At 46.2% G+C, this 59925-nt stretch overlaps 1 protein-coding gene and 2 long non-coding RNA genes across 3 annotated transcripts; 1 reads left to right on the top strand and 2 right to left on the bottom strand.

Annotated features, from left to right (window-relative positions):
• Window positions 1–11052: 11052 nt before the first annotated feature.
• On the bottom strand, window positions 11053–11441 carry LOC136993647 (uncharacterized). The gene is made up of 3 exons (XR_010886041.1): window positions 11321–11441; window positions 11187–11241; window positions 11053–11088 (listed from the first exon to the last, which is right to left on the bottom strand). It is a non-coding gene; the product is annotated as an uncharacterized lncRNA (long non-coding RNA).
• Window positions 11442–22790: 11349 nt separating this feature from the next.
• LOC136993631 (uncharacterized) lies at window positions 22791–28358 on the bottom strand. Its single transcript, XR_010886021.1, has 6 exons — window positions 27705–28358; window positions 26801–26956; window positions 24555–24740; window positions 23652–23747; window positions 23282–23470; window positions 22791–22865 (listed from the first exon to the last, which is right to left on the bottom strand). It is a non-coding gene; the product is annotated as an uncharacterized lncRNA (long non-coding RNA).
• Window positions 28359–43557: 15199 nt separating this feature from the next.
• LOC106497581 (protein-glutamine gamma-glutamyltransferase E-like) lies at window positions 43558–59170 on the top strand. The gene is made up of 13 exons (XM_067307982.1): window positions 43558–43684; window positions 46922–47089; window positions 47390–47632; window positions 48224–48342; window positions 48848–48976; window positions 50457–50634; window positions 50798–50933; window positions 52477–52580; window positions 53045–53290; window positions 54270–54575; window positions 56355–56512; window positions 56729–56862; window positions 58847–59170. The coding sequence occupies exons 1-13, from the start codon at window positions 43558–43560 to the stop codon at window positions 58992–58994; spliced, it is 2196 nt and encodes a 731-aa protein (XP_067164083.1). The 3' UTR covers window positions 58995–59170.
• The last annotated feature ends 755 nt before the right edge of the window (window positions 59171–59925 follow it).

The following is a 59925-nucleotide window of genomic DNA, read 5'->3' as shown; positions in this document are numbered from 1 at the left end:
CCTAACCCTAACCCTAACCCTAACCCTAACCCTAACCCTAACCCTAACCCTAACCCTAACCCTAACCCTAACCCTAACCCTAACCCTAACCCTAACCCTAACCCTAACCCTAACCCTAACCCTAACCCTAACCCTAACCCTAACCCTAACCCTAACCCTAACCCTAACCCTAACCCTAACCCTAACCCTAACCCTAACCCTAACCCTAACCCTAACCCTAACCCTAACCCTAACCCTAACCCTAACCCTAACCCTAACCCTAACCCTAACCCTAACCCTAACCCTAACCCTAACCCTAACCCTAACCCTAACCCTAACCCTAACCCTAACCCTAACCCTAACCCTAACCCTAACCCTAACCCTAACCCTAACCCTAACCCTAACCCTAACCCTAACCCTAACCCTAACCCTAACCCTAACCCTAACCCTAACCCTAACCCTAACCCTAACCCTAACCCTAACCCTAACCCTAACCCTAACCCTAACCCTAACCCTAACCCTAACCCTAACCCTAACCCTAACCCTAACCCTAACCCTAACCCTAACCCTAACCCTAACCCTAACCCTAACCCTAACCCTAACCCTAACCCTAACCCTAACCCTAACCCTAACCCTAACCCTAACCCTAACCCTAACCCTAACCCTAACCCTAACCCTAACCCTAACCCTAACCCTAACCCTAACCCTAACCCTAACCCTAACCCTAACCCTAACCCTAACCCTAACCCTAACCCTAACCCTAACCCTAACCCTAACCCTAACCCTAACCCTAACCCTAACCCTAACCCTAACCCTAACCCTAACCCTAACCCTAACCCTAACCCTAACCCTAACCCTAACCCTAACCCTAACCCTAACCCTAACCCTAACCCTAACCCTAACCCTAACCCTAACCCTAACCCTAACCCTAACCCTAACCCTAACCCTAACCCTAACCCTAACCCTAACCCTAACCCTAACCCTAACCCTAACCCTAACCCTAACCCTAACCCTAACCCTAACCCTAACCCTAACCCTAACCCTAACCCTAACCCTAACCCTAACCCTAACCCTAACCCTAACCCTAACCCTAACCCTAACCCTAACCCTAACCCTAACCCTAACCCTAACCCTAACCCTAACCCTAACCCTAACCCTAACCCTAACCCTAACCCTAACCCTAACCCTAACCCTAACCCTAACCCTAACCCTAACCCTAACCCTAACCCTAACCCTAACCCTAACCCTAACCCTAACCCTAACCCTAACCCTAACCCTAACCCTAACCCTAACCCTAACCCTAACCCTAACCCTAACCCTAACCCTAACCCTAACCCTAACCCTAACCCTAACCCTAACCCTAACCCTAACCCTAACCCTAACCCTAACCCTAACCCTAACCCTAACCCTAACCCTAACCCTAACCCTAACCCTAACCCTAACCCTAACCCTAACCCTAACCCTAACCCTAACCCTAACCCTAACCCTAACCCTAACCCTAACCCTAACCCTAACCCTAACCCTAACCCTAACCCTAACCCTAACCCTAACCCTAACCCTAACCCTAACCCTAACCCTAACCCTAACCCTAACCCTAACCCTAACCCTAACCCTAACCCTAACCCTAACCCTAACCCTAACCCTAACCCTAACCCTAACCCTAACCCTAACCCTAACCCTAACCCTAACCCTAACCCTAACCCTAACCCTAACCCTAACCCTAACCCTAACCCTAACCCTAACCCTAACCCTAACCCTAACCCTAACCCTAACCCTAACCCTAACCCTAACCCTAACCCTAACCCTAACCCTAACCCTAACCCTAACCCTAACCCTAACCCTAACCCTAACCCTAACCCTAACCCTAACCCTAACCCTAACCCTAACCCTAACCCTAACCCTAACCCTAACCCTAACCCTAACCCTAACCCTAACCCTAACCCTAACCCTAACCCTAACCCTAACCCTAACCCTAACCCTAACCCTAACCCTAACCCTAACCCTAACCCTAACCCTAACCCTAACCCTAACCCTAACCCTAACCCTAACCCTAACCCTAACCCTAACCCTAACCCTAACCCTAACCCTAACCCTAACCCTAACCCTAACCCTAACCCTAACCCTAACCCTAACCCTAACCCTAACCCTAACCCTAACCCTAACCCTAACCCTAACCCTAACCCTAACCCTAACCCTAACCCTAACCCTAACCCTAACCCTAACCCTAACCCTAACCCTAACCCTAACCCTAACCCTAACCCTAACCCTAACCCTAACCCTAACCCTAACCCTAACCCTAACCCTAACCCTAACCCTAACCCTAACCCTAACCCTAACCCTAACCCTAACCCTAACCCTAACCCTAACCCTAACCCTAACCCTAACCCTAACCCTAACCCTAACCCTAACCCTAACCCTAACCCTAACCCTAACCCTAACCCTAACCCTAACCCTAACCCTAACCCTAACCCTAACCCTAACCCTAACCCTAACCCTAACCCTAACCCTAACCCTAACCCTAACCCTAACCCTAACCCTAACCCTAACCCTAACCCTAACCCTAACCCTAACCCTAACCCTAACCCTAACCCTAACCCTAACCCTAACCCTAACCCTAACCCTAACCCTAACCCTAACCCTAACCCTAACCCTAACCCTAACCCTAACCCTAACCCTAACCCTAACCCTAACCCTAACCCTAACCCTAACCCTAACCCTAACCCTAACCCTAACCCTAACCCTAACCCTAACCCTAACCCTAACCCTAACCCTAACCCTAACCCTAACCCTAACCCTAACCCTAACCCTAACCCTAACCCTAACCCTAACCCTAACCCTAACCCTAACCCTAACCCTAACCCTAACCCTAACCCTAACCCTAACCCTAACCCTAACCCTAACCCTAACCCTAACCCTAACCCTAACCCTAACCCTAACCCTAACCCTAACCCTAACCCTAACCCTAACCCTAACCCTAACCCTAACCCTAACCCTAACCCTAACCCTAACCCTAACCCTAACCCTAACCCTAACCCTAACCCTAACCCTAACCCTAACCCTAACCCTAACCCTAACCCTAACCCTAACCCTAACCCTAACCCTAACCCTAACCCTAACCCTAACCCTAACCCTAACCCTAACCCTAACCCTAACCCTAACCCTAACCCTAACCCTAACCCTAACCCTAACCCTAACCCTAACCCTAACCCTAACCCTAACCCTAACCCTAACCCTAACCCTAACCCTAACCCTAACCCTAACCCTAACCCTAACCCTAACCCTAACCCTAACCCTAACCCTAACCCTAACCCTAACCCTAACCCTAACCCTAACCCTAACCCTAACCCTAACCCTAACCCTAACCCTAACCCTAACCCTAACCCTAACCCTAACCCTAACCCTAACCCTAACCCTAACCCTAACCCTAACCCTAACCCTAACCCTAACCCTAACCCTAACCCTAACCCTAACCCTAACCCTAACCCTAACCCTAACCCTAACCCTAACCCTAACCCTAACCCTAACCCTAACCCTAACCCTAACCCTAACCCTAACCCTAACCCTAACCCTAACCCTAACCCTAACCCTAACCCTAACCCTAACCCTAACCCCTAACCCTAACCCCTAACCCCTAACCCTAACCCCTAACCCCTACCCCTACCCCTACCCCTACCCCTACCCCCAGCCCTACCCCCAGCCCTACCCCTACCCCTACCCCTACCCCCAGCCCTACCCCCAGCCCTACCCCTACCCCTACCCCTACCCCCAGCCCTACCCCCAGCCCTACCCCTACCCCCAGCCCTACCCCCAGCCCTACCCCTACCCCTACCCCTACCCCTACCCCCAGCCCTACCCCTACCCCTACCCCTACCCCTACCCCCAGCCCTACCCCTACCCCTACCCCCAGCCCTACCCCTACCCCCACCCCCAGCCCTACCCCTACCCCTACCCCTACCCCCAGCCCTACCCCTACCCCCACCCCCAGCCCTACCCCTACCCCTACCCCTACCCCCAGCCCTACCCCCAGCCCTACCCCCAGCCCTACCCCTACCCCCACCCCCAGCCCTACCCCTACCCCTACCCCCAGCCCTACCCCTACCCCCAGCCCTACCCCTACCCCTACCCCCAGCCCTACCCCTACCCCCACCCCCAGCCCTACCCCTACCCCTACCCCTACCCCCAGCCCTACCCCTACCCCCACCCCCAGCCCTACCCCTACCCCTACCCCTACCCCCAGCCCTACCCCCAGCCCTACCCCCAGCCCTACCCCTACCCCCACCCCCAGCCCTACCCCTACCCCTACCCCCAGCCCTACCCCTACCCCCAGCCCTACCCGTACTGCTAGCCCTATCCCTATGGCTGCCTGTAGTCCTGCTGCTAGTCCTACTGCTTTGTCTTCAAAGGAATTAGTCCTAGGACTGTATTTGTGAATCCTAGGTCTTGTGTTTGCACTCATATTTTGGGCAGTGCATGGGTTTGCATGTCTGGATGATCACAGCTTCAGATGACTGCACTGTCCTTGGGCTTGAGGTGCTAATGGGTGTCTGACCTGTGTACTGCTGTGTGGAGTACTGGCTGTAGTCTTAGTTTGTGGTCTATAGTTTCTGTAGTGTGTCATGTGTCTGTATGTTATGCTGTACATGCATGCAGTAATGTGTTTAGTGTGAATAGTATATTTATATTTAAAAAGAAAGAAAAATAATAAGTATAGGAAGAGATAATTTGCATATTTAATGAATTCATTAGCAGAAGTAGGATACTGGCTGGGAGTAAATAATTATTTTTTTATTTTAAATTGTATAGTAAAATTGTTTACTCCCAGCCAGTATGCTAGAAAAAAAGCAGACAGAAAAGTAAAGTAAGGAAAAAACAAAGGAAATGCTTTTTATTCTCAGCTGAGAAAAAAAAGCAGAGAATAAAAAACACTAAGAGAAGAAAGCAAAGACTAAAAAGAGAGAGGAAAGAGGGGAAAAAAGGAGAAGAGAGGAGGGAGTAGAAAAACAGCAAACAACAGAAAATATAGAGAAAAACAAGAAGGAGCAGAGAGCGGAAAACAGAAGGAGCAGAGAGGAGAGCACAAAGAGCAAGGCAAAACCAGCAGAGAGCAGAGCGCAAAGAGCAAGGCAAAACCAGCAGAGAGCAGAGCGCAAAGAGCAAGGCAAAACCAGCAGAGAGCAGAGCACAAAGAGCAAGGCAAAACCAGCAGAGAGCAGAGAGCAGAGCACAAAGAGCAAGGCAAAACCAGCAGAGAGCAGAGCAAGGCAAAACCAGCAGCGAGCAGAAAGCAGAAAACAGCAGAAATAAAGGAGAAAAAAGCAGAACAGAATAAAAAGCAAAGAGCAGAGAACAAAGCAGAGAATAAAGAGCAGAAAGCAAAGCTAAGCAAAGCTAAACAAAGGGCAAAGGGCAAGGCAAAGAGCAGAAAACAGAACAAAGGGCAAAGCACAGAGTGAGAAGCAGGCAATTAGGCAGAGAGGAAAGAGCAAACAGCAAAGAGATTAAAGCAATGAGCAAAGCAAAAAATGTAAAGCAGGATAGCACAAAGCAAAGAATAAAGAGCAAAGCACAAAACTAAAGTAAGGTAGAGTGGAAGACTAAACAGTAAAGACTAAAGACAGAAAAGTAGAGAAAAACAGGGGTAAAGCAAAGACAAACTGGGAGAACAGAAGAAAGAGACAAAATAAGAGACACAAAGAAATAACAAAAATTAAAAAAAGAAATCTTTTTCTTAAGAAAAAAAGAGGACAGAGGAGGACCAAGATTAAAATAAGAGGATGACAAAAAAAAATCTGTCTTCCTCTTATTCTAAAAGCAGAAAGGACCAAGAGCAAAGGGGAAAACAGCAAGAGCAAATGTGTGGCGCAGGTACTTCAAATAACACAACAGAAACAAACAACAAAGCCATCTTTATTTGAAAGCAGACACAAACTCGGGCATCTTGATCATCTTTATTGCTCAAAAAAATACACAACAATCTCTTTATTACAACATCATGAACAAATCTTGGCCTTCCATCACCACAAAACCAGCAGCCTTCCCTTCCCCCTACCAGAACTCAGCATCTGCACCAGCACAACAAAGTTACATTTCAGTTACACAATCCATTACAAAGCAACAGACAGAACATCACAAACAAGCCCACACTCTGCATCAGCTGCCCATACTCTTCAGCATCCATCTCTACAATCTCACCACTACCACTCACATCCACCCACACATACTCTACCTTCCTACAGTAACAAGCAAGCACCACAGGTTTTTTAGACAGCCCCCAGTAACAGGGTTACCGAGTGCCTCCAAAAACCATCCTGCCTAGAAAAACCCAGCCCCAAGCCAAAACTCTGCAGCACTATTGGCGATGATCATCGCCTCACAGAGTGGCCGGGACCAGGGAAAAAAAAACCCAGCCAGGGGAAAAAAAAAAAATCCCCCGGCTGGGGTTTTTTTTTTTAAATAGTTAAAAAATTCTAAATGCTAACTCCACCCTAGAGGAAAATAAAATAGACTAAAAACAACACACGTGCATACAAAGTTAGATACATTCAATACCCAGCCCACCCAACAACCACACAACTGCCCACTCATTCCCACCATCACTGCTAATAAGATAACCACCACCTTCCATCCCTTTTTTTTAAACACAACACTGTATCAACATGAATAAGAACCCCTCAAAATGCCCACACCAATCAAGGCAAATTTCCTTCTTTTTTTTTTTTTTTTTCTTTAAAGAAAACAATACTTTTACACCTTACTGAAACCCCTCAAAAAGTTTCATGGGTACATTACTCTGCTCTGGCCACAACCATTACTACACCCACAAAAAAGGCAGCTCCAACCACAGACACGGGCACACAGACACGGGCACACAGACACGGGCACACAGACACGGGCACACAGACACGGGCACACAGACACGGGCACACAGACACGGGCACACAGACACGGGCACACAGACACGGGCACACAGACACAGAAGACACTGCCAGCCAGAAAGCCCAATGAGGCCACAACCATGTGGCTCTGATGCTCTGGATGAGCCCAGAAAAGAGTCAAATGCCACTGCCCCTGATGGAAAGGGCCTGGCAAAGCCAGGCAGATCGATGCAGAAGAGGCCGGCAAGAAAGGCCTAAGGACATGACGATGCAGGGAAGAAAACCCTGAAAGGAGACCAGGAAGACGCAAAACGAGGGCGGCCTCGGAAGAGGAGCGGCCGACAAGGCCTCGATGAGGGCCACAGAGATGACCGGCCACAAACAGTCACGGTGCAAAGATGGAGCAACAGACAACCCCTTTTAGCTGGCTGCACAGAACAAGATGCCATCCATGGGCACAAAACTGATGCATCAGACCACTCAAAAGACAACAGATGCCTACCGCACTAGTGCTGCACAGCATGCTCCTTGAGCACGAGGAACAAGAGCAACATCAAGACCTGAGCAAAAGATAGCACAGCTACAACGCACACCACATAGACTACACAACATCACAGACACAGGCTGGAGCTGCCCTGCCTAGAACACACTCACCTTCTGCCACGCACACCCCACCACCTCTGCCTCACACACAGCACTCATCCAGAAGAGCCCTCCACACCATACTCACTGTCAGCACACACACAGACACACCACCAAGACACACCAACACCCTTTGCCCCTCAGCTTAGCCTTCGCACTGCTCTGGGTCACCATCTGTCTTCAAGAGGCATCCTCAATGGCAGCCACATCCTCTCTGATCTTCCTCCAGTCACCACATTCACCTTCATCACCTGCCAAAACAGAGCGCAAGCGGTCACCCCCACGCCGGTCAGCTCCAGCCTCGTCCGCAAGAGCACCCTCCACGCCAAAGCCCCGCTGGCACTGCGCTCACCTGCACTGCGCCAATCCCAAACTCCAACATTGTGGCTGGTGGGACACCCACGGCACCTGCAAAAAACAAAACAAAACAACATTTCTCCTCCGCCAGGCAACACTCACCAACCCCACAACACCCAACACCAGTCAACATTCCAGGCCAGCACTAATTTCCTCTGCACACTACCATAGCTAAAACCCACAAGCAAGGCAGCTCCAGCCCCAAACAGACAGACACACACAAACATCAGACAGACATGAAGGAAAGCCCTACACAAAAAGAACTATTCCTACACGTAAGACACTGCCAGCCGGAAAGCCCTATGAGGCCACAACCACATGGCTCGGATGCTCTGGATGAGCCCAGAAAAGAGTCAAATGCCACTGCCACTGATGGAAAGGGCCTGGCAAAGCCAGGCAGATCGATGCAGAAGAGGCCGGCAAGAAAGGCCTAAGGACATGACGATGCAGGGAAGAAAACCCTGAAAGGAGGCCAGGAAGATGCAAAACGAGAGTGGCCTCAGAAGAGGAGCGGCTGACGAGGCCTTGATGAGGGCCACGGAGATGACCGGCCACAAACGGCCTTGATGCAAAGACGGAGCAACCATCAGCCCCTTTTAGCTGGCTGCACAGAACAAGATGCCATCCATGGGCACAAAACTGATGCGTCAGACCACTCAAAAGACAGATGTCTACTGCACTAGTGCTGCACAGCATGCTCCTTGAGCACAAGGAACAAGAGCAACATCAAGACCTGAGCAAAAGATAGCACAGCTACAACGCACACCACATAAACTACACAACAACACAGACACAGGCTGGAGCTGCCCTGCCTAGAACACACTCACCTTCTGCCACGCACACCCCACCGCCTCTGCCTCACACACAGCACTCATCCAGAAGAGCCTGTCACCAAAGGAGCAATGCACTTCACTCCTAAGAGGGAAGCAGCACTACATTTATTGCAGTAAGACAGCAACTTAACAAAGTTTACAATTAAATAAGAACAATTTAATGAGGTTCAATTGGCAAGGTTCACTCAGTTATTTACTGCATGAAGGACAGGGTCAGATGCATGTGCAACAGAGACCCTCCCGTTGAGTCATGAGGTTCAGACTGGACCCCCTTGCTTTCTAAACTCCTTTCGAGAGGAGCCTAGGTGCGGCTGGATCCAGTCCTAGTCCCAGACTTGGTCAATGGTTTATGTCTAAAGGAGTGAGTGCGAAGGGAACCCTCTCATTGAGTCATGAGGTTCAGACTGGACCCCCTTGCTTTCTAAACTCCTTCAGAGAGGAGCCTAGGTGCGGCTGGATCCAGTCCTAGTCCCAGACTTGGTCAACAGTTTATGTCTAAAGGGGTGAGTGCAAAGAGAACCCTCCCGTTGAGTCACGAGGTTCAGACTGGACCCCCTTGCTTTCTAAACTCCTTCAGAGAGGAGCCTAGGTGCGGCTGGATCCAGTCCTACTCCCAGACTTGGTCAACAGTTTATGTCTAAGGAATTATGCACGCAATTAGTCAGAGCTATAACTCAGGAAAGTTTCACAAAGTTCACAAAAGTTCAGTATGCTATTAATCACTTGCTGAGGATCTGTCACAGGCAAGGAATCTCTCTCAACCTCGAGAAGTAACCTGGAGAGGCGTCCCTGCTCAAGAGGAGGTTCTGCAGTGCAGTCTGCTGCCCTGCAGGAGGGCTCAATGGGCTCTGGGCTGCCCCCTATTTATTGGGGGGGGGGGGGAGATGATTGACTCATAGTCACATTGGCATACTAGACAGGCCTTAGTCGGCACATGCTCAACTAGCCCCTACATACGTGCTGTTTACAGGGAAATCAGGTTGAGGGGGACAGAGCACATCAGTGCTGGGGGGGGGGGGAAGGAGCACACCACCACAGAGCCCTCCACACTACACTCACTGTCAGCGCGCGCGCACACACATACACACACACACACACACACACACACAGAGTCAAGACACACCAACACCCTTTGCCCCTCAACTTAGCTTCTGCAGTGCTCTGGGTCACCATCCATCCTCAACAGCAGCCGCATCCTCTCTGATCTTCCTCCGGTCACCACATTCACCTTCATCACCTGCCAAAACAGAGCGCAAGCGGTCACCCCCATGCCAGTCAGCTCCAGCCTCGTCCGCAAGAGCACCCTCCACGCCAAAGCCCCGCTGGCACTGCGCTCACCTGCATTGCACCAATCCCAAACTCCAACATTGTGGCTGGGGGGGCATCGACGGCACCTGCAAAAAACAAAACAAAACAACATTTCTCCTCCGCCAGGCAACACTCACCAACCCCACAACACCCAACACCAGTCAACGTTCCAGTCCACCACTACTCTCCTCTGCACACTGCCATAGCTAAAACCCACAAGCAAGGCAGCTCCAGCCCCAAACAGACAGACAGAAACATCAGACAGACACAGACATGAAGGAAAGCCCTACACAAAAAGAACTATTCCTACGCATAAGACACTGCCAGCCAGAAAGCCCAATGAGGCCACAACTGCATGGCTCTGATGCTCTGGGCAAGCCCAGAAGAGAGTCAAACGCCACTGCCCGTGACGGAAAGGGCCCGGCAAAGCCAGGCAGATTGATGCGGAAGAGGCCGGCAAGAAAGACCTAAGGACGTGACAACGCAGGGAAGAAAACCCTGAAAGGAGGCCGGGAAGACGCAAAACGAGGGCGGCCTCAGAAGAAGAGCGGTCGACGAGGCCTCGATGAGGGCCACGGAGATGACCGGCCACAAACGGCCACGATGCAAAGACGGAGCGACGGATGGCCCCTTTTAGCTGGCTGCACAGAACAAGATGCCATCCATTGGCACAAAGCTGATGAGTCACGCCAAGCAAAAGACAACGGATGCCTACCACACTAGCGCTGTACAGTGTGGGCTGTACTCCTTGAGCACAAGGAACAAGAGCAACATCAAGACCTGAGCAAGAGATAGCACAGCTACAACACACACCACATAGACTATGCAACAACACAGACACAGGCTAGAGCTGCCCTGCCTAGCACACCCTCACCTTCTGCCATGTACACCCACCGCCTCTGCCTCTCACACAACACTCATCCAGAAGAGCCCTCCACACTACACTCACGCACACAGAGTCAAGACACACCAACACCCCTGGCCTCTCAACTTAGCTTCTACAGTGCTCTGGGTCACCATCTGTCTTCAAGACACATCCTCAATGGCAGCTGCATCCTCTCTGATCTTCCTCCGGTCACCTCATTCGCCATCATCTGCGAAACCAGAGCACAAGCAGTCACCCCCAGGCCAGGCAGCTCCAGCCTCATCCACAAAAATACCCTTCACAAAGTGCCATGGGCACTCCGCTTACCTGCACTGTGTCAATTCCAAACTCCAACACTGTGGCTGGGGGGAGCCCACAGCACCTGGAAAGAACAAAACAAAATTACTCCTCTGCCAGGCAGTGCTCACCAGCCCTACAACACCCAACACCAATCCACTCACCTGACATGCTCAGCCATGCCTGGAAAAGGCCCACACGGTACCTGAAAAAGCAGAGCAAAAGACATCACCAACAGGCAGCCCAACACCACCCACCGCACAATAAACCTCTGACCCGACAAGCTCCCCCTCTCATCTGCTCAGGCTCTTGTCAGCACTCAACTTCTCCTCTCCACAACTTCCAGCAAAACCTGCAAACACAAACAGAAAGCAAGCGCTCAGATCATGCCTGCAAAACCACAGCCCACCCACATCAAGCATTTGCTCCCACACCTTCACCTGCTCTGCTCACCCATCCCGAACGCCATGCTACGGGTCGCCAGGCCGAGGCCTGCCACCCACCTGTAAAACCAAAACAGTAGTGGGCAACACAGACAGCGCCAACGAGACAACAGCCCTACCCTAGGCTCTACTTCCACTATCGGACTGACACTCACCTTGCTGTGCTCCTCCTGCATGCAAGCAACCTACTCTCCACATTGCTCCACACCTATAAGCACAAAGCAAAAATTAACCAGAGAACCGCTGACCGCAACACTCCGCTTCCAGCAACAAATCTCTAGCTCACCTTCCTAGGGGCGTGACCCTTTCTTCCTCCATCTCCCTCGGGCCCGCTGGGAATGCTGCACCACATCTACAAAAACAACAACATAAGGTGCACGCAGAAGCTGACCAATCACCATTCCAGTTCATCACTGCCACACTCTGCACGCTACCATTGCTAACACCCACAAGCACGGCAGCTCCAGCCCCACACAGACAGACATACACACAAATATCAGACACAAACATGGAGGACAGTCCTACACAAAAAGAACTATTCCCACGCATAAGACGCTGCCGGCCAGAAAGCCCTACAATGCCACAACCATGCGGCTCTGATGCTCTGGACGAGCCCAGAAGAGAGTCAAACGCCACCGCCCGTGATGGAAAGGGGCTGGCAAAGTCGGGAATATTGATGCAGAAGAGGCCGGCAAGAAAGACCTGAGTTCATGACAACGCAGGGAAGAAAACCCTGAAAGAACGTGAGAAACACACGGAAGAAGAATGGCCGACAAGATCTCAAAGATGGCCGCAAAGATGACCGGCAACAAATGGCTACGATGCAAAGCCAGTGCGACAGACTACCGCTTTTACTTGACTGCACAGAAAGAGACACGATCCATTAGCACAAAGCTGATGAGTCAGGCCAAGCAAAAGACAACGGATGCCTACCGCATTAGTACTGCGCAGCGTGGACTGTGCTCCTTGAGCACAAAGGAGCAGAGCAGCGTCAAGACCCGAGCAAAAGATAGCACAGCTACAACACACACCACATAGACTACGCAACAACACAGACAGGCTGGAGCTGCCCTGCCTAGCACACCCTCACCTTCTGCCATGCACACCCACTGTCTCTGCCTCACAGCACTCATCCGGAAGAGCCCATACTATGCTATGTCAGCGCACACACAGCCGAGACACACCAACACCCGTGGCCCCTCAACTTAGCTTCTGCAGTGCTCTGGGTCACCAGACATCCTCAACAGGCATCCTCAATGGCAGCCGCATCCTCTCTGATCTTCCTCCGGTCACCTCGTTTGCCATCATCGCCTGCCAACCCAGAGCGCGAGCAGTCACCCCCGGGCCGGTCGGCTCCAGTCTTGTCCGCAAGAGCGCCCTCCGTCAAAGCCCCACGGGCGCTCCGCTCGCCTGCGCCGTGCCAATTCTAAACTCCGAAATTGAGGCTGGAGGGACACCCACAGCACCTGGAAAACCAAAACAAAGTTTCTATGCTGCCAGGCAGCACTGACCAGCCCTAGAACAACTAAAACACCATTCTGATCGCCCATTCTACCTCACCTGAAATCCTCAACCATTCCTGCAAAAGGCCCACACGCTACCTGAAAAAGCAAAGCATACAGCCCCAGAAGCCAGGGTAGGGGTCAGAAGCAGAGCCAGAAAAGAGCACGTGGCAGTGGGTTCAGGGGCACGGACGGAACAGAGGAGTTGGCAGGCAAGACTGCCGATGGTTTCCTCGTGGTCCAGAGGAGTCCAACAGTTTCTTCCCTCTCAGCGCCGAGGCTTGGTCAGGAAAAGAGATGAGCTCATTAGTTGTGTGTAGGATAGTTTCTGAGCCTTTGGGGCACATGCGCTTACAGTTGGGTTTAGTGTCCAATGATGTGACTTCTTTTCTCATCATACTGCACTTGCAGGGTGGGAGTACGCTTCCTTCCCTCTTCAGATAAAGTCGGGACTCTTCTGCAAGTCTACATACCACAAAAATCCCACACGGTTTCTCCCTGAACAGGGCTGACAATATTTCTGAGGAGCAGCAAAACATCCAGCAAGCGAGCCAGAAACCAGACTAGCTGATGAGAGCGATACCTCACACACATCCCAATTACTAGAAATGCTACAAAAGCAAACAAACAAATAAAAACACACACACACACACACCCCTCTAGGGTGTAAATGTAGGAGGAAATGTTTTCCCAGGACCTCTGCTGTCTCCTCTTGTCTGCAGTCCAGGAGAGGAACAACAATTCCTCAAGTGTGATCCTCTTGAAAGAGTCCAGTGGTGAAGCTCCATCCCTTCCACGGTAAACACAGAAACACCAGGAAACAATACTGACAGGTAACAGAAGATACAACTGGAGACTCAGAAGCCCTCTTCCACCCCTGAACACCCCACACCGAGATACTGACCCAAGAAAAAAACTGTCTGCCATAAGCAGCTTTCTGGCATGCTCACAGCTCCAGCTTGAGCCATTCCCTTGCTCTTACATCAAGGAACAACCTTTGCTTCTCCAAACACAGCAATAAATCTTCCTGAGTAGCTTTACTTCCTCAAATGCTGTTATTTGCCAAGGCAATTCCAGACCACTGCTCCCATAGGAGAACAAAAGCGGAATGAACTCCCTGGCCCGAGACCCTGGCTTTATGTAACACTAATCCCACCCACTGACCCACCCACAAGCCCTTGGAAGGGGAGGGGCAAACCACCGGCAGCCATAAATACACAGGGCTAGGCAGAAGCAAGGCTTTTTCTTCCGCTCGGTATCTAGAAAGGAGAGCACAGAAAGGATAAACAGACCTCTTTGATGAAACGGACCATCTACTTGGTTACTGAGACTTCATGTACTCTATCCATAATATCAGGAGGTATGTTCTCTTTTTACCCTAACTACACTAGCCTTTGCATTAAAAACTAGAAATCACTTCTGCTTATGCTTAGGAAGAAAGCTCCAACATTCCACATAACCTATAAAGGGCACACTATACCACACTCCTGTGATTGGTTCAGGCCTGCAGATAGTACAGCTGTTCTAGCAGGGCAGCATTTCCTGTAGGGTGAAGCAAGTTATCAAAATAAACTCCTGGAACATGTGTGCTTCTGTAATGTGAGTACTTCCAAAGAGAGATGTTTCCTATATAGTACCTAGAGTAATTAGAAAAAGGGGTCAGTGGGCAGAATGGGTAGATCTCCAGGGGAACACGAGCTCTGTTTCTCTAGATGAATGAGACACACAAGGAGACAAGAGGGGTGCTAAGAGGACTGGAGAACCAACACGGGGCTCTAGGGCACAAAAAAGGCTTCCAAAAGAGGTTCTGAAGGCACTAGAGGGGTCCTACAAGGTCTAAAGGGCCAAAACAGAGCTTGGGAACAAAAGGAAGGCTGAAAGAATAGTCCAAAGTAAAAGAAAGGGGTTCCTCAGAGCTATACAGGACAAACAGAGATCTATGCAAAACAACAAAGTTCTAAAGAGGAATCCAGAACAGATTAGACATCTCTTATAGAAACTAGAGAAGAACTAAAAGAAACCAGAAGAGAACAACCAAGGTCTCCCAAAGGGTCCAGAGGAAAACAGGGTGCTCAGGCAGCTGAACAATGAAAAGAGCACTCTAGGGCATAAAAAAGGCTGCAGGAAGAGTTCTGAGAACACTGCAGAAATCCTAAAGGAGCTAGAGAGCCAAAAGACAACTCTAGGAAACAAGAAAGGCCAAAAGAGTAGTCCAGAACATGCTAGAGGGGTCCTAGGGGGACCAGATAGGCAAAAAGTAAAAACAGGGGAGCAAGGAAGACCTGCGGAGGTGGTCTGAGGGGACAAGAGAGGTTGTGCAGGGTGTGGAGGGCCAGAAGGCAGCTCTGGGGCACAACCAAGGTCTCCGGTCGGGTTCTGGGGGAACAAGAGCGGTCCTAAGGGGTCTAGAGGGCCAAGAGAGAGCTCGGGGACAGAAGGAAGCTGAAAGAGCAGTCCAGAACGCACTAGGGGTGTGCTAAGCGCTCTACATGGCCAAAACATGACTCTGGGGAACAAGGAAGACATCTGGAGGGCTTCTGAGGAGACTAGAGGGTTACGAAGGGGGCTGGGGGGGGGCCAGCGGACAGCTCTGGGGCACAACAAGCACCCCACGAGGGGTTCTGAGCAGACCAGAGGGCTTCTAAGGAGATTACATGGCCAAGAAATAAAAACAGGGCAACAAGAAAGACCTCCGGAGGTGCTCTGAGGAGACAGGAGAGGTCCGATGGAATGCAAATGGCCAAAAGAAGGCTCCGAGGCACAACAAAGATGTCAGGAGGGGTTCTGAGTGGACTAGATGGGTCCTCAGAGGTCTGGGAGGCCACAAGACAGCTTTGGGGCATGACAGAAGCCTTTAGAAGGGTTTCTAAGGGGACTAGAGTGGTGCTAGAGGGGTCTAGAGGGACAATGGAGGTCTGTGGGTGTAAACTGAAAGGCCAAAGGAGGGGGCCAAAGCAGAACAGAGGGCTGCTAAAGGGACTGGATGGCCAACAGAGGGCTCCAGAGCATGAAGAAGGGCTCCAGAGGGATCCTTGTAATCCTGCACGATCTAGAGAGAAACAAAGACTTCTTAAGGGACAAGAGAACAAATGCAGTGCCCTGGAGCACACCTAAAGGCAAGTGGATAGGTCCTGAGGGAACTAGGGAGCAAATATGAGAGTGCTGGGGAGACAACAGGCAAAACTGAAGATTCTGGGGCATTAACTCACCCGCCATAATCTTCCTGCTTGGACCCTGTCTCTTACCTCTGAGAGGTTGGCCTTTGCTTTTATTCTACAGGCAGCTGTCAGCTGTTGCGTAGTCTTGGCAGACAAGTTGAGGACCACTGCCCAGGCAGTCGTGACCCGCAACACCACATGCTCAGAACAGTTCTCAGGAAGTCATGCAGATTCATAACCTGAAGAGCAAAAGCAAATATCTCTTAAGCACAGTTTTCATTTCATCATAGGAGCAATTTTTCCCTCTCTTCTCCACTGTACTGCATCTAACAACGCACCTTCCTCATCACCATTTTCCCCTGCTACTTCTACTCTTCTCCGTTGCCCCTGTTGCATCTCAGTTGCATCTTAGTCCTCTAAAGCACCTGTTTCTCATCCACATGTACTTTCATTTCCGGTCACCGATTACCCTTCCTGTTTGTCCTATAGCAGGCAGCCGAGACACCCTGGCCTGGTGTTTAGACACACATCCCTTTTCGTCTGGCCAGCAGCTGAGACAGAGCAGAGGGCAGCAAGAAGGGTGGCTCTGAACATAGTAGACCTGGGCACCCAGCAACACAGAAGCAGCAGCAAGGCATCAAAGAGATCACATCTTTGTAAAGAAAATACTTATAGTTCCAGGTCTTTAGAGGCAACTGGGGATTCTCTGTATGCATGCCCAGGCCTCCTACAGGCTCCTTCTGCACAGTTAAAGGTACCTGAATGTAATGACCTTGGGAGGCAGTGACACAGTGTCCCTGGGGCTGCTGTAAGGTACCTGTGGCTGTTCCAGGGTCTCTCAGGCTGTTCTAGGCTCCTTGGACAGAAACAGTGCTGATCACGTTTCCTTGAGGACTTTCTCTTGTGCTGCATAACAGGATAGCTTTGCACTTAGCCCTCCCAGCACCGCTGCTCCTCATAGCTGATGCCTAACTAGCCTCAGTTCTGAGCAAAGCTATGACTACCAGTCCACACAGCCCCTCACACTCTCCTTGCCCTCCCCATTGCCAAGAGGGACAGCCCCAGCCCCTGGGGACAACCCTGCCTGGTCACACCAGAGATGGAAAACATTTCCTGACCTGTACGAGGGAAAAACTGGGAAATTCCACTGTCCCTGATGACCTATGGGGACTCTCACGTGAGTGGCACATGTCCAGTAAGGACCAGACACAGCAGGCCAGTGCTGCAGGGCGGAAAAGGCACAGGCATCTGGAACTACAGCTGCTGGCCTGCCACAGAGCACAACGCGGAGGGCTGCTGGGAATCCCGCTGACAGAGAACTGCACCTCCTGCCACCTCGAGAGGCGCAACATGGTCTCCCAGAAGGCCAATATAGGAAGACTACACCTCCCGGCATGCCCTACAGAGTAAAATGGCCACCAAGAAAACCATTGTTAAAAGACTATGCCTCCCAGCATGCCGTGCAGGCTAAAATGGCCTCCCGGAAGCCCCGTGCCGGAAGACTACTGCTCCCGGCATGCCGCGCAAACCAACATGGCCGCCCGGAAGCCCCGTGCCGGAAGACTACTGCTCCCGGCATGCCGCGCAAACCAACATGGCCGCCCGGAAGCCCAGTGCCGGAAGACTACTGCTCCCGGCATGCCGCGCAAACCAACATGGCCGCCCGGAAGCCCAGTGCCGGAAGACTACTGCTCCCGGCATGCCGCGCAAACCAACATGGCCGCCCGGAAGCCCCGTGCCGGAAGACTACTGCTCCCGGCATGCCGCGCAAACCAACATGGCCGCCCGGAAGCCCAGTGCCGGAAGACTACTGCTCCCGGCATGCCGCGCAAACCAACATGGCCGCCCGGAAGCCCAGTGCCGGAAGACTACTGCTCCCGGCATGCCGCGCAAACCAACATGGCCGCCCGGAAGCCCAGTGCCGGAAGACTACTGCTCCCGGCATGCCGCGCAAACCAACATGGCCGCCCGGAAGCCCCGTGCCGGAAGACTACTGCTCCCGGCATGCCGCACAAAACAACATGGCCGCCCGGAAGCCCCGTGCCGGAAGACTACTGCTCCCGGCATGCCGTGGGGGGGGGGGGGGGTTGTGCAGCGCTTCGTGAGGTTTGACCGTCTGGCGATTCCGTTCCGATCCGCCCCTATTCCCCCCCCCCTCGGGATCCGCATACCACCGCAAAGCCGGGAGCGCGGCCCCGCGATCCCCAGCACCGGATTCCCACGACACCGCCGCGACCGGCCCCGGGTCAACTCCGACATTGCCTCTGCCCCCCCCCCGCAATCCTCCCCAGGGATTCTCTTGAGATCCCTCCCCCCCCTCCCCGACACGCTCCCAGTCTGACCCAGGACCACCCCCCCCCCCGACCGTGCAATAAACCCCACCACAGCCCCGGCGCACCCCCTTCCTCTCTCCCTCCCCCCCCCCCCCCAGCACCAGCACAGCCCCGGCGCGCCCCCTTCCTACCCCCCCACCCCACCACAGTCTCAGCGCACCCCCTTCCTACCCCCCCGCACTACCAAAACCCTGGCGTACACCCTCCCTCCCCACTCTCCATGGTCCCAGTGCACCGCTCTTCCCCACCACGTCCTCGGCCGGCCCCCACTGCCCCGGTACACCGCCATCCCCAGCCCCGGTGCACCCTGGTTGTGCCGCGTTGCCCAGGACGCTCCCATCTGCCGGGACCCTCGGCACGTGGGGGACCCGCAGCCCCGAGTGTGGACACCCTCGCCCTGCTCACCTCCTCCGTGGTGCAGCCGCCCTGCCGGTCCCAGCGGGCGGTGCTCGGCAGCAGCTCCATTGTCCCGGACTGGCCCCAGCACAGGCTTCCCCCAACTGCACCCCAACCCCGGTGCGTACCCACTGTTGCCATCAGCTCCACCTGGGACTCATCCTGTCCCCCCAGCCCCACCTGGGGATCGTCCCAGCCCTAGGGCCCACAGCTGCAGCCCATCAGGAACTGGGGAGGGGGAATGGCTATCAGCCCCATCACAGACAGCTGGGGCACCCAGGGTAGCAGAGGCACCCCCACTCCTGAGAGCAGCTTGCTGAAAGCTGAAGGGAGACCCCTGGGGTGTACAGAGAGGAAAAGGAAGTATTCAGGAGACAAGAGAACAAATCCAGAGCTGTGAGTGCAACAAAAGTAAAAAAAGGCAATGATAGAGCAAACAGTGACTCTGGGTGCACCAAAAAGCAAAGGGAGGGCCCTGGGGCACACCAAGAAGCACGGCAGAAAACTCTGGGACAGGGGAGAAAGCTAAATGGAGAACTTTGGGGCGTGCTGCAAAGCAAACACAGGGCCCTGGGGCACACCAAAAGGCACACAGGGGGCTGGAGGGCAACCCAAAATGTGAATTGAGGGCTCCTGAGGGCATCAGAGGGCAAACACAGGGCTCTGGGGCAAACCAAAATACAAACGAAGGGCCTTGGTGCACACAAAAGGGGCCATAAGGCACATCACACGGCTCGAAGTGGCTGATGGGACGGTGCCTGCAGGCTCCCCCTTTCCCCACAGAAACTATCTCCCAGCTCCAGGCACATAGGCCTCATCCCCAGACACACGAGGGACATGGCGAAGTGCTGAAAGCAAATCCGGAAGCAGCCTGGGGACCTCACGCAGCCCTGGAGGGGCCCTGGCTGCCCCCAGGATGATGAGAAATGCCACCGACACTGCCCCAAGGTCCAGGCAATGCAAGGAAAATTCCCCACAGCCCTGCGAACAGCACTGGGTTCCCTGGGAACCGCAGGGACACCAAAGTACGAGGGACTCGGGGACCAGCTCCCAGCACCACACACAATGTGTAACCTCCTCCCCTGGACATCATCTTCAGGCAAAGTGATGGCAGGAACCACAGACATGAGTGCAAAGAATAAAGCAACTGTTTATTGTTTTACTGAACAGAAACAACACCTGGGCGCGAGTCTGCCATGCTTCCCCTTATCCTGTGACACCTGAAGAGTCATGACCACACCAGCGTTCATCCATCCGTCAGGGAAGGGTCAGCTCCTGCTGCTGCCCCTGACGTGGCAGGTTTCTGAGTAGTCAACAACCTACCCCCTCTGCTTCTTCCTTCAGGGATAAGATCCAGCTCTGAGAGTTGACAGGAAAATGCCTGATCTCGCCTGCCTGCGCTTCTGCCCTACCCCAGACTAGAGCCCTGCAGGACACTTTCACAGCGCTCAGCTCACCCGTCGCATCGCCAGTCTCGGTGTGATGGGCCTGCGCCGCGTGAAACCCAGACCTCAGGTCAGCGCACAGAGCTGAACGCTGGGTACAGGGGAAGGTTACAAACCTCAAAGGAGGGTTCGCAGCTTGCTGCTTAGGCTTCAGGGCTTACAGTTTATTATCCAAGGATTTAGCCCTTTTTGTTTATCAGTAAGCTGTAAACCCTGCACCCTAAGTGACAAACTGCAAATCTTGGAATCCAAATGGTTGCCAAAGCTTTAAAATTTAGGGATGAGGTTGGATTTTAAATTCTGCGCCCTGATCGCTAAATGAACAAACTGTAAACTCTGACTGATAAAGACTGAGCCCCACAAAATGAAGTCATACACCGTAACCCCTGAGTGACAGACCCTCAGCAACAAACTAAACAATAAACCTTAAGTGAAAAACTTCAAACCCTCAGTTTTAAGCAAGAAACACCAAAGCACCCATGAGCATGAGAACAGTACAGAGAAGCCAAGGGGTTTTGCCCACAGTTTAAGAAGTTTCCCCTTCATTTAGAATGGCAGCAGAACAGGAAGACACGCACAAAAATCATGTGACAGTTGCTGTTTATAGGCTTGGTTTTAGCCACCGTTCAAATGTGAGCATGTGCAAGAATCATGCCACTGAACTGTACTAAGCTGCACTTCCACTGAACCTACCTGAAACACCACAAGCACTAATTCATCTGTGTTACAGACAATTACATTTTTGGTCCTCCCAGCTCCATGGGCAAACATCCACAGCCAATGACACCAGTAACCACCTAGGGCAAAACCAGCTTCCACCTCCCAGCCCTGCTCACATACAGTGCAGTCCCAGGACTTAGCCGTGTCCACGCTGCAAGTCAGAGCTCATCCTCCATGGCCAGCCGCAGATCTCCACAGAGCTCCCAGCTGTGACAACACTCCTTCAACTGCCGGACTATGCTTCAGCAACTGCAAAGCGGCCAGAACAGTTACTGAGAGGCACAGCCCTCCTAGAACTACTCCCTAGTCCAAGGCCCATAATTGTTTCCACAATTACGACTGACCCTCTGTGCTGCTTCACTCACCCTCTCTGGCTCCATTTCATCGCAGGGATGTCACAGCAACCCTCACGTACAGTCAGGCTCGGTCAGTCACCTGGCCACCTCCAGCCTTCAGTAGATGATACGCCTCAGGGAAACTGCCACTGACAGACACTCTCAGAAAGTGCTGTCCAGCCAAGGCAGGATAAAAACTAAGGCCTCCAAAAACTCCAAACTCTGGAGAGACTGAGCTAATGGGAAACTGACTCTGGCCAGGACAGTGACAGGAGGAGGATTTTGCTTCACTCGCTCAGGCTGCCTAGTGGACAACAAAAGTGGCCCAAGTCAGACAGATACTGCTGGAAAGCCCTATGACATAACAGTGTGCCAGAAAGCAGAGTCAAGCACAGGCTCCTGGAAGAGGAGCAGAGCAAGGCTGATGTAGAGAAGACACCAGTTTGCATAAAGGCAGACCTGACAGAAAAGCAGGCTCAATGCCAGCGCCGCGACCACAACTCGAGCTGCGCCACGCGGCAGCCCTGTCTGCGCACAGGCGGACAAGACGCAGTAACTGCAGGCCGCACTGACGAGTAGGACAGACAACAACAGCAGCTCCAGACCGCCCTACCACGAGCACCTGTCCTAACAGCTGAGTACTCGGAGCCTCTGCTGCTCTCTGCCTCCGTGACACCTTCCTTCCCCAGGAGCCTCTTCACTGCCTACTACCTCCCCCACAGCATCTCTGGCCCATTAGAGCCCCCCCACTGCACATCCACAGCCCTCTGCCCGCAGAGTCCCTGCAGAGGTGTCTAACGTGACCCGAGCCAGGCAGATCAATGGGACCCACTGGTCGCTGCTGGCACCGGACTGAGTGACAGGGAAAGAAAGAGAATGGTGGTGAGCTGGACAGAGGGACACGGAGCAGAACCGGATGGATCCTGTCAGCCCAGAACAGCTCTCACCACGCTCCAACCCCACTCGCCTGCCGAGCACGCAGAGCTCTCTCCACACCACTGTGCCCAAAGTCCACTTGCGGGCCTGCTAGCCTGTTTCCCTACAGCTCCAGGGTGCCTGCGTCTGCCAGAGCGAGGGTGCGCGCACAGGTCCAGACTGGGGAGGAACCTTGTGTTCAGTGACAGTATTTCACTGCTCCTTGCGCCTTAGCCCCTTTCAGGGGCTTAAACCCAAATTCTCTCAGCCCTTAACAACTTCAGTACGTTCACAGCACCTAGTTTTTCCACACTCTCCAATCTTCCTTGCTCTTTCATGTGTTGCTCAAAAACCCTCCCAGACCCCATCTGTACTTACGTGCTTCCTTAAAACAGTATCACCGAAATCAACAAAACGGGCTGAGCTGCTCCTCTTCAAGTTGCCGGCCCTCAGAACGTTAGCCTGCAAATGAATCAAACCACCAAGGTCACCGGGAGAGTCTCGTTTTGGAGCTCCATCCCCCCCCCCCCCCCCCAAAGCTTTAACGATGGTCCCCTAACCCGGGCAAACACAGATCCTCCCTTAAGCACTGTAACAGTTTTTATTCCGGGGTCCTGAGTTGCTGTTACGACATTAAGCAGCAAAGCAAGGCAAAGACAGCTGGGGTCACGGCTTACCCATCTAGCCACGAAAATTCTTATTTGAGGCCTCGCTGCTTTTTCCAGATAAACAGACCAAAATAAAGCCCCAAAGAGGCAGCTGAGGCTTCACACGGGCCTTGGGGCCCTGCTAGCAACAGCAATGCCGTAGCCACTGGGCTACCAGTCGCTGTTCCCCCCCGTCCTTTGCTGGTCCGTGAATTGCGGCTTATTACTCACGAGTCCGGTAAGGACACGGCCGACCCTCCTACAGCCGAAGACTCCTCGTCAGGACCGGGCAGAGAACCTTTCCGCTGGCATTTGGAGTCTCCTGGCCGCTCTTGACGCCTGATAACTTACAAAGGGCTGAGGACAGTAGCCTGTAGTTCTTCATGGCAGCACATAGTCGTTCCCCGATGTTCTGAACGCCTAGGATTAACACAGTTCATAAATACAAAAATACCACCGCTATAGGGTGTAAAGCCAAGCTAAAATTTCCGCAACCAAAGAAAACCTCTTTGTGTCTGACAGAACGAGCCGTGTGCATCAGCGCCTATAGCTCAAGGGTAGCAACCCCTCCTGGGCAACATTCTTTTGGCAGGCTGCGTACCTGAACTCCTCTGTCTTGCCTAAGAGTCTCCGTTGGGACATGACATAACTTTGCCAGCCAGTGCTTGTTGATGGAGGCATAGTAAAATCCATCGCCCTACAAAAGTATAAAGCAAAGCACAAAACAAAAAAAACGATTCAAAGCTCTGCAGAGAATCATAAGAATTCAAAGTTGTTTATAAGCACAAAAAACAGATCTCTATACACGCACACAAGCAAGGCAAACGAGAATACACAAGCCACAAATACTGCTTCCCCCAACCCCTCTTTTGGAAGCTATGTCAACAGTCGGGCTTGCTGTGAAGGGGAAGTTAGACTAAGTAGCCACTAGAGATTAATCTTTCGGAAACCTTCCACGTCCACGTTTTTGGCACAACCGTGCTCTGTCAATTCAGACCCGCACAAGAAGATCCACTTCTTGTAACGTTTGCACAGTAACCCCCCCACCCCGTTCGTTAAGATTAGTGCCCCCTGTGCCACTTGGATAGATGATACTCCGCTGTCTATTTGCTTCCCTGACATTAGCTACTACAGAGGGAATTGAGCAGATGGGATTGCCTCGGTGCTCTCAAAGGGAAAAGTCTCAAAGACAGTTACAGACCAGACTGCTGCTAAACAGTCTTTCTCGCAGCTGGAGAATTTCTGTTGTGGCCCCAAAGGGGATGTGAGGATTAATTAACCTGGGGGCGCGCTAACCAAGCCTTCCTGAAAGCGATCTCTTAATTTTACAGTTCGGACACTTCTGTCTCTCTGTCTCTTCAGAGACTCTGGCCACTTGACCACCATTCCCCCAAGATAATAGTTTGCTGTCTTGTAGCTCTTAAAGCATGATGCCTCGTATACACATAAAGTCACACGCGCAGAAATATATGTACGTAGCATACTTTTCGTAATGCGTACAGACCTTCAGACCTTATATGTTGGTGATCTATTATTCCGATCGCTATTAATGGTGATCTTTCCTCACCAGGAGGAACGGGCTTTCCCTTTTTGGGCGATGGAGACAGCTCTCAGTCGGTTCCGTTTGATTTCATCACTTCAGCTTGCTGACGTTTTTCTGGTCTCTTCAACTTCAGCCATGGCAATCAATCTAAAAATTAAATATGACATCTTTCCCTTTCTACATATGCACGTATAATAACAAAACAAAATAGAAACAACCAAAGCAAAACTAAGGCAGATACAGCGAACAACATCCACGGGGTGGGAACGGGTTACTTAGTCCTCAGCGCTGCCTCTGGGAGGCCGAAATAACTAACAGTCATTATCAAGAGTTACCCTAGTTACCCATGCCAGAACACCTCCTACTGTAGCAGGTTCTGCGGCTATCAAGGGTCCCCTAAACTGCATTTTTGCTTCCTTGTTTCATCCCGTCCCTTTGGTATTAATCACCAAAAAACTGCTTGTCCAGCTTTTCTCTTCGTCAGCTTTTGCTACTATTGGTTCCACCTCTATAACAAAGAGAGAAACTTGCATTTTATTTGCCGTGAAACACTTCGATTTATGCATGTTCTTTTTCTCTTTACCGCGTTCTTTTTTTCTTTTTTCTTTTCTTTTCTTTTCCCTTACCTTTTCCTTAAAGGAAAGGTCTTAATACAGCACCTTGCATCATACTTTACAGGGTAAACAGTTTGGAAACATGACGTACAGCAATTCGGGCTAGATTATTAGACAGGCAAGCACATCACCTAAAACTTAGCTATGCCATCTTCCATGAAACCTGATTTTTATTCTGCTTCGGTATTATTGTTACTGTTCAGTATCCTTTCTCAAACCCTCGTATACACACGCTTAACTGACAAGTCTCTCAGTCTTTAGCCATGCAGAAGAATGATAGCACTTGATTTGCCCGTCGCTGCTTCAAACCTATCACCTTTTTGATACAGCTCCTAGATCCCTGTTACACTTGGATGCTGGCCTCACAGGTGATGACCAAAATCAACAACTGGATCGCTAGGTCCAGCTGTTTCTCTTCAAGATGTCCCCCTTCGGTGGGCTACCCTGCCAAATAAACCCAGACAACTGACGAAGCCGTGAGGGTATCAGATCTTTGGACCACTTCTCCAAGGCTTTCCGGGGCATTGACAGAAGCGCTTCTCTTCACATTACTCAAAGCCACGTTCATCTACCAACTAAGACTAAACTGTTTCTATTTTAAGAGGGAATTGTTGTTGGTTGAAACTTTACATGTAGTCCATAACCCGCTACGCATCATCTCTAGCCCCTTCTGCTTTCACAACGCTTTGGGTAATTAAAGGTGGGAATTAAGAGCACCCATTGTCCTATGGGCTGGAGTAAGTCATTTCTCCTGCTTAGGAGGTGCCTAAAAGCCATGCTGTTTTCGGAAGTAGCATCACTGGGGCTTCCCATAGCCCAGCAGTGTTTTCTTAGGCTCTTCCCGAGCCTTGTATTTTTTTAAGGTTATTCCTTAGCCTGCAATTTTATGTTAATGTTCTCCTTAAGCACTGTGCACAGCACAATTATTCCAGACTAGCCGCATTAACAGAGTCCTCTTGCATGCACAGAGGCTTCTAAGAGGTGGCTCAGAAAAAAAGAGAGAAAAGTCTGTTTGTCATCTGTACACCCGCCTGTCAACATTCTTCACCGAGAAGTGCTGTAAATTCCCTTTTCTCTAAAGTGGGACTGAGTCAAAGGGGAGGCACAGATCACCCCCCATATTTATCAGAACACCTCACTGCTGTGGGGACTGGGTCTGGGAGTGGTTTTAGGATTGCTTGGGGCTTTGGGACATCAGTCTGCTGTGCCACCGCTGGAGACATCCAGACCCCTGTGCAGCATACGTGCAGCTGCCCTCTGCCTGGGGAGACGTCAGAGGCAACGGAGGACCCGTCACCACATACCACACTGGGGAAGCCTGTGGCTTTGGGGCAGCCAGACAGGAGGGAGCAGGGCTCAGCAAGGCTCAGCGGGGTTTTCAGTCAGTCAGTGCCCACATTGGCTGGTGCCCACACACTGCCTGGGGGCGGGGGGGGGCCTCCGGGTGCCTGGGAGTGTCGTTCTTCTATCCCTCTTCTTGCTTGCCTAGCCCCAGCTCTCCAGGAAATAACCTGGGGCTGCACTAATCGTACTTGACTCAAATTGACACTCAACCTGCTCGGTCCAGAGGTTTTAAACCTCCTCGGGACTTACCAGCACTCTCGGGTGTGCCTGCCGCCACAGGAGCCGTCCTCCCGCGGACGCCGCGCCACAAGCCCACTCCGGGGCTCGCCTGCCTCCCCGTTCCTCCGGGCTGCCTCTGCAGGGGCGAGCGCGCGCCCCGGCCCGCGCTGGGGAGGAACCGGGGCCCTAAAGGTGAGACACGGAACAGGGAAAGTCAGACCACGCTCCAGCACACCTGGCCCCACGCTCCTGGCGCGGCGTGGAGCCGGGCCCCAGCCCCCGCCACTCCTCATCACGCACCGCCGCCTCCACGCACCGACGGCCGCAGCGGGCAGGACACAGCCCACCGCCATCCGAAGGCACGCGCTCGCCTCACCGGGGCCCCCAGATCCTCGACTCCAGGCGGCCCCGGCTCTCAACCCGCCGCCGCCGAGCGAAAACGCCTGCCCTACTCGCCGCCATGCTGCTCCCTGCCGCTGCGCATGCGCCGGCCGCCAACGGAGCGCCGCCGCAGCGGCGGCCCGGCGCTCGAGCACCGCGCATGCGCCGGCTACGGACCCGATCGAGCGGGAGGGGCCGGGGGAGCGGGGGGGAAGGGGAGCGGGAGGGAGGCGAGACTCGCAATGGCGCCCTCACGTGCTTGCGGCGCGACACTGCAGCCGGCCGACTCACGCGTGCGAACCGCAGCCCGCCGCGGCCCCGCGGGGCTCCCACCGAGCGCCCCCAGGTTGCTCTGCCCGTGCCCGTGCCCGAGAGAGCGGCAGGGATCAGCGAGCAGGCTCTGGTGCTGCCCCGGTGAGAGGGCACCGCGGAGCAGCTCCAAGACGGCACTGCCCGTCCCCACGACACCAGGAAGCACCGACAAGGAACAGCATTCTGCGCCACCGGCCTGTGAGCACCGGGAAGGGGCGACGAGCACGGCCCATTCGCTTACCCGTTCCCGGAGCACCGGAGAGTAACGGCGAACACAGCGATCGGCGGTGCGCGCCGGCTGGCTGCAGTATTCTTTGTACGCGGGGGAGGGCAGTCGTGGCTGCAGTACTGGCGTGTCGACACCCGAGGGCAGCAGTGAGCATGGAAAAACTAGTGCGCATGCGTGCGCCTTACGCGTGCAGTACTACTTTATCGACAGCCGAGGGTAGCAGTGAGCGCGGCGGAACGCAGTGCGCATGCGTGGGCCCGTTGGCTGCTATCCTGGATTCTTAGCACCTGAGGGCAGCAGTGAGGACGACGCCCCCACCGTGCGCATGCGCGACCCCTCTGGCTGCGTACGGCGCTCCGGTGCGCATGCGTCCGCCGGCTGGCGGCAGTGCAGGGGCGTCCTCCGGAGGCGGCAGCTCTCCGCATCCCCGATCCATCCGTTTGTGCCTCCTCGTTGGGCTCTTCTGTCCTGCAGAAGGAGACGATGGCGGGGACCTCACGCGTATCCCGTGTCCCGGAGATGATGGCAGCACCCGGCACAGCAGCGCCGAGGGGTGCCGGCGGCGCTCGGGCCCAGCGCCCCCGGCGAGGCTTGCGTGCCCCGGGTGAGCAGGCGGAGCAGACCGTGGGGAGGCGCGGCTGACCGTTGCCTGCAGTCAGTGCCCAGGGGAAGGTCCCCAGCCGGGGCTTGCCTGGTCCTCATAGTTTTACGGCAAACATGCTTACAGCCGCTTCCATCTGGTTAGGGAAAAGAGCATCATGTCCCTTATTCCAGCTCTGCTCCTGACTCCTTTCCAGTAGCTCCCATTGCAATCAGCTACTACCAGAAAAGATATGGGTATGCCGCTATAAGAAATACAACCCTCTTACTCAGTATTGATGAAAAGGACACACAAAACTTTAACCTTTCTTCTGTCAATTTTCTGTTTCCCCAGGTACAGTACCCATATAATGATCTTTGGGATGTGCTAATTGTGTGCTATACTCAAAGTGACCTTAAATCCTGTCCCATCAGGTGATTTTTAAGACTCAGATACTTTGCTCTTGCACCTCTTCTTCTGTAGCTCTGTCTATAACAGCACTGTCCACGTATGATAACACCTTTTCTATGTTCTCTGCAGGCAACTGTCATAACACTTCTCTGACAATGACCATGTGTTATTGTGGGTGCATTGGTAAACCTCCACCAGACTGGAGGAAAGCTATATTGTTTGTCTCCACCTGTGAAAGCCAATCTGTAAGTTGATTTTTCTTTAGTAAGGGGAATGGCAAAGAAACAGCTCTGTAACTGACAGTCACTTGTTATCATCTTGTCGCTCACCAACACCCTTGGGCACACGAGGTACACAGGAGCTATCTTCCCAGGGACACCATGCAAAAATCCTGCTCGAGGGCCAGCCTGCCTCCCCATACCCCCAGGCCATCTGCATCCTCATAAAGGTGCACGCACAAGCCTGCTTTGGGAGGGAACCTCAGCCCTAAAGGCAAGATTGAAGGAGAAGAAGAAGAAAAAAAAATAGAAAAAAGAAAAAGGGAAAGTCAAATACACATTCCAGGCAGACCTTACCCGGTGCATTTGCAGTGCAGAGTACCGCCAGGCCCCCTGAAGCCTCCCACCCTTTTTTTCCCCACATCCATGCCTTGAGGTGGGCAGGAGAAACCCAGGCACCTGCAGCCACCCCAGAAATGCCCTCACCTCCCTGGTACTGCCAAGCCCTCAGTGCAAGGTGGTCCTGGCCCCTACCTGCCAAGGGCGACGAGAAACTTGGTGGCACGCAGCCCTACGGTGCGCCTGCCTCTGCTCCTGCTGCTTCGCTCCTGCTGCTTCACCCCTGCTTCATGACTGGGAGCGGACCAGCTTCCCTAGGGACACAAATATTCATTTCAATAATGGTGACAGTCTCGCTACTGGGCATCACTTGACTGTTCCCCGTAAGCAGCCATGTTTCTGTGCTCCAGCATCATCCAAATCTCTACAGCAGCACAGGGCAAAAGGTGAATATTTTTTATGTACAAGCATTTCAGCACATAAGAATGCAATGCTGTGATGGCACATCTTACTTTACAAGTTTATTTCTACATGTGAGGCAAAGTAAAATCTAAGCACTGCTGTAACTCTGGATTTGAAATGTGCGTGAATCATTACTGTAAAGGCCAAAGTAATGATCTCTTATGCAAAGACACAAATTCCAAACCCTGCTACTTACTAAGTGCCACTATAGCTTTGAGTCTAAGGAAGGGGACAGGCACACCCCATTTTGATATAAGTCCTTGCAAATGTGACAGGAACAAGCACAGACTGGACCAGCAGCCACCAGCACTGGCAAATCCAAAATGCTAGTTTACAAATCTGTTACAGATGTGCTTGTGCACAAAAAAATAGCACATTGCCCACCTCTGAGAGAGATTTTCAGTGATGTGCCCAGGGAGTGCAGGGATTGCCTCCTGTGATGACCAGATATTTTGTGATCCAGTCTGGGGGAGGAGAGAAAAATTAGTATGTCACTGCCAAAGGCAGCCCAGAACAAGAGCTAGTTTATTGTGTGCGAGTGAAAAAAAGGTATATCGTGCATTCATATTCTGCTTTTTTTCAATATCTGAGCAATTGCTTTTCCTTCCTTCCAGAAGACTTCAGAGCGTGCTTGGACAACAACTGTAAGGCCAACACATACTGCTTCAAGCCCAAGATACAGTAACCTTCTCTGCTACCTGTCAAGGATCACGGAGACTGCATCAGCATGATGGAGGCCCTTGTCCTCCTAGGCACCTGCCAAAGCCCCCTACTACAGCACACTATCGTGTGCCTGACTGTGGGCCGGAGTGGTTTCTCCACTGGACGCCCTGGCTAAACTCATGCTCTTAGAGAATGAGGTTGGTCCAAGTCTTGCTGAGCTCCTGTGGAGAGTTGGGGAGGGCCCCATAACCCCAAATAGGCTGAAACAAACAAGGCCACTGAGGCCAGGGCCAGAAGGCCAATCAGAGCATGCTAGAAGACTGGGGATGAAGGGCTACAGACCTCCTGTAGGGACATCAAGCTCTCTCTTCTGCTTTGCACCCAAAGGAGTGCATGGAGTGTGGCTGCATTGCATCGCAGAGAGCAAATACTGCCCTCCCCAGGCCACTGCTGTTCTTTCTTGTGTTTGCCTCTGAAAAGCACTCTTCATAAATACCCTGGCTTTCACCTCCTTGTTAGGCAACCACACTCATTTCAAGCTCCCCATCTAGAGCTGATTTTCCTTACTGCTTGCATGTACTTTGCCAAAAGCAGGCCCTTTCCCTACAGCCACGTCTCTACCACTCTCTGCTAGCAAGCAGTCCAAGATTGCCAGCATATTCTGTGACCCTTCCCCCCAGAGCAAAAACAGAATTACACAATCACACAACAGCTGGGTTTGAGAGAGACCTCTGGAGATTGTATAGTCCAGTATCATTCTGAGAATCAACATTAGGCTTCCTGAAGTGCAATTCCACCGTGCTTATATTTTATTGGATATTCAGAACCTTATCCACAGTGCAGGAACTCCCAGAGACAACTGCTTACAATTCCAAGATTTTTTCTGACAGTTTTTCCTGCTTGAGTAGACCATACATCTACTTTGTGTATTTGTAGATCATGAGTATGACGTTGTCTGAAAGGGTTGGCATTACTGTGTGTTCATGGTAGAGTGCCAGCGGTCATTTCTTGTCTGCATGTAACAGAGGAGGAGCTGTAGATGCTCAAAGAAGATGAGACAAAGAGCCAGTCACGGCCAGTAAGATTAACCTAGCCTCAGTTTCTTCCCTTGAGAAAGCGGGCCATAGGAATAGGTAGCAGACCACATAAATTATTGTGACAATTTACATACCATCCTTACCCTAGAGAAGGTTTCATCAGCCTGAGCCAATCTGAGAAAACCTAACTTAAGTAGTCAGTTCTGTTCCTTCCCTGTTCTGCCCCAAGTACTTAGCCCTTTTCGCTGCTGTAATTTCTTTTTTTCTCTATCATTAGTACCAGTCAGTCTAGTGAGGAATGAATTTAAAAAAGCCATATTAAATACGCCTCAGTGTCATAGTTTTACATTTCCTTTCCCATCCATGGGGGCTGGAAGTTCCTTCTTTTAATATGGAGAGCTTGTGTTTCCCTTATGGTTCTCCATTAGTCATCTTGCCTAACAAAAGATCCTCCTTTGTCTTTTCTCTCGTTGTTAATACTTATTAGCATTTTGGTTGCAGTGGCTAGGTATCAGAGTGATATAAACTGCAATCAGTTCCCAAGCCACAATTTAAAACAAAAACAGTCTGAATTTTTCTTCCATTCATAGTCATATTTTCTTTGTGTATGCAGTTTTAACTGTGAATCACAAATCTCTCCTACAATACAATCTGGCTGTATCTGTTTGTCAGGAGATAGGAAAACTGCAGTATTGAAACAGGAAAGTAATGAAATGATTTGTTGTGTGCATTCTGGTCCTGGAGTCAGAAAAGATGAAGAGAGAGTGGTTTTCTTCTTAAAAAAAAGTATAAACACCTGTTAGAGGAGGTCTGGTTGTTCCTGGAGAAGTGGAGTGAGGCACTGAAGACAAGTCTGACAATGCCAGGAACTGTAGGCCACTGTGCAAACAAAACTAGGTCTATAGGTGAAACAACAGCGCAGAGCCTCTCACACGAAGCTAGCGGTACCTAAATTCAGGAACTCCTCTTGCAAAAGCCTGTATAACACTGTTGTTACTGTTGGGTAACACTGAATGGAGCAATAGCACGTGAAGGAGCAGTGATATTTTTACAATCATTCCAGAGGGTTCATCACACTGTCCTCCTTCAAAAAGTGTTCACAGCATTGAGTTTGAAAAACAGGTACCTTCCATGACAGAACAAGTGAGTGAATTACTTTACACTGATGGACTTCTATTGATTTAAACCCTATTATGCCAGAATGACCATCAGAGAAGTCCCTCCAAAGACAATTTCAATATGACAATTACAGTACTTAGCCCAGAATGTTTTCTATAGCTTGTCAGCAGTTTGGGACACTGCATACTTTCCTTGTCTAGCTGAGGTACTTCCTTTATGCAGAGATTTGTGATAGAAATATTAAGGTTGGAATAAATAATTATGAGCAGAAATGTCAGTATGAAAGCACAAGAAGAAAAGGCAAGAAAAAAAAGACAAAAGAATGGCATGAGTTGATGGCATCAGCAGGTCATCGAGATTTACATTCAGATTCTCAGGACACATGACTGGGAAAATAAAGGACAGCTTAAAATGAAAGACTACTCCCAGAAGAGGAGACAAAAGGACAGGCAGTAAATCAACAGTATTGCTTAATGATCCACAGAACAGGGTCACTGAAGGATAGAGAAGGCACATCCAGAATAAGCAAATGGTCACCCATCAAAAGGAACCCAGGAGACAGGAATATGACCCCAAATCTGGCATCGCTTGTCCTCCATTTCGCCACAAGTGATCTTAGTCAGAGTAGCCAGGCATATACAGCTTGGTGCTTGTGAGCGCTGTGAGTATGGAAAAATAAGTATGAAAGACTGAATGCATGAAGTCTATATGAGAATGGGTATGAGTGACTGAAATCACTTTTGTTTAAAATAAAATCACCTTCCCCTCCTATACAGTCTCACACTTAGCTTTGCTATATTCATTTTACATCATTAGCTGCTGCTACTAGATCATTTAAAATTTTTAATAGAAACCTAATAGTATGTGGTTACAGAAGCATGCCAGAGAAGGGAGAGAGCTATACAGGGAAGCAAGCACACAGCAAGCTTGCAATAGCTTGTCTTTTTGAGGCAATACTTTTGTTTCCCCTTTTGCCCCAAGGCAGAGATTTGGCACACTCATAATTTCTGCTATTACACCAATAACTTCTTATTTTACAGTTCATAGAGAAGAAATAACTGTTAAAACAAGTTGGTTTCTCAAAACTAGGCCTGAGTATGAAATTACAGGAAATGTCCTAAACATTTTTGCAAGGTGACACACACACAACTGTGCTAGTATGAGCAACCTGAACAGAGGAAGGGCCAAGAAAGTGACTATTTCTGTTTACTCAAATACATTTGAGATTTAGAAACCAGATTTCAGATACAAAATATAATTTGCAGATTAAAAAACCCCTGCAGATTTGATGGTTTCTGAGAATGTTATTGAGTATTTTAAATTAAATAGAAAGAAAAAAGGCAATATTGTTTTCACTAGTCAATATTGTTATTGTTAATTTCAACAGCAGTAGTTTAAAAGTTTGGGGATATTTGGTATCAATTACTTGTTTTTTCCCTGTGTAGCCACCAAGTCATGCCAATGGTTATTTTGCTAAACACAAAGAATATAGTACTGTATCATTTATTATGAGGTTATTTGCTCAAAAAATTTCCAAAGGGAAATATTATTGTAATTTTTTTTTTATCGTAAAAGACATGATTAGATAGGACAAAAGGGCTGACTAATATGCTAGGCGGAGACTTAGGATATCAGATTATTTATGGTGTCAAGTCATGGCACCTATCTCTGCCTGTTTCCCCAGTCATAAAATAGGGATACGACTCACTACAGACACTAGTTTAAAAAAAATTTTTTTTTCAAGATAAGCTGATAGTACTATGGATGCTCTTGCTGTGAAATTATTGTGCTTCCAGGAACAAAAAATGGATAGCTGCAAAGCAGTAATATCTGCAAATAAGAACATGTTTCTTAACTGTGTCCCTTCCTCTCTTTCACCACTGAAAGTGCATTTAGACTTTTAAAAGTAAATCCTGTCCAAAATATTAAGTTTCTGCTGTTATATTTGTCTCATGGTGACAACAGTGTGATAGCAGCCTCCCTTCTCTTACAGTGGAAGGCACTTACCTTCTTGTACAGCTAGAGAAATTTTATTTTGCCTCATCCATAATGATCAACAAACTAATGGTCTCTGTGACATAGTGCAGCTTCTTTAATGTTTTAATGCTTCTTTAAATCTGCAATGAGATTCACAGGCTGATCTGTTACCTTGGAAATAGTCCTCAGAAAGCCTGTTGTTTTGCTTGCTGTTTCTTGTTCTCCATGTCTCTCCTCTAATCTTGTTCACTCTCTTTACTACAACCAGTCTGATAGATTTACTCGTGTGGGAATTAAATGGATTCTGCTCTATTTTAGCCATAGTCATGCATTCCACCTAAACTCTGACTTGATATTTTACTGCTGGGGAACTCAAAACAAGCATAGAATGGTCTCAAAGGTAAGTAAGAAGCCACACTGGTGGCAAGAAATGTCTTCATTTTGATTTGAAATTGAGAAAAGTGATGTGGCCATGAGTAAAGATGAGCTAAAGAAGAGGCAGTTCCTCTGTACAGTGCAAGATTCTGCCGAACAGGTTTGGTTGGCTTAGGTTAATTCTGTCTGTGGCTGGGGAAAAAAACCTTCTCAAAACCATGATACAGTGTTTCTAGCTCCAGTATACTGAGAGCATGACATGTTCCCTGGCACTCATGGACTCCAAAGAATTCTCTTAGCATCAGGCACAATTATCCACTGCAGAATATACAATGAACTCCTAAGTATCTAGTTACAGCTCTACTAAACTCCTGTCTGACCACATCTGCTGCAAGAAACAGAGATGGACAGTACAAGGGAGGAGAGAGCCCTGGAGAAAAGGGACAGCTGGTGCGATGGGAGGTGTGGAGTGGTAGCGACCGCTTCTGGGAGAGGAATCCCCTACTCCCACAGTAGTTGCCACCCCTGTACTCCTTCTTGGGAGCAATAACAACAGTCGGGCTTTCCGGGACTCTGACACAGATAAAGGCAGCATTTTGCTGCCCACCCAGCAGCCTCTGTCTGCCAGTTTCCTACTTTGCCTATAGTTAGAGCTGGACCTGAAGTAGGCCCTCACTAGTCTGCTGCCAAAGGAGTTGAGGAGTTGTGAAAAGTCATCATAAAAAATGCTAGTTACTCACAGCCTAAGTGTATAGAAATACCTGATTTACTGCTAAAAGGAGAAATTCTGTACCTATGAATTGAAGGATTCATGGACAGAGAGGAAAGCACTTCTTAGGTGCAGGTAAAGGACTGGTTTAGATTCTTAGGACAACTTCATCATTGCCAAAATACCAATGCTATTGTAGTGGTAGTGTTTTCTCTCTTAGCAAGATTTCTAATATTCACTTTTTTAACCATCCATGCACCTAAACCTCTTCTCCACGGTACTGTTACCTTATATCTCATTATGACACCATTCCTTTCTCTTGGATGAACAAATACAGTCTTGTGGGCTCAGCTGAGTAAATGCTAAGACAAAACAAAACAAAACAAAACAAACAACCCCCCACACCAAACTTGGCTCAATAAGAAATAGATCAGAAAATACTAAAAAATCACTGTCACCTTGTTTGTCAATAGTATATTCTCCCATGCTGCATCATGTTCAATTCTTGTTCCTGCATATCAAAAAAACACAAAAGAAATTGAAGGAGTTTCACAAATGGGTAACAAATATTCAAAGTAAGATATCAGACCGTAAAGAGACTGAAAAGTCTGAAATTGTAATTTGGGGGATAGAAATGACATACTGTTAAAGACATTTGCAAAATACAGTACTGAACAATAACTGAAGGAAAGGCATGAGTACCTTTTAACTCTGACAGTTTAAGAACTAGTGGATGTTCAATAAGGAAAGGAAATGTTTAGAAGATTATTTACACAGTTCATAATTAGCATGTGAAACTCATTGCTGTAAGGTACAAAAAGTGATGAACTTTAGCAGATTCTAAAAACGAGGAAGCTTTTTTTTCTGTGCAAGAAAAAAACATTGTTATTTTAGAATAACCTCTAAGCATATGAAACACCCCTTTCAGGGAAGAAGTACCCAAGTGACGGAAAGCTGGACAGGCTTTCCCTTCACAATATAATCAAGAAAGACTGCTGTTTGGACTCCTGGGAACTGGCTTGTACTGGCAGAAACAGGAATCTCAACTGGATGCCATACTGGTCTGATATGGTGCTCACATTCCTCTATTTCTATGCAAAACATTCAATTACTTCTTTGAAAAGAGCATTTCTTAAGATGTAGAAACGACATGCAAGAAATCTGCGGTCTTGTGTGTCATATTACTCAGGAATTTGGCAACCTTTCATGGTAGGACACAATGTGAAGTTTGTTCAGTATGGGTAGATCACAGCAATGGAGCAATAGCAAGGCAAACAAGATTGAATCAACACTGATGCAGACTACATAGACTCCATATATAGGCTGATCCACGGCTCAGTCCAAGATAACTTATTGAGGGTACACTGATGATGCATTTTTTTGCAAATTGCTAGTTTTAAGTGGATAAAATAACATCCTAAGCTCCTCCCCACATCATACAGTTCAACTTCAAGGACCAAGAGTACATAACGGGGGGGGAAAGTGTCACTGTCACAGCTTTGACATAAAAATAAATTCTCCAAGGCAAGATCAAAAAAAAAAAATATATATATATATATGCACACACACATATATACACACACATATATACACACACATACATACATTATCCTTGACAGTCCATTATTACTGTCTGTGGAAAAATAATGAACATTTTTACAACCTACCTAGAATTTCTAGTGGAGTACTTATCTTTACTATTAACATTTTTTCCTCAAGCTTATCCTTAGTGTCTTTTTCTTTTTTTTTTTTTATGTCATTGACTCCTTGACTGACCCACAGAAGCTACTGAAAATTTATTCTTCTCCTTCTATAACTGCCTTCCACATTTTTTAAAAATCATCATCATCATCTCTCCCCAGTTACCTCTTTTTTAGATTGGTCCACTTTGATCCTTCTAATTTTACTTTAAGCTTTTCAGTCTCCTCTGTGTTCTTGACATGATCTAGCTGAAGTGCTGTGCCCAAGGTTGGACTTCAGCTGAAGTCTTACCAGCACCAGAAAGAGCAAATTTAACAAACGTCAAAGCTCCAAGACAGTCTTTAATGACACCTCTGTCACTATGCCCTTCCAGTTTGACAGTAAATCATTGCAACAATTCAACATTTGTTTTAGTCCAACAAGTTACACAGTTAACTATTAGAAATTTTGTGTAATCAGTGTTTCTGAAGTGTGCTTATGAAAATATTCTATGAGACCTTGTTGCAAATCAAAGTCAATATGTATGACAGCTGCTGCTGCTCACTTCTCCACTGGCATTTTGATCTGTCAAGAAAAAACTTAAATGGGTTTGACTGACTTCTGGCAATTCCATGCTAGCTGTTAGTCATCTGCTAGCTGCTAACAAGGAGTCTATCTATTCCAGTATTTTCCAGGAATTGACATCAATTTAGTCTATAATTTCTCAGCTCCTCCTCATGCCTCTCCCCCATTTTATACATAGGTATTATGCTTGCCGATTTCTGATCTTATCTTCCACCCTTCAAGTTCTTCAAGCTAAGCCCTAACATTCCTGAGATTGCTTCAGGCTCTTTTCCTCACTGTAGATAAGTGAAGTAATAATAAAATGAGACAAAATGCCTTATCTGTGTAAACGAAAGGAAATGGAAGCTCCTATAGAAAGAGAGAGAGAGAGATCCATGATCAAGTAGCAAGAGAGGTAATATGAAAAATTAGGAGAATTAGGGTGAAAAAAAAAAGAAACACTGTGAGGCTGTGCCAACTAATTCATTTTCTTTCCCTAAAATGCCCTATCTGGGCAGATCAAAGTATTTTAATGTGCGCCTCTATACTCCCAAACAATTAGGTGAGTAACCACCATAAAAGAACAAATTGTAGTTTTAATTTTTACCTGTTACAAAATGAACATTTTCTTTAATTTTATGAAGTTTCTCTTTGTGCCCAGAGTATCACCACTCGAATCACATTCTTTGGAGTTATCCAGCATTCACTTTGTCAGGTTAAAAGCAGCTCGGATTAACATCATTTGTAGCATTAATACCATTATTATTATTAATTTACAGAGACTCTAGGGAGGGGCTGGTACAAAGGCATCACTGTGGTGATCCTGAAAACAGGACTGATGAGTTAAATGCAAGCTTTTTTTTTTTAGACTTAGGTGTACACTCGCAGGAAGGAAACTCTATGAATTTTATTATGAATATATACTTTTATTTCACATATGCTCATTTGTGGCTCATACTGGAATATACATTCATACTGACTCGAAAAATGATCCTTACTCTTCCAACGTGACACATCATTGTATGTGAAATTCTGGATTCCAGGTATGCAATTAAATGCTTTACTTTTCTGAGCATCTCAGTCAGCCCTCTGGATAAATAACCAGAATTGCATAAGCACAGTGTGTTAAAACCCATGAGCTAATACGTGGTCACTAGGAAATTTACAGGCCCACTGGTATGACTTACCTGCCTCACCCACCTAATGTGAATTGTAATTGGTTTGAACGGAAGGAGAGGCCTACAGTTTTCTCTATAAATGCTGCCACAAACAGAGCTTCAAGTCTTATCATATTGCCCTACAATTGCTCACAGAAATACAAAGTCGAAGACAAAGAGGAGCAAGAAAGCATGGCTGGTAAGTAAAAATGAGTCTCTTTGTGGATAAGGAGTGGGCAACTGAATAACCTACCAAACACTGTTTTCTTCTATGGGGACATTTTTGGTATAGGGGTTCTGAATTGTTGCAGTACATTACATTCTGAGATTTTGAATAGGTTACTTCGGTGTTTTCTTTCCTAAAGATTGAAAGAGACACAAACAATGAAAAGAAGATAATCCATGTGTTAACGTACTAGAGTTAAATATGATAAAACTGCAAGCAGAGCAGAAGAAGTTATGACGGCAAACTAGCTTTTAGTGTGAAGCTTACAGAATCAGAGTAGTTCAGGCATGAATGGATCTTCTGTTAATGGGAATATTTCTGCCAAGAATAGGCTCTAGGATAGATTCCTTCCTGTAGATTCAGAGTCAGCAAATTGCAATGCCATTTTAACTATGTGTTAAAATTAGTGTGAAAGGCAAAGGCTCTTTAAAATATAGATGAAGCATTACAGAAGTCCCAGCAATGAGGTCTTACCAGGAAAGATATTGAGTCAATACACTTTAGCAAGGCTGGCCTTGTTCTTGCTTAGGCTGGACTTCCTGGTACCTCTATGAAAATGTATAATGAGGCCTGAGTGCAGATGACACTCATCTAGGCATGGAGTCCATGCTCTGCTGGCCTTATGTGACATAAGCTTGAAAAGTTCAAGAAATTAATAAAATAATAAAAAAAAGCATCCACAGAGCAGTGTCTGAAGTACAGAAACTACAGGCATTGTTTTCCTCTTATGGAGGTTAAAAGAGCACAGTTTCCCCATTGACAGTGTTTGTCCACATAAGATTATTTGAAATACTTCATGTTGTTGACCCGAACTGCTTGTGCTAGCATCCCTCAGTAGTGTCTGCTGTTTGCCTGACCTGCATGTGGTTACTTGATGATTGTCTCAATGTATTTGCGAAGTATAATACTACCTAAATGTTCATCTATTTAAGAGCTGAACATAGGCTGAGAGGGAAACAGGCACATACAATGGGCATAAGGCTACCGATCCATTCATAAATCTTCTCCCCTGAGCAAAGCTTAAATAAATGGCAAACCACAGTTCTATTGGTCATTATGAAAGACTGGACTGGGTAGAAAAATCCGTTTTTAACAAAAGAAGTATATGGTAAAACTGGACAGTAAAAACCTTCAAATACAGCAACGGGGAAATAACCACAAACCAATTGTTTCTGCGTTATAACACTTCCTCTTAAGCAACAATGTGCCAATAACTTAGCCAAGACATTTTAGCAAGGTGCTCCCCCAAAATTTCCTCTTTAAGTATCATACACCAATCTACCCATTATCCATTTTAACCGCATTGTTTTCATCACACTAAATGCAAGAAGGAGTAGCAGCATTTAATGAACCAACTGATATTTGCTGATCATGGTCAACTCTTGCTTATGAAATACCCACGGCACATTCTAAGCCCAGTGTTAAGTTGGAGATGTCAAAAGGACCCAGGGGATCCTCCTCACAGTGACATGGCATACTTAGGACAATTTTAATGTAAAAAAGCTGTATGGGTGTGAATGTGTGTGTGTGTGCACGGAACTGTTTTCACACATACAAATATACATCCTGCAAATACACATACTTTTTTTTTTTTTCCAGAAGGCTTTTATGCATCCAAGGGCCATTCTCTAACAGGTTCAGTTTAACAGAATACAGAAAGAGGAGTGAAGGTGATGCCTAAAGAAAAGGAAAGCACCTAAAAAAAAATCCTGTAAATTTGATGGCATGTTTTTTTAAGGGTTTTGAGAGTCTGCAACACACTACTGCTACTAAGGATTCAGCAACTTGTTTCACAGTCTCACACTCAAAATATTTACCTCAGCTTCTGTCTGTTGCTCTTCAGACTCAGTGTCATTACAACTAAGGCATGAGTCACACCTGCAAGCATCTTCTTTCTGCATTAGAATTAGAGCTCTTGCCCGCAGAATGGAGACAACATGCCAGATCCAAGTTCTTAGAAGAAATGAGCAGAGCCATATCGTGATGGGAGCTGGCAAAAAGGTATTCCTTGCTGATGAGTGTGCAGCAATAACTGGAAGTTAGAAGTTCCAAATAACGTCCACACTCCATTTCAGTGGAAGGCATGTGTGCATAAGTAGGAGAGTAGGGAAACACATTTAAATAGAATAAGCTATACATTACAGGACATGAGTGAGTATGTGGGAGCTGTCCTGGAGGCCTGGCATAGGTTCATCCCAGTGTGTGCACTGTCACTTTGGCCTATTCCTAGGTGCTGGTCCCACAGTAGTTTTTTGAAATTCACCTATTATTATATGTCACTAATATTTCACTGTCACTCTCCTTTCTGGAATGAACCTTCTTTGTCCTGCCAAGATCCCATGGGAAAATCTGAGCCCAGCCAACAGAGTAGCCTACTTCACACAGGCAGGAAGTGTGATGAGTGTGCTAAGTTTGGCTGCTGTCAGAGTCCAGCTATTGGGGAACTTCTGGAATGATCCTCCAAGAATTTCCTAGCAGGCTGCAGCCTTGGTATTTGGGGCATTTTGAATGGAAGAGGAAGACAAAAAAATAATAATCATGTCTTGGACAACATCTAGAGCCCAGAGGAGATCTCCACCAAGTGCTCTTCCATATGGACTTGGCCAAGCTATATCAGAGGATTCTAGTCCTGAAGAGTGTTGACACTAGTCAATCCATACCACTAGGCCAGGGGCCCAGGTTTCTCCCTAGTGTGGCTCACAAGTATAGCATGGCTGCAGGAAACCACTTGACTTCCTGTATCTTGGATAGCAGGAGTGGTTTTGCTGATGAAATACCTTGCTTAATTATCCAGGGAGGAAATGAGAGGGGAGACAAATTAGCCTAAGTTTCCCTGGGAACTAAGACAGACCCCAGTGAGTTATGGCCAGCCTAGCCAGATGACTGTAACATGGTGCTTTAGGGATACGTATGGAAGAGCTGTGCTCAGAAAGAATAAATGGGCATATAGGCTGTTCTAGAGACTGGCTTCCCATCCTAAAACAAAGGCATAATTAATAATAGGTGACATTTAATAGAATTCAAAGTGTCATTGGATTAATATAGACCTTGTGAGGAAGAGGAAGACAATGCTAAGAAGGAGAGGAAGTAATATTCAGGTGAATTATTCTATCACAAAAGGCTTCCTTCACTGTTCAGTGCTGAACTCTTCCTCCTTTATATTCATTTCATTAACAGTTACTGGACTGAGGGAAGAAACCTGAATATTACTGGAAAAGGATGTCACGAGGCAAATGACTGAACTAGTCTGTAAAAACATGATTCAGATACAGATAGTTCTGTGTTCATGAAGCAAAATACTAAGATGGCTTAGAGCTTTCACATTTTGAGGTCCAAAAGAGTCTTCTCTAGCTGTCCTCCAAACATGTCAGGTGCATACCTGTGCACTCCTCACATTTACACTATACAATACCACCTGGTTTACAGGAAGGTGCTTAGGCCAGGGCAGCTAGGAAAAAATGCATTCTGCTGGACTAGTATTCTGACTACTGTTAATATTTCTCCACAATGTAACCCTCATTCTCAACTTTGGCCCATAATCTTCAGTCCACAGGTCTAGTATGTATCATCCATCTGTTTTTCAAACAAAGCAAATGACAGGTCTGCAAGGCAACTTAGCCAGAGAGGGGAATAAAACACAGGAAGCTGATGCAACAAACACAACTCATTCTCCTTGCCATACTGTCTTCCAGAATAAATGTACTGTATCTGTGTTTCTGAACATGCTGTTTATAATGATGCTATCATATCGCCAAATAGAAAAACAGTTATGTCATTGAACTATGAGACCATGATATTCAGTACACTATCACTATCACAAAAAAAGAGAAATGCATGACCAAATATGTACTGGCTGCCATTTAGGGAATAATCACTGACACCCCCTCACCACCACCACCCCGCCCAATAGTAACTAATCTTTCTATCAAAGAGAAAATTTCTGCTATGTATCTGAAAATAGACTCAAAGCCTACTGAGAATTTATTATGAAAAATGCTAGCATGTGTGCTCAGATCATTAAAGAGAATGTAAAAGCAGGGCTAGAAGAGGGTAGCTTAACTGCTGAAACCTCCAAAGTTTTTCTTTTTCTAGCAACTAGCAGTGTACCCCAAGGGTCAATATTGGGTCCAGTCTTGTTCAACATACTCATCAATGACCTGGATAAAGGGACAGACTGCATCCTCAGCAAGTTTGCTGATGATACAAAACTGGGAGGAGTGGCTGATACACCAGAAGGCTGTGCTGCCATTCAGAGGGACCTCGACAGGCTGGAGAGATGGGCAGAGAGGAACCTCATGAAGTTCAATAAAGGGAAGTGCAGAGTCCTGCATCTAGGGAGGATAACCCCATGCACCAGTACAGGCTGGGGGCTGACCTGCTGGAAAGCAGCTCTGCAGAGAAGGACCTGGGGATCCTGGTGGACTGCAGGCTGACCATAAGCAAGCAATGTGCCCTTGTGGTCAAGAAGGCCAATGGTATCCTGGGCTGCATCAGGAAGAGCAGAGCCGTGCCAGCAGGTCAAGGGATGTTCTGTCTGAACATGAGAAAAAACTTTTTTACTGCAAGGGTGACTGAGCACTGGAACAGGTTTTGCAGAGAGGCTGTGGAGTCTCCATCCTTGGAGATATGCAAAAGCCATCCGGACAGGGTCCTGGGCAGCGTGCTCTAGGTGATCCTGCTTGAGCAGGGGGTTGGACCAGATGATCTTTAATGGTCCCTTCCAACCTCAACCGTTCTGCAATTCTGTATTGTAAAAATACCAGAATTAGCGCATCTCTTCCTTTATAGAAAGTGGAGCCACTTGCAAAGCCTGACCAAAATCACTCTCCTTGAAATGAAAGTCAAAAATTTTTGCACACAAATTGGCATCTCCAATGGATGTTCAGGCATATGCTATCAAAAAAGTAGTAGTATACCAGATGATAACAATGATAGGTATTTTATCACAGTCTTTGCGCATCTTCTGGGTAGTGTGTCATGCAAATATGACATTGAGTGCTTGTCTTTTTAATGTCGCTAAACTGTAACTACAAGATAACCAAAAAAATGTTTCTTTAAATTTGGTCTGATTAAATTTGGGGAAGAAGCAATAGCTTACTCATTGTTTTGCAATTACTAAAATGCAGAGAAAAATAGTGTCATTACAACATGAGGTACATTCAGCTTTTTCTACCAATGCTAATTACATGAACTATCTCTGCAGCATACGTTCTGACTAGCCCCAACAAGAGAAAACAACACATTAGTAAGGGTAAACTTCTTAGAAACACCAGAAAAAAAGCACACTTTGCAAGGGTGTAAATTCTGCCGGCCCTCATTTAGACATGAAATGGATTGAAAAGCACTCAAGGAAGCAGCGCCAGAAAAACAAAGGATTTTGTGAATTAATTTTAAAAAGAACACCACTGAAAATATTGCTCATGAAGAGCCCCAAATTAAAAGCAATGTGATGAAAAGAAGGACTTATGTTATTACTATAAATGCATCATTATAACAGAAAGAAAAGCAACTGAATATTGAAATTCTTACAGATTTAAATGCACTAAGAAACAAATGGCCAGACTGTTAAGGATAAATGTTGTCCAAGCTTCAGATTTTAATTTGCAAAGAAATGAACTCAGGAGAGAGTGAAAAAGGAATGAAGAATGACTCCTCAAGCTCATCTGTTAGATAAAGGGCTGGGAAGCAAAGGAGGCTATTCATGCTCCACCCCCAAAGGAAATATTGCAAACAGGCAATTTTACAAGTAGACTTTTAAAGACGTGAAAGGCATGATCTATTCCTTGAGAGAAGAGAAGTAGAGGAAGACATTCAGAGGAAAAGTCCAGAAGCTGCTCATACAGGACGTATTGACCAGATATGGGCCAAGGTGAGCAAGGCAGCAAGCCCCTTCTGTGGTGCTCTATTATTTTCTTACATCCATACATCATATTCAGCACTGTAATGGACACTGAAAGGTCGCTACTCCTCTAATGAGCTTTGATCCAAGAAAAACAAGGAAGAAAAAGTCCTTCCATTAGGATTCAGGAGGAGGATTTTCATGGGAATTGTATTTCTTCACTTACTGTGCATATGGATAAAGCAAGCTTGTCAGAATGGAATTTGGGAGAATGGGTACATTATCTGAGGTAAAAATGCTGTCTTTTGTACATAGGAAGGAAAGGAAAGTCTACAGCTATTTGAAGATGTCAGACATAAGCAGTGTAAAAGAGAGACTGGCAAATCTGGCATAAGAGCAACAGAGACAAAGCAGAACCTGGAGAAGGTACCATTGCAAAGGCTGAGGGAGGCTAGAATGTGGAGAGAGTTTTGAAACCTGACAGTGGGGTAGAGAGGATGAAAAATTTGAAGGTTTTTTTTTTTTTTTTTTTGCTTGTATGCTAAATATTTATACACATGCAAATTGCCCAGTTTAATAATTATTATAAAAGGTCCCATGTTGCTCTTCCAACCTTGGCAGCTAATGCCTGCCTTTCTAAAGACAAGTCTCCCCCAGTCCCAACCTTGCTCTACAACAGATGTGTGTCATTGCTAAATTTTTGAAAAAAAAATTTTTTTTAAGGTAGGTATGTTCCTGAAAAATCCAAGTGTGGGCTGCTTGCCTAGATACCATAAAAAAACACATTTCTCATGTTTGAAGTGTGACTACATTGCTAAGGCTACTAATGTAGTTACCTGAAGGATTGCCTAAACTTGATAAACTTAAGATCATGCTGTAAAAAATATTTTTCCATGAATCTGGTTGAACACAAGATAATGTTTTTTACTCAATAATGGCACAGGGTAGCTCTGTTCTATTACTAGGGACCACACTGTTACTCTTTCCTGTTCTCTCTTTCTGGGTGGGGAATGGAGAATAGTAAAACAATTTTAAAAAACATGCAGTACCCTTAGGAAAAAGGTTCTTTTTCTTCTGTACTTGTCCACTTCACTTAAACCATCAAGTTACCTCCTACTAGAGAACCCTCCATCAGTTTGGCTCTGGTGATGCCAGAACCAAACTGATCTGAGGTGCTTACTGTTTGACCTCCACAGAAGCCACAGCTCACACACAACAGCTCTCTGCAACATTTCATACACATGATTTTAGTAGTGTTATCGCTCCGATTCTACCTTCTCTCTCACTGCCAAATGACAGCCTAGTTAGCATATTCTTGATAGGTGCTTCCAAAAGATAACAGCTATCAGTTATATCAGAGGTACATGAAAGGTAAAGGGAGCTAGAGATCATGTCACAGTTTTAAATACAGAAATGTTTCTCAGATCGATCGGATTTCTTCTTTTCTTATTCAGAGACCGTGAAGCTGTGCCTCTGTTGGTACAACACCATATCACAGACCGGATGACACCTTGAAAAACATAGCTGAGTTCAGCTATATTCTTTATCCAAGTAACTCATTCATATTCAATTCTCTCATGGTTCTCTCCTCTTAGATTTCTTTCTGATTCTTCTTTGGCATGGCAAATACTAGATCTTTTATATTTAGTTATGCAGATAGTCCCTATCAGTCTCCACAGGGGGAGTCTCTCCAAAAAAAAAGGATAAAATACTCGCAAATAACTGATTTCTATTTGTGATAGAAATCTCACGTGGCTACTAGTTACCTGTAGAGAGTAACATGCAACTCTCTAGAGTGAGTCCATGCTTCTTCCTCCCCATAAAGTCTTGGATGTACCCTCGAGTTTTCTTGCTCTTCTCATTTTTTTCACAGCTTTGACGCAGCCAAGTATCAATTGGCATCTGAAAGAAAATGCAAGAGACCATCGTACAAGTAAATTTTCTAGCAAAGAGCTGATTGTGAGGAGAGGTCAGGCCTTCACTGTCACCTTCAATGGAACGGGACAGCCTGAGCAAAACTTAACATTCGTCGCAGAAACAGGTATAGCTCCCAACTTCTTCTTTCTCAGAATTAGTAATGCCATCTGGTGACGTTCTTTTAGCTTGATATTCACTATATGGGAACAAGAATACCTCAGAGCCAACACGCTGGTTTACATAGCCATGGGACTGATTGAGGTGTTTTTTGTATTACTCCCACCTCAACTGGCAGCGATAGCTTTCTTCAGTTTCAAACATATGGCATGAACTCAGCTGCAGGGGAGGGTGGTGTTTATTGACAATTAAATCTCTATTTCAGACATCTGGAAAAAAAAACAGTGTTGTTTATTTTCTTTAAAAGGTCCAAAGCCTTCAAAGCAAGCTAACACCCAGGCCACGTTTGGTATCTCCAGCACAGTGAGCAAGGAGAGCTGGAGTGCAGTTCTGCAGTCCACCACTTCCAACTCTGTGAGCATCTCCATTTCCAGCCCAGCTAATGCAGTCATAGGACGTTACAAGCTGAATGTGCAAAGTACTTCAAGTGGCAGCTCCTCGCCAGCAAACCTTGGCACCTTCGTTTTGCTCTTTAACCCTTGGTCTTCAGGTATGAACATGTTGGACTTCCCCTGAAAGAACCAACTCTCTCATTGCTTCATTAATATTTGCAGCTTCTTCACTTGATCTATGCATTTTTTTGCACAGGAGCTGAACATTCACCACATAACCTAGCACTGAGAACAGGAAATGGTTTAACAGTTTCTTAGGACCTTCTGGTACATCAAATCAGCTCTTTATATACTATACTTTATATACTATATACTTACTGGATATATAGTATATATACTTACTGGAAAGCTTCTTACCCTGAAAGATGTAGATTAAGTTCTGCTTTTGCCAGAGTTTCTCTGCTTCTGCATGAGTTTAGAAGAGTGTGCCCGGTCTCTGAGAAACCATGAAAAAAGACAAATCTACCAGCTGCCACCTTCTTCCAGATGAGACAGGTCCATACCTCTTTCTCCTCTCTAATATATCCCACCTTCTCTAAATATAGGAAAACCTGAGTTTCACCATCTGTTTATACCAACGAGAACAGCAAAGGGTGCATATCTGCAAACATTCTTACTGAGGTTCCCATATAGGGATTTCATGTATTTTGCCAGATGTGGTGTTACAGACCTCTGCTTTGGCTTTTCAGGTGATGATGTGTTCTTGCCTAACAAGGCTGAGTGTGAGGAATATGTGCTAGAAGAGTTTGGCATCATTTTTGCAGGCAATAAACAGCATATCAACAGCTTTGGATGGAACTTTGGCCAGGTAAACGCAGGGTTGAAACTTTGGTGTTCTGTGCTCCTGTTTTCACATGAGCTGGGTGACAAGGGCTTGTTCAGTCTTCCCAGTTCAACACAGTCATATACCTCAGAAACACAGTAGAGTCCAGTACTGAAATTAGAACTCCTGTCAAGCCCTGTTACGCTGATTAACAGGAGGATTTGTAGGACCAATTAGTCATATGGCTCAGGACTCAGAGATGCAGCCTGCAGAAATCTTCGTTTCTGCTATGTAGTAAAGTACTGTAGCAACACTGGGAAGCACAGACCCTGCCTTCACTACACAGATTCCAAGTTTTGAAAAGCTCTTCAAGTTCTAATCTTCATAGTTGTTGAGGCCATCTTTTCATCTGGTAATTCCTGGTTGAGCCACAACACTTCATTCAGTGCTTTGGAAAACGTTAACCAATTATGTGGCTCTTTTTATTTTGATTTTTAGTACAGTAGAACAATCTGTGGTCCCAATACACTAATGTATTTCTGTAACATAGTTTCAAGGAGATATTCTCGATATTTGCCTTTCCATGCTGGATCGAAGTTTAAACTACCGCCAGGATCCTGCCACAGATGTATCTCACCGAAATGATCCCAAATATGTGGGCCGTGTTCTCAGTGCAATGGTAAGCAAGCTATTCAAAAGTCCAAACCACTACCTGTTCTTTTAAAGCAGTTAGCTAAAATGAGTATGAAGACACTTCTCAGGAAATTTTAGGCCACTGTTTTTGTGCACCAAAAACGTGAGCCAGAGAAACCTCTGGGTGGCTGTCTGATTTGAGCCTGCTAGATTTATTTCATCTGTGGTATTTCTGATACTTTATCGCTTTGATATCCAGTTGTCAAACTGAAAGTGTAAGTGGTGGGGTGGTATGTAGAGGGACCGGTCCCTGGAGGTCTTTAGTCCAACCTCCCATTTCATGTGAGCCTACAGTAGCACTAGATCAGATCAGCCATGGCTCTGTCAGGCTGTCTTGAAAATCTCCAAGGATGGAGGTTTCATAGGCCCTCTGGATGACCTGTCCAGTGCTGTGGTATCCATGTAGTGAGGAATTTTTCTCTTGTGTCCAATACAATTTTCGCAAGCTATAACCTTCTGCTGTTGCCTCTTGTTATATAATCTGCCAGTACTGAGAAAAGTTTGGCTTTGTCAATTTTGTCTCTCCCCTTCAGTTAGTTGTAAGCTGCGACTAGATTTCCCCTTATCCCCTTCTTCACCACACTGACCCAGCCCAGCTCTCTCAACTTCCTCTTGCAGCTCCTGTGCTCTAGGCCCCTGACCATCTTGGTAGTCCTCTCTCCTGGTCCCTCTTCAGTGTCTCAGCTGGGCACAGTATTCCCAGCACAACCTCACTAGCACCAATTAAATGGGATAATAACTTCTCTCCATCTTCCAGACATGTTTGTCCTAGTGTATCCCAGTGCGTGCTTTTCCTTATTCATGACAAGAGAACACTGTTGACTCAAATTCCATCCGGCATTTGCCATAACTCCCAGGCCCCTTTCAGCAGGGCTGCCACTCAGCCGGCTGCTTCCCAGCCTGTACCAACGGAAGGGTTATTCTGCCCCAAGTTCAGAACCTTACACCTTTTCTTTATGGGCTTCATGAGGTTTCTGTTGGCCCAGTCCTCAAGATTCTCGAGGCGAGTCTAGATCAATGCTCTGCTCTATTTGTTGTGTCAGCCACTTCCCCTAATGTAGTATTGTCTATAAATTTGCTGAAGATTCACTCTGTGTCATCAGCCAGGCACACTCTGAAAGCTATGGGAACTGCATTGTATAAACTGATGATGCCATTCAATCATACAGTGACAAAGTTGCTACCTCATGACAGGAAGGTTCACCACACACTGGTGTTTGTCTTCTTGCCTCGTGTTACTGTACTTGAGTGGGAGAGACGGTGGTTAAATGCTGTTCATTATTTGAGGGGACACATATTTCATTTCTCTAAAAAAATATGACTTCCTGAAGGCCAACTGCATGAAGCAGTGGCTTTTGTCCACTAAAACACCATTTAAGGCTTTTCTTCCCTCCTACGCACACACTGATTTTTCTGTTTTAAACTCTTAATTTATCTTTTCACAAATTTAGTGAATATTTTTACAGGTCAACAGCAATGATGACCAAGGGGTGCTGCTAGGAAACTGGAGTGGAAATTATGAGGGTGGGAAAAGTCCGAGCAGCTGGACTGGAAGTGGTGAAATCCTGCAAAACTGGAAGAAATCAGGATTCAAGCCTGTAAGATATGGACAGTGTTGGGTTTTTGCAGCAGTGTTGACTACAGGTATGTTTTATGTAATACGCATACTGACCCTGCACAGACTCTGGTATAGGAAACACTAATAATAATGTCTACCTGGAAGTCTTTCAAGATATTAGTATGTTATATGGAACTTCATATTCCAGCAATACTTCTTTTTAACTATGGGTGTGTATTGACTCTTTAGTGCTTAGATGTCTGGGGATTCCCACTCGAACGATTACAAACTTCAGCTCTGCTCATGATGCAGATGGAAACTTGCGTGTGGATGAGTTTTATGATACTTCTGGAAATCATTTGAACAGGGGAGCTGACAGCATCTGGTAAAGCTCTACAGTATTTAATAGTAAGACCTATCAGTGAGGAATAGGGTCTTCAGGTACAGAGTGTAGATTCTAATGACAAATGCTCTGTTAATTCGTTAAAAATTGTCCTCAAAACGACGACACATACAGGATCAAAAAAACCTGTAATCCTATTAAACTCAGTGTAAACATAAGCAGCATTTTCGCTCTTTCTTAGTTAAACAGATAATTATGACATAAGTTACAATGGCAAACTGAAGCCAAGACAGGAAGAGTTACAGCTATGATGACACAGGTGACTGAAAATTTGTGATACTACACTGGAAATATCAAACAGTGGGACTTGATTTAGTTTGGAACTAGCTTTCAAAAATAGTTCATGTTAAACTGTAAAAGTTCAACAGAACTGAGCCCAGCTTTTTTCTTGCAGTGAGATCATTTGCAGTGAAAATAACTTAATTATTGCCATGATTAAGCATCGGATGCAATTCAAACAAGTTTGATTCATCAAAGAACAGATGCAGCCCCTTGCTTTTTGCCCTGTTTACTCCTCTGCTTGTTCTGGAGCCATCCTGAATATAAGTGATAACTGCAGCATTGTGCTGTAAGACACAGCTAAAACAAAGGACTACATGCTCAGAACTTTTGGGGAAAAAAAGGCTCAAGACTTTTTGTATAATTTTACAAATTTGCTTTCTGCCCTTGAACATTTAAGTCTGTTACATAATGCAATTTTCAGCTCTGATCTGACTGAGATAGAATCACAGTGGATATGGTCAGTCTCAGCTAAGAACCTGACAGAATTAAAACATGTGATACATTTAATTAAGGTGATGGGTGTGAATAGGAATTTAGAAGAAAATGGCCCTTATCTTGATTACTTCTTATGGAAGCCAGCTTCCCCCAGAAGACTGTGTTATTTTTTTTTCTTTTCTTTTTTTTTCTCCCTCATAGTTTATAACAGCAACACAGGTTTTATTATTTTCTGCTCTGATGTTCAATTCTTATGTTTTCCCAGTAGGTTAATGGGTGCAGAAAGCAATGGGAGGGACAAGCTTCAATTTGAGAGTGTGCCATTGTATCAGTGGATAAGACATGCATACGATACAGCCGCAAAACATGGTATTTTAGAAAACTAGTCTCTATTCACCCTTTTATGAATATCAACAACAAAGAACATCCAGAAAGCAGCTTCTAGCTAGATAGTAGAAGAACCCTTAAGTGAAAGGATATTTACAGACTCTTAACATACAGCCATGGACAGATCAATGTCGAGCCCCAGCAGATCCTGGATATGACAGCATCTTCTTGGGGCTGTAAGCAGATGAATGTAATTTTGTAACAGTACTGAAGTATCCCAATGCTCTGTCATGGGCCAGATAAGACCCTAGGAAATCCATGGAGAAGCGAAAATGCAAAGATGACAAAGACTCCATTGATTTACCCGCCCCCCCCCCCAAAAAAAAAAATTGGTTGGTAGGTGGGAGGAGGCAAAAACAGAATATGGATGTAAAAGCAGACACACGTACTAGTAGCTGACTTTGTTCATTTTTGAATATAGGAATTTCCATGTCTGGAATGAAAGCTGGTTTTCTCGCAGTGACTTGGGCCCCTCATACAGTGGATGGCAAATTCTGGATGCAACTCCTCAAGAAGAAAGTGGAGGTACACAGATTTCATTTCAGGAATAATGTTGAAAAATTATAAAGTCAGTCACTTTCACAGGGAAGAAGAAATTCAACCATTGTCAAAGTAATTTATTTCCTTGTCCAGAAATAGAGTAGCAGAAGAGAATACGTTCTTTGTTTCATTAGAGAAGCCTCAGCTCCTCTTTGGATGCCAAACTAGGCTTCTAGGACCAGTCTGTCTCAGCTAATCCCACATTTCCAATGTAGGTATTCAGAGCTTTTGAAAATTAAAAGATATTATAAAATACATCAAGTGTACCTTCAGAATAAATACAAGATACATTGATAATTAGCCTGGTACAAGTCACTGTATGGATGAAAGGGCTGGAGTAGAACACCAGGGCTCCATAATTCAGGCATCACTGATAAATATCTGTCTAGGTACCCTGCCTACTATGAAACAGTTGATTAGTCCTAAATTATTTTTTCTTGACGCTGTAGGGATTTATCAGTGTGGTCCTGCCTCGCGGAACGCCGTCAAAGAAGGAGATGTAGATCTGGACTATGATTGCCCATTCGTATTTGCAGAAGTGAATGCAGACTGTATGTACTGGAATTATGATCCCGCAAATGGAAAGAAAACATTAATGTTCTCTGAGTCCACAGTAATTGGCCAATTCATCAGCACAAAGGCAGTTGGTAGAGATGACCGTGTAGACGTCACCAATGATTATAAATATGCAGAAGGTAAAGAAAAATTCTGTTCTTATGGTTACACAGACACTTCATTCTAAAACTTACAGAAACTTTAGGATAGGAGTCTGTTGGTGAGCAATTCTGCTCATATATACGGTAGGAGCAAAAATTATACTCAGTTTCTTCAGTTCTAACAGAAAGGGGAAAGAGAAGGTTAAAGACTAAAAAATTCGGCCCCTGCCATTTCTGATATGGAGCTGATTTGTGGGATCTGAATAAGACAAGTCCAATTACTTTGAGTAAAACATTCACTGTTCTGCTTGCCTACACTAATGTGCACTGTCTCTGCTTTGTTAAAATTAGCCTACAGCACCATTATTTGACACAAGGATGAAATGTGTATTACAGAAATCTAAGCTAAATCACCACCTAGCCCAAGAAAAGCAACATTTTCAAGAGTCAGACAACATGTAAATTTGTCAGTCTTTTGGGTTTGATAGTGCAAAAAGATAAATACAATAATCATTAACTGAATTTTCAAGTGCAAACAATGAACACTGCTATCGGAAATATATAAATATATATGCATATATTCATATATATATATGAAATATATATATATATGAGCAGTGTTCATATATATATATATATATATATATATCCAGAAGGGTGAAAAGCAGAACCCAAATAGCTACCTTCCAATGCCATCAACACTTCACCTTATAGTAGGGCCTTTTCTGTATTAGCAGATAAGAACTTACACTTATCAGTGTTACACCCATAAGAGGGGTTAGAAATGGGAAGAGTGAGAAACTTCAGACCAAAGATTTGATGCTACAAAGAATTACTATTACAGGAACAGTGACACAAACTGACTGTAGATCCAGAAAATGATGTGTGGCTGTGGAAAACAGAGGGTCTGTTTGCCTGTAAGCACAGACATTATGTTCTGCTGACCAGTCTCTAACAGTCATGTAAAAAGAGATGCATTTTAACTGGTGAGGATGATTTTCATGGTTCTCACTAACAGGTTCTACAAAGGAAAGAGATGTTTTTAAGAAAGCCCGTAAGAAGCTGGGGCTAGAGGATAAATTTGATCCCACAGCACCAACACCAACGGAGATTGATCAAAAGCCTGACATTTCAGGGAAGTTCAAGGTGGCTGGCCCTTTAGAAGTTGGAAAAGATCTCAATCTAATTCTGGTTCTTGCAAACCTAACTTCTGATGCTAAGACTGTTCAGGTAAATATGACGGCTTGGTGCACTGTATACACCAGGAGACCCGTTCATGAGATCTGGAAGGACTCCATACCTGTCACTCTGGCTCCTCAGGAAGGTAATTCTTCATATAGCTTTTAATCAGAATTGTGCGATTGTTTTATCAGTAAATGAGCATTAGTTCTGAAGGTAGTAAACTTGGGGGGGGGGGGGGAAGCTACAACAAATTACAATCTTAAATTTCTACACAAAAGAGGCTGAAAAGGCCAAAAATACACTGCACTTGAATTTTGTGCGCTTAAATGCACAAAATTCATGTTTTGAAAAATGTATATTAGGCATGAAAAGAAGGTGGCGAGTAAACATAATGAAGTTTCTTTTAACAAAACTTGCCAAGAAAAGCTAAGGAAAACATAAAAAGCATAGAAATTGACTCCAACTGAATGTCTTCTGGTCAATTACAAGGGGCCTTACTGGTAGATAATGGGACACAGCTAACAGCAGAAGCAAGAAACCTGATCCATTAGCACCTTAGAATGGAATTAAAGTATGAAGAATAGAAATAGCTGAAATACCCTGTTAAGCTCCAAAATAGGTAGGAAAAGAAAGTGATTATCCAAGCATAGTTGAGGAGTAAGGGACCTAAGACCTTTTTCAGATGGTGTTTGATATGCCTAAATAGGAGCACTCTTGGAAACATGAAATTAATTTAGTGATAGGCGCTTGGGATAATAGATGTGTCAAAAACTCTAAGGAGAACTGAAAAATGATTGATTCACTATTGACACTATATTGTATTAATCTTAGGCTTCAAGTTACTAGTGAGAAGCAGAAATAATGTTTCTCTTCCTTAATATGTAATTTTGACTTGTGGAGTTGGGATTTATCAGCTTCCTCTAAAGTATTGGAAACTGAACTCTCAGTGAAGACAGAGCTTACATGCAGATGTTCCTAATAGCATTACAGTTATGTAGGTACTCTGGTGTCTTGTGCTTACACACACTGTGTTAAACCAATGGCTGAATTTAGGGTCAAGAGAGGGTCACCTCCTGCTCTCTGATGCTCTCTGATCTCACCTGCTCTCTGATGGCAGAGACCGTTTGAAGAGATTTTTACCCTCTTCTGTCAAGTGAAGCATGCACCATTTGCTAGGATTTGTACTTAACAAATCCCTTGCTATTGGAGCAATCTAAGCCATTCACAATACTCTGTTTCTTGCTCTCTATTGTGGCACTTCACATTGGTGACCTGTCTTTTTTTTTTTTTTTTTTTTCATTTTTCATCTGCTGTACGCTGCTGAAAAGTATTTTGTGATTCACAGTGTTTGCATGTAGCATAGATACTCTACAGTTCTTCTGACGCTGACATCTATTGTATGAACAGCCAAAATTGTGGAATTACCCTGATTCAGAGACACAGGAGATCCCTTCCAATCCTGTATTCCTTAGTTTGAATTACAGCATGACAATTACTGTAAAAACACATGATGATAAAGAGCCGATAGGGCTACGAAAGATAATGGGAATGCAAACATGTTATTTAGCCCATGTGTTGTATACCATAAGTAAAGAGGACTGATGAGTCCTACCAGAGCATGTCTTATAACAAATGAGGTAGCACTGGTCAATTCATTAAACTCCATCTGTCTTATCTGTCAGAGCAATGGGGAGAGACACAAGCCAGGCAGTATGGTAGTAAGGGATGGAGGAGGGATTATAGAGAAGAAATCACTCTGCCTCTGACAAACTGATAGATCTGCATGAATTGAGTTTGCCAGTGATGACTGAAGGTCTTCCTAGTCACAGACACAACATAGAAGGAAAATATTAACTAAAGTATCTGTTGACTTAAGAAGGATCGATAAACACTTTTATTTATTTATTTATTTTTATTACAGAGAAACAATTTCCCATTCAGCTATCATACGCTAAATATCAAGAGCATTTAACTACAGACAACACGATCCAAGTAACAGCCTTATGTCACGTGGCAGGTGGGATTCAAGTGCTAGTGCAAAGAGACATCACCCTGGACAATCCTGCCATTGACATACAGGTAAAGCGCTATCCCTTTGCTACTAACTCCAACAGCAGAGAAAGGGGAAAATGAGGGGAGCTCATCTCTTATAAGCACTTTCTTCCCTCCAAAGAGATGTTCTGCTCACATTCTGCCATGATCCATTCTACCATCTCATAATATCGCCTCTGCTGGGGAGGCTTGGAGAGAAAAGAATACTGAGAATTCCACCTTTCAAGCATTTTCTTTGCACAGGTACTGGGTGAGGCAGTAGTAAATAAAGAAGTGGATGTGGAAGTGATATTCACCAATCCTATTGATATGGAAGTGATGGACTGTGTGCTGCAGGTAGAAGGCAGTGACCTGGTCAGAGGAATCCTTGAGATAAAGTAAGTACAAAGAGGACCTCCTTCCTGCTGTTGAAGATATATGAGCCGGAACGTAGGCATGAATTACTTTGAAGTAAACACTGGGATGAGACAGACAGAATTTTCTTCATGCTGTAACTTGAGAGGTCCGTCAGGGACAATGTCTCTCATAATGAAGCACATTGCAATTATTTGCCCTCCCAAACTTTGGAACCAAAGCACAGGCCAGATGGAGACTTGGTTCAAAGCTGTCATAATTTAACAAAACTTATTTGCCTACCTATCTAGTAGGACCCTATGGTTCCAGCAAAAAATATATATGATACCCATGCAATAAATTTTACTGAGGCTCTCTGTGCAGCTACAGGGCAGATGGGTTTAACTTTTGCGTTCTGATTACAGAATCGACAGTGGGGCACTTGACTGTTTCTGCCTACACTATATCTAAACTATACAATATTTTAGCCAGGATTTCTTTTCACTTTATAAAATGCAGTGTGTGTGTCAGTTAGAGTGTTCAGCCTCCTAAACAATTTGCATTTACCTCAGCCAGCCAGACATACATGCATGTAAAAAACAGATGCGCCAGTGGCTCAGTTTTGTGTACAAAAATGAACACAGGTTGTTTAGACACAAGCTGTCATCTAAAAGGGCGGTCATACGTCTGAAATGTACAACCTCAAGTATGCTCTATGCATAACTATTGTAGGCATAATAAATCACGACTAAGAAGGATGACCTTTAAAGAACAGACTAAACCACAACCTTTGTTAAAAAGTCACAGCAGCTGCTACATAGATAACTAATTTTAGTTTACTAAGGCCTAGAATTTAGACACAACTGACATCCATTAAGCAGGAACAAAGAGAATAGGGAAAACGGTGAATATTATGATTTTTTTTTTTTAAAAAAAGGGAAACTATTTTTCCAAAACAAGAACTGCAGGCACACTGATTTTCAAGCTTTGCATCCAGAACTCTACAAAATTAATTATATTGGGAGATTAAGAAACATGCTCAGGAAACCATCTAAACTACAGCTCACTTCATTAGAAGGTCCTTATATAGGTGGTGCTGATCAGATGAATCAGTAGACTGGAATAAAACACGTTCCTATTCCTATAAATCCCAAGTTCTTCTTATTATGTTTTCACAGAATGACAGAATTTTGATGATTTATAGTTTGTCATGCCTTTTTTTTCAGTATTTCAAAGTTGAAACATAAAAGTAAATTTGCAGCCAGTCTCTCACTTGGTACATACACAAACTTGCACGCAAACTTCTAAATGCACTGGCAAATGCAGATGCTTTTAAAAAATGCCTAGGATATGGGAGAGTGCTTTTTAACTGAACATGGATATACACACACACGCACACCCACGTACACAGCAACTTAACATTGTCATTTGCACTTGGGCAACTAGGAATGGTCTATCCCCTTACTTATAATCTCTCCTGAGGCAATTTAGCAAGCCCATGTTATGTATCACCTGCAACTTTATCCTCTAGGCAAAACAAGACAATATAACAGGGTAAGGCTGTTTGGGATGACCATAAACATGAGTTTTCAAGAATTAAAAAAAATACTGTTTTAAAACATTTTAACTTCCATTTAGGATTTCCTGGTGTGCAAGTACTTAGGTTTTCTTGGTGCCATAATCTATTCCTATTATCATTTTTCATTGTCTTGGCTCATTCTTTTTTTTTTTTTTTTTTTTAATAATTCAATGATCTCTTTTACATCTTCTGTTCTGCATTGTTTGATCTCTTATGGTATTAACATGTCGCCCTTTGTGTGCTTATCTGGATCACTGCATGATATATTTGCTAGAGATCTCAATGCATGGGGTTGAGTATTTAAATACGTGTCCGATAGCTAAACCCTATACTGTCTTTTCATGGCCATCCTGTGAATTCTACAGAGCTGATAGCAATAGTGAAGAAGCTCAAGGATGACACATAAGGTTGTTTTCAGCTGACATTTTCCCTTTGTTTCCTATTTTTAGTGTACCGCCACTGAAAGCCGGTGAGAAATCTAGCACAAAGTTTAAAATCATCCCTTCTGAGAGTGGCCCCAAGCATCTACTTGTTAATTTCTCCTGTGACAAATTTGCAGATATCAAAGCCTATAAGATTATAAATGTGATTGGTTAAGAGGAAGGTGTACAATAAGTGATCCGTTTCTGAATAACTTGAACAAAATAGCATATGAAATCCATGAGAAATTAAACCAAATCATTGCTGCTTCTGAAACAAAATCCTCACTTTCTGCAATAAGGGGATACTCCCCCATTATATCATTAAATTTTTAAGTTGTAATTTTAAATAAACTGAGGAATAGTTGATTCTTCATGTACTGTTGTAAGTGTCCATGTTATTAAATACAGCATCTTACATTCTATCCAGAGATTGATTTTTGCCTGTTTTTCTTTGGAAATCATTCTTTCTGGCTCCAGATGTTTCAACACAAACATTCATAAACATGTGCTTACTCCTTCAGAGCCTTATACAGTGGGCTTGCAAAGTGGTACTTTTCCTTTACTGCAACTGTGGTACTAGAGACTAGCCAGAGTGAGGTGCATGATTTATGGAATTTAGCGCTCTTTTACTGCAAAGTTTATCACTGTGTGACCTGAGCACCTATCCCGATTTTTTGGGAGGGAGGGGAAGGGGGGCCAAATCAGAATGACCAAATGAGGCCTAGGAAATGTTCTAAAGGAATTTGTATGGTGTCCAGTTAGAAGGCAGTTTGACAAACACATTGGGATAATTGCCCAGCCTAATGTATATGATATTTTGGCATGCTGACATTTTTCACTTGCTGATATTATCTGGGAAGCAAAGGGAGGGTAATGTTAAATCACAGGGAATTTTACCTTGAGAACAATTAGGAATTCTTCATTATAGATTAATCTGTGTCAGGAAACCATCCTTTTCAGCAAATAATAAACTAAATACAGAGTCCAGTTAACCTCAAGGTCAGGAGAGTTCAAGTTTAGTAGAGTTTACTTAAACTCTTTATGGGGCGATAGGTACAGGCCACAGGCATGAAAGAAATTAGTGAGGGAAAAGGATGTCTCTAAAT

Source organism: Apteryx mantelli, chromosome 18, assembly GCF_036417845.1.
Source record: "Apteryx mantelli isolate bAptMan1 chromosome 18, bAptMan1.hap1, whole genome shotgun sequence".
Classification (NCBI taxonomy): domain Eukaryota; kingdom Metazoa; phylum Chordata; class Aves; order Apterygiformes; family Apterygidae; genus Apteryx; species Apteryx mantelli.
The sequence above is the reverse complement of the archived record's forward strand: the minus strand, read 5'-3'. Positions and strand labels throughout refer to the sequence as shown.

What these genes read in the sequence shown, in the direction of transcription:
- LOC106497581 (XM_067307982.1), top strand. Translation starts at nt 43,558, where the DNA reads ATGCACCAGTACAGGCTGGGGGCTGACCTGCTGGAAAGCAGCTCTGCA. An exon ending in GCCGTGTTCTCAGTGCAATG is followed by an intron (nt 48,977 to 50,456) that starts GTAAGCAAGCTA and finishes ATATTTTTACAG; the next exon opens with GTCAACAGCAATGATGACCA. An exon ending in TGATTATAAATATGCAGAAG is followed by an intron (nt 53,291 to 54,269) that starts GTAAAGAAAAAT and finishes TCTCACTAACAG; the next exon opens with GTTCTACAAAGGAAAGAGAT.